A 72,089-nucleotide genomic window follows, 5' to 3' on the forward strand; every position below is an offset into this window, starting at 1 on the left:
AAGTCCCACAAGATCTTGAGTTTCTCATTCTCTAAAACTTTCTCAACCTGATGTTCCCAGTGGTTTTTGCTGTACTCAAATCCAAACTTCTGGCACAATTTCCAATGAATGATTTTAGCAACACGGTCATGGCGTTGTAGGTAGTCAGTTTGTGAAATTTTGCTGCACCCACTGATCAGGTGGTCGACTGTCTCATCTTTCTCATTGCAGAGGCGGCATTATTATTATTATTATTATTATTATTATTATTATTATTATTATTATTATTATTATTATTATTATTATTATTATTATTATTATTTATTAATATTATTATTATTATTATTATTATTATTTATTATTATTATTATTATTATTATTATTATTATTATTATTATTATTATTATTTTTATTATCTTTAGTGAGATTCACAACCTTTGAGGCTGGTTAATAGCTCAGCAGCTCAAGTAGCCCCCCCCCCCCCGCTTTTAGAACATGATGGCCCAGTGGGCCCGATTTTCACCCTCCCCAGGCTCCAGATGCTTTCTAGGAGCCTGGGGAGGGCAAAAACGGCCTTCCCCACCCACCCCGGAGGCCCTCCGGAGGCCAGAAACAGCCCATTTCCCAACTTCTGGTGGGACCAGAAGGCCCAAAAATCAGCTGGCCAGCACACTCGTGCGCTGGAGCTGTGCTACGGCAATGCTCGTGTGCCCGCTGATATGGCTCCGTGTGCCACCTGTGGTTTGCCATCATGGTTCTATAGGAAATAAACTGCAATGCATTTGTCCATACCATAAAACATACCGCCCCCTGTATCTAAGTTGGGTACGCGTGAAGAAAATAGCACAATGCATTTAACCCATAGCTTTCTTTGTTTCAATCCCTTTAATACTTTTGAATGTCATAAGCACAAGGTTAATCTGTGCATGGAAAGGTTAATTCTTATAGATTTTGTAAAGAAAAACCAAAAATGAGCCTTTCCTTGGGGCAGTGGATTTTCCAGAATATTTTGATCAAAGAATCGCAAAAATATTTCGTTTGTACAAATACTGTGTATGTAGACATCTTTTTCTGCTTACATCCTTTTGCATTGTACATTTTTTATTCAAAAGCAGTACTTGCTTTTGAGTACTTGCTAAGAGAAAAAAATTCCTATTTAATTGGGTATAATGGTTAACAGATGTAATTACGGTCATATGTGGGCAGTACAAAGATCAAGATGGTTTTTTTGCAAGCAAAAGTCAAACAAACTAGCCTTGAGCCTCAATAATTGACCCCCAATTAACAATCCATTGACTTCCCCATTTCTCACCACATATAAATAAAAAGCAAACACTATGGAAGAGAGTGATGGAAATATATAGCAGCTTCTAATACTGTTAACATTTAAAGCAGCAATAATTAAAACAGTCATATTACTGTATGTGCAATTGTTCTTCAAAATTAATTGGGTTGGCCATCCTATGTTTTAAAGTGAGCACCAAGTACTGTACCGAATACTATTAAATGTACAAGAACGCCATCTTCTGGCTATTGTCAACTAATACTCAAAAGTACCAATATAAATCCTGGAATCAGGGAGAACATCAGAACTGATAAATTTGCCGTTTCTAATCTCATTTCAAAGCTCTTGTATGAAGAGAATTTATTAAGAAGACAATCTAGGTCTGACAAACAGATATGATTTTGGCTTTTTCCTGCATTTTGTTACATGTTACAAAGTGGTATCTTAATCTGCTATTCCAAAACATGATTGTTGTATGGGTACTCAAGTTACAAACTATAACCGAGTCCAAAATTTCTATTGCTAAGTGAGACAGTTGTTCAGTGCCATTGTAACTTTGAACAGTGATAAATGAACTGTTGTAAACCGAGGATTACCTGTACTACATTAATCTAAGAGGAAGTACGGGTAGTCTTTAATTAATAACCATTTGTTCAGTTACTCTTTTTATTTACGTTATCAATCAACTGGCCACAGAAAAAAAGAAGGAAAGGAGTTGTTGCAAACAATCTGAGTTGGGTTTAAAATAACCCAGCACAGAACAAAAACTTATAAAAAAAAAATTTACAACAAAAACTTATAAAAATACGAAGGTGATGTATCTCTCTGAAAGGATGTATAGTCTGCAGCCAGTTAAGCTAAACTGCTCAGTTGCAAGCATAGTTTTCTTTTGGCATCCAGAAAACCCAGAATTTAGATAGGAGAGAATAGAATAACAGAGTTGGAAGGTCATCTAGTCCAACCCCCATTTCCATTTTTTTTTCTTGACTTGGGATTCAAAACTCAGCAGCTCAGCCAAGGTTTGGTTAGAGAAACAATGCACACTGGAGCCAATCTGGAACTTCTAGTGTCTTCGCAACTTCCTTCCTTCTTTCTTTCTTTCTTTCTTTCTTTCTTTCTTTCTTTCTTTCTTTCTTTTTTCTCTTTCTTCTTTCTCTTCCTTCCTTTCTTCTTTCTTTCTCCCTCTCCTCTCCCTTTAATCTTTCCTTCCTTCCTTCCTTCCTTCGTAACTTTATTGTTTTCTTGGGAAAGGATAACCCCCCCATCTAACCCTCCCAGCGGAGATTTCCTGGTGGCCTCCCATCCAAGCCTTCCTTCCTTCCTTCCCTTATCTTTCTCTATTTCTTTCTTTCTCTCTCCTCTCCCTTCCTTTCCATCTTTCCTTCCTTCCTTCCCCCTTCCCCCCCGTAATTTTATTGTTTTCTTCGAAGAGGATACCCTTCATCATCCAACCCTCCCAACGGAGATTTCCTCGTGGTCTCCCATCCAAGCCTTCCTTCCTTTCTTCCTTCCCTCCCTCCGCGTGAGCAAACAAAGCGCGCCGCAAACGGGGACGAAAGCGAAAGTCTCGCGAGACTCCGCCCACTTCCCGCGGGGGCCCAAGTCGCGTTTTCCAGAACGTCACTTCCGCCGCCGCTGAGCCGGAAGTTGACGCTCGGAGGGCCCGCGGAGGTGTTTTCTGTGGGCGAGCCGATGTTTTTGCGCCGAGGGAGGAGAGATTCCTCCTCCTTCTTCGGCTGGGAACTGCCGGTGAGCGCGCTGGCCCCGAGGCGGCTTCTCTTTCCCCGGGGAAGAAGCTGCCGTTCTTCGGTCTCTCTTTCCACTCGTGGGCCCCGTTGTCGTAGCAACCGGACCCGGGGGGGGGATGATGAGCAGCTTCCTGGCTGCCCCCCCCCTTGGATGGGGATAGCGGGGTGGGGGGGGGGGAGCCCCAGTTGCCATCGGCAGCCGTTGTTGGAAGCGCCTAAACCCCGTCCGTTTCTCCTTTCTGAGCAAGTGACAGGTGGGTATGTGGACTTCAACTCCCAGAATTCCCCAGCCGGCCATTCAATGCCAGCCATTCCCATTTCTGGCTGAGGGATTCTGGGAGTTGAAGTCCACTTACACCTTCCACTTACTCAGAAGGGTCAGAAACACCCAAGTCAAGTCAAGCCAATTTAAACCAAAGCACAATTTATGGGGCTTTTGCCATCTTGATATGGGAGAGTCCCAAAAGTGCTTCTTTTTTTTCCCCCCATTTTCTTTTCAGGAGGCAGCTGGACTTTCTTGGTTTGGTTTGGTTTTTTTTTTTCTTTGAAGATGTTTTGCTTCTCATCCAAGAAGCTTCTTCAGCTCTGACTTGGATGGTGGGGAATGGAAGGGTTGATATTCCTTGTAGACAGCTGGTCATTTGCATCCTTTTAGAGCAGAGGTCTTCAAACTTGGCCGCTTTAAGACTTGTGGACTTCAAGTCTCAGAATTCTCCAGCCAGCTATGCTGGCTAGAGAATTCTGGGAATTGAAGTTCACAAGTCTTAAAGCGGCCAAGTTTGGGGACCCTTATTTTAAACGGTCATTGAAGCACTTGGAGTTTTATCTGTGTCCTCAGGGTCATCTGAGTGGTGCTCCTGGTTTCTGTAGTCTGCAATTTTTTCCCCCTCTGGAAATCCATTCCTCCTCCCACCCTCCATTCAAAGGGTGTCCATCCCAAATTGTATAGCTAAAGGTCTGTAGAGATTCTCAGTCATCCAGGTCACGGTTGTCCCAAAGGTGGTTTTTTTCAAGAGGCAACTGGACTTTCTTGTTTTTTTCTTTTGAAGACGTTTCGCTTCTCATCCAAGAAGCTTCTTCAGCTCTGACTTGGATGGTCGGGAATGGAAGGATTTATATTCCTTGCAGACAGCTGGTCATTTGCATCCTTTTAGAGGGTCATTGAAGCACTTGGAGGTTTAACTGTGTCCTCAGGGTCACCTGAGTGGTGATCCTGGTTTCTGTCTGCATTTTTTCCCCCTCTGGAAATCCATTCCTCCTCCCGCACCATTCCAAGGGTGTCCATCCCAAATTGTATAGCTAAAAGTCTGTAGAGATTCTCAGTCATCCAGGTCACGGTTGTCCCAAAGGTGCTTTTTTTTTTTTCAGGAGGCAACTGGACTTTCTTGTTTTTTCTTGAAGATGTTTCGCTTCTCATCCAAGAAGCTTCTTCAGCTCTGACTGGATGGTGGGGAATGGAAGAATTTGCAGATGTTCTGGAAATCTGTTCATACTCCCACACCATTCAAAGGGTGAAATCTTTCCGTTCTCCACCATCCAGTCAGAGCTGAAGAAGCTTCTTGGATGAAAAGCGAAACATCTTCAAAGAAAAAACAAAGTCTAGTTGCCTCTTGAAAAAGCACCTTTGGGACAACCATGACCTGGATGACTGAGAATCCCTACAGACTTGATGTGGGAGCCTTAACTGATGGTGCTGGCTGCTGATTCTGGGATCCCACGTCAGACTGAGCTTTTCTTGGCTGCACTGGAAGACCTCCAAGGTCCCTTCGAGGTCTATTCTATTCTTGCCAATCTTGTGTGGAGGGAACATGATGATGGCAGTGGCACAACATCCTGTAATGCAGCAAAATGTCACGGTTATCATTTATGTGCTCTCAGTTGTAGCATGTGGAGTAAAGCATGTTGCAGCGAGGCATAGTTTAACATAATTGTGTTAGGTCATCAGTCACTGGTTGGGGGCAAAAGTGGCCAGGCAACTGGTGGATGTCCCAAAGATGGGATTTTTAGGGAGGGGGGGGGCATGAGTGTTGCTAAGCAGTTGGTGTTACATCATGCAACCTTTTGGGGGGAGTGGGCTTTGGGGGAGCTGTTTTTGTTTTAAGCTGTGATCAGCGTCTTTGAATTCTGAATTCTTTGAATTCTGCTTTTGGTTTTTAATAGTCCAAGATGGAAAGGAAAGCTGGCAACATAACCTGGTCTGGAAGTTGTGTCTTTTTTTATAGCTGAATGTAAATGCTCACTTCCATCCAGTCATCAAGGGGTTGCAGGGTCGTTAAAAGGGAGTTTAAAGTGAGTTGACAAACAGTTGCTGCTTGTAATGATAAAACAGGTCCTAGTGGTTATGGTATCCTTAATATTGCCTATATCCCTGGCCAGTTGTGAGATGCTAGGAGAGGGTAGCATTTGAAGGATCAGAGTTTCCTGTCACTGGTTTACATAATTGCTGTTGGTGCTACTTAGATTTATCTCGTTTTTGCTTTAAATAAAATAAACATTTCCATTGGTTTTTGGATGTCTGTCCAATTTATTTGTACAGAGGAAAGCTAAGTACATATCTGCTTATTTGTATGTCATAATGAAACAGGTTTGCAAACAGCCTTCGTATCTTTAAAACCTCTCCCACTTCTCTGTGAGCATTATTTTCATACACATAGCAGTTATGCTAATGTTGGGTTGTAAGGTATAATAAGTTAAAGACACCTAATTTGACAAATATTTTCCTGCTTTTTTGCATAGATTTTAGTACAGTATTAGTATCTGTTGAGTCAGTTGCCCTAAATGTTGCTACTATGTTGATTTTTCTGTCTGAAACTTTGTTGTACTCTTGGTTTTTCTACACCGCTTTGTTGTTTGTTTTCTACGGTTAGAGAGCGTGCTGTGTTTTGCTTTCGTTTTGTGACAAAGTTGCATAGATTTAAAAAATATTGATGCTTCTGAAAAACTGCTTTTGAAAATCATTAAGAGAATTATTGATAATCTTTTTCTTCTGTTTTTTCTTTCAGAAATGATCAATTTTTGCCATGAATAGAGATCTAATAAGGTGGCTGGACCAGTATCTGCCATCATGGCATCAGAACTTTGTAAAACGATATCAGAGGCAAAGCTAGAAAGGCACAAGAATTTGTTCTTGAACTATCGAAATCTTCATCATTTTCCTTTAGAATTGCTGAAGGATGAAGGTCTGCAATACTTGGAGAGATTATACATGAAAAGAAATTCCTTAACTACCTTGGTATGTCGTTTCATTGTTTAATAAGCAAAAGATTTGTTATTGTGTTGAATAGAATTTGTGTTTTGAAGTATCAGTTATTCCTTATGTTGGGCAAAAATAGGATCTCAGTCATCCAGGTCATGGTTGTCCCAAAGGTGCTTTTTCAAGAGGCAACTGGACTTTCTGGTTTTTCTCGGAAGACATTTTGCTTCTCATCGCAGAAGGGGAAGAAGCTTCTTGGATGAGAAGTGAAATGTCTTCAAAGAAATAGCACCTTTGGGATGATCTATGTCAGGGGTGTCAAACTTGCAGCCCACGGGCTGGATGCGTCATGCACTGGCCACGCCCACCCCCATTTTAACGAAGGGGAGAAAAGTTGTGATACGTCATGTGACGACAACGTGACGCTGCAAGTTTGAGACCCCTGTTCTATGTTAACCTTTTCAGGTAGGCCAAGTCAGAAAACGAATACTGTAAGGCATGGGTAAAAAGTAAAGAGAAATTGCCTTAAGCCACATATAAAATATATATTTAATGTATATAAAAACATATAATGATAAAATGTTTACAATCTTGGGCAGCCATATTACTAGCTGTCCAGGGCCGCATGCAGTCTGTGGGCTGCAGGTTGGACACCACCTGCTATGGCATAAGATAAAAAAATAAAAGAATACAAGTGCAATGAAGCGATGGGTCTCACTCTACCTCACCAAAGACCTCAGGAAAGAACAGAACTTCACTGCTCTTCTAAAGGACCCAGATTGTGGGGGCAATAAGCTGACTTTGTATAAATATACAAAAGTATGAAGGCTATTGCTTAACGCATTATAAGCCGCCCTGAATCTCCGGAGAAGGGCGGCATATAAATCAAATTAAAAAAAAAAATACAGTCACTGCAGAGTGAGGTCCATCCAGATTTTGAGGTAAGCCTTGTTCTAGAGGGCAGGCGCTGCTATGGAGGAGGTGAACTTGCGGTGTACAGATAGATGAAATTATTTCATCAAAGGAACCCAGAAGACCCCAACTCTGCAAGATTGGAACTGACAAGCAGGTGTTACGGGATGTAGGCGGTTTTCAACAAAAGACACTTGAGGATGCCATTCTGATTTGAGAAAATGTCATCCTTTTTTTAAAAAAACAGTGGCAGTTCAGCGGTTCGAATCCCTAGTGCCGCGTAATGGGGTGAGCTCCTGTGACTTGTCCCAGCTTCTGCCAACCTAGCAGTTCGAAAGCACGTAAAAAATGCAAGTAGAAAAATAGGGACCACCTTTGGTGGGAAGGTAACAGCGTTCCGTGCGCCTTTGGCATTGAGTCATGCCGGCCACATGACCATGGAGACGTCTTCGGACAGCACTGGCTCTTTGGCTTTGAAACGGAGATGAGCACCGCCCCCTAGAGTCGGGAATGACTAGCACATATGTGCGAGGGGAACCTTTACCTTTATACTGCTATACTGCTACCTTATCAAATCAGTAAAAACTTGGCCGTTTGTTAGAATTCAGTTAGAAACTGCTGCCCAACTTCAGCGTGTTGAACATTAATTCCCCAGTAGGTGGAAACCAAACTCAGAATTCCTGAATTTCTTAACTGGAAAAAAAGGGCTGAGGAGGCTATGAACTGTTCTGCATATGTGCTTAGCTGAAAGAGAAGACTCTAAAGGGATTGCTTGCGATCAAATTACGAATTGAAATAATTTGCCAGTAGTATTCTACCCTTCCAAGTTATTTAACCATCTGTAGTTGCTGGCTATGATTTGTTTGTTTTTTTTAACTTTGCACATACGAATAGACTGCACACTTTTTATATTTTATAAGCTTCTTTCAGCAACTCCTTTTTAGAGAAGCACCTCTCCACCCCTGTAAACAGTAGCTGAATAAAAAGTTGTAGCATATGCTTTAAACCATACTCCTTCTTGAATCCTTATCTCATAAATTCTTCAAAATTATTTATTTTTGTTAGTTATTAACCTGTGGTCTGCAGATCCCTGGAGGGACCGCAATGTTCTCACAGGCATTGAGCAAAGGCTTGAAAAAAAAGGTTATGATTTAAATCTCGAGTTAAGTCTTGGGGATCCGTGGCCATGGTCCGTGGCCACAGAAGGCAATTAAAGGGGGTACCTGGTAAATAAAATGCTGAGAATGTCTTGGGATGAGTTCAGGGCCACTGGCCGTAGCTATTCCTTGCTGGAGCTAGCTATCGTCTCTGGACCTCATTGCAATGGGTTATTGATATAAATTGTGTTATGATGGCAGTTCAGGTTCCAAATTGTTCATGAAATAAACCTCTGAATTCTAAAGTAAGGGGAAAAAAAGATAAAAAGATAAAAACAAAGATACATTAAGATAAGTGGTTTCATTGTTTATTGTGGCAAAATCAGATTATTTTATATACACCAAAAAAAGTTATAGTGGCATAAACTGTAAAAAGTTTATTTCAAAACAAATTCAGCCTGAGCTTGTGTTTTTTATAAAGTAATTGAAATACCATGACTGAAGTAATCAATACAATTTAATTCTGTTGTTTTGTAGTATAAAGGATAGCTTGAAAATACAGTTGATATTACTAATCTTATCACTAGTTACTGAATTTCGATATATTAGGATTTTGGATTACATTAATTAATATTTTGTTTTATTAATGTGAACCAGCTACACTCTTCTAGAATTCCCAGTTTTTACATTGGAAGGTTATTTGCTTTCTGCTTGTTGACTTGACACATTCCTACTTGGTGAAGTCTGTGGTTACTGGTTAAAAAGGTAAATGATTCCCTGCACAAGCATGCTAGTCATTTCTAGCTCTAGGGGGCAGTGCTCATCTCCGTTTCAAAGCCGAAGAGCCAGCGCTGTCCGAAGACGTCTCTGTGGTCATGTGGCCGGCATGACTAAACGCCAAAGGCAGACAGAACGCTGTTACCTTCCCACCAAAGGTGGTCCCTATTTTTCTATTTGCATTTTTTTTTTAACATGCTTTTGAACTGCTAGATTGGCAGAAGCTGGGACTGGAGCTCACCCCATTACGCGGCACTAGGGATTTGAACTGCCGACCTTTCGATCGACAAGCTCACTGAGCCACCGCATCCCTGGTTACTGGTTAGGCAAGGCTAAAAACTACAATTGCCAAATCAGGTAGAGGAACAGGTATAATAATTTGGTGTGTAGCTTTAGGTTTCTGGTACCCAAGGCTTCATCCTGATTCTAGCCTGAAAGAAGAAACAAATTGATGTTGAATTTATAAAGATGAAATTTATAACTTTGTCTATATTCTTTTTTTTATATATATTTTAGCCAGAAAACCTTGCCCAGAAACTTCCAAATCTTGTGGAACTGTAAGTATATTATTTTTGTTGTTGTTAGTATTTATGCTGAGATATATATACAATTGGCTTGACTTATGGGAAAATATCTTAAGTGGATATAAACGGTATATTACAAGCTCTTTTTTTCCCTGATCAAAATTAGTTCTTATGCTATCATCCCCAAGCTATGGGGCAATGTCTGTGAACCTATAGATATTATTCTGTGAAAAAGAGCTAGGAAACATCATCATGCTCAGTTCTTGCTGAGTGGCTACATTTTATCTACGTCAGCTTGATTATTTACTCCGGAAACTTGTGAATATACTTTCTAACAATAATACAGTTTGTAACAATCAAGTTCTTATCTTCTGTAAGGATTTAGAGCGGCATTTTACTTTGTCCTAGAGTGTCCTATCCTTCTTAGAACACAGTATTCTAATACCTTTAATAACTATTTCACCATTGTTTCCTTTGATCAAGAATGTGAGATTGTATGCTTTGGTTAGGAATACAAGAACCTTGCATCTTATATAATTCTAATTTTTTTTTTTATCTGAACAGTTAATATATTTGCAGGAGACAATCTGGGTTGGTCACCGGGACCAGAGATTTTGTCTTCCAAGCTTTGGGACTTGTGCTGGAGCCCATCTAAAAGGGAATTTCTCTCTAGTGTCAAACTCAAGGCCCGGGGGCCGTATCTGGCCTACAGGTGCTTAGATCTGGCCCGCGGGGCTTCCCTGGAAACAGCGAAGGACTGGCCCATCGTGCCCCTGCCAGCAAAAATGGAGCTCCGTTTTTGCTGGCAGAGAGTTGCAGGAGGCTGTTGCAGCAGAAAATGGAGCTCGGGAGCACTCGGGCCGCCATAGGCACCTCCAACATGAGTGATTGCCAGCTGGCCACGCCCACTCCCCCCCAGGTCAAACACAACCCTGATGCAGCCCTCAATGAAATCGAGTTTGACCACCCTGGACTAGCCTGACCAACCCAGATTGGATCCTGTAACATTATCCAGGGACACATATATTCGCCTTCATTCGTGTAATTCATCAGCAATCTTGTGGGAATGTTGTCTGGACACACCAACATGGGCAAGAGAAAACCCTCATTAGCAATAGCGCCAAAACTTTCTGGAGAACTTAGCTACTTCCGTTGTTAAGATAAGGAAGCTTCGTTTTCCAAACTATGAAAGGGTTTGCATTGTTCTCACAACCCCTGGAATAATTTTCAGCTGCGGTGCCATGGCAACAGTTCCTGTAAGCATTAGTGGTTTAAAATAATTAGAGAAGCACATCTGTAACCAGGTCATATTTTATAGCCTCTCTATGGTCAAAGGATGTGGGCTAAATTATTTATGTATATTATACAGGGACACTGTTCTGTGCAGGCTGATCCCATATAACTAAGAAATGTGATCTAAATCTCCACTTAAATCATCATCATCATCATCACGGCAAGCTGTCCCTTATTTATAATTTGAGTGTCAGCAGTGCAGTTATTAATTTTTGAAGGTCATTGCAGTCTGCAGCTTCTTTAAGGAATAATCTTGCCTCATCTTATCTAGTGGGAATTCTCTTTTAATGAACTTAAAGTACAGCTTTCATGAGAGTTGCATGTTTTTGGCACCATGCAGTTTCAAACATAATCTGATTAAGCCACAAGAATCTTCTTAATATTTGAAAGAGGTTATTTCTAGAAGCTCTGAAAAGTCAGCAAGCTTGTTGAGCCACATACTAACGTTTTCTTGTCCCAAATTATATTAACGTTCTTTAATCCTCTTTTTCCCCCCTGTCTAATTTACTCTGTCATTAGAAAGGTTGGGATTTCAATTTGGGTATATTTTAATCTTGTTAATGTTTTATCAGATTGTAAAACGTACATTGAGGTGCAGTGGAGCAAACCTTACGGAAGCTGCTAATAAGATAAAAAAAATTATTCTGGCTGTGATTCTGTGTTACGATGGACTCAAAAGATTTCAACCCCGACACTTCAATTTTCTTTAGGAGATTTGATGAGAAATTGTTTCCCAGTTATATTTTAACCAAGCTTTAAAAAGCATGGCATTGGAATCCTCTCCGACATGGAAATACTAATACGGCTGTCCGTATTTGAGTGACAGTTCTTCCTACTTTTTCTAATGCTGCATAACAATCTTGTCAACTTTGCATGCATAATTAATAGATCATCTCAACCTCAAACAATGCAATCGTAATGGTGCTTGTGTATGTTCCTTACTCAGGGCATTGAAATGAATGCCATAAGAAAATCCAGAGCGCCGAATTAGTGGAGCTCTATTAAAATCGTTTGTGTCGGATGGGTCCTTAAACAATTCTAGCTAATGTTGCATGAAAGAAGAGGGCTTCTTAATCATAAATATAGGTCAGGATCCAAAGCACCTCATAAATAGTTCCAGGCACAACGGAAGGGAAAAAATAGAAGCAAGAAGATTTTTTAAAAACCAGATTGCGTGATGGAATGGAACACACCCCGGCCTTTGGTGGTACTTAACGTAGTTCTTAGTCTGAATGTGCTTGGGCTTGTCGGTAAACAAGGGGAAAAAAATATTTTTTAAATAAGTAAATTTTATTTTAAATAGTATCAGTTTCTCAATTTTTGTTGAATTAATATTGCCACTTGCAATTGGTTTCATGTTGGTATTGAAACTGTGAAGATTGAAATCACCACCAAAAAAAATTAGAAGAACTTCGATAAAAAAATATGTTTCTGATTTCCTGGCTGGGGTGAGGGTTAATGATACTTTTCAAATGCAGACGATAGTAATACTTTCTCTGTGATTTCTGAAAGGGAATTCCAGTAGTTCTTTCCTTTGCAGGAACTGCTCTAACGCAGTTCAGCTAAAGAGGTTGCAGAAAAAAATGCTTTTAAAAGCCTCTGACGATCCCAGCTGAACCGCACAATCATCAGAGGCTTTTTTTTTTACTTTTAAAAGCATTTTTTTCACCCAAAGAGGTTGTAGAAAAAATACTTTTAAACGTTAAAAAAAAAAGCCTCTGATGATTGCGCAGCTCAGCTGGCCACCGGGGTGGGGGGATGCAGGGATTTTTGCTGCCGGTTCTCCAAATCACCCGCCTCCATCGCTACCGGATAGGGCAGTCCGGTCTGAACCGGCAACATTTCATCCCTGCTCTAACGCAATTTCAATCTGTCTAATTCTGAATTAGTCACAAGAAAGAGGTCTTAACTCAGATAGGAAATCTGTTGACCTTGGCCTGGTTTCAGTCAGAGAGTAAGCCACAATGGTGTGTATTTAAGATTATCTCATTTTGACGGTGCAGCAGCTATTTGACATGACTGACTTAATTGTAACCTACTTCCTTTATTGACAATGAGGGAATAAAAGAATCAAGTAGCATGCCTGTTTCCGCTGTTGTAGAATACATGGATACGTTCAAAGCCATAAATCAAAACAAATAAGCCTAGGAGAAATAGGTGAGATTTACAGATTTAATTTTACATCCACCACTTTTTCTTTTTCTCCCGTTTTGTGTCTGTCATCGACACGCATAGGAAATCACATATGGTAGGTGTTGGGTTCAAAGCATCTGGCTGATAAGTTATTTATGTCATAAGCATTTGTTTGTTTGTTTATATCCGGTCTTTATTATTTTTACAAATAATAGAACACTGAACGTAGACTAATAGGGTCGGAAGGGACCTTGGAGGTCTTCTAGTCCAACCCCTTGCTTGCTTAGGCAGGACACCCTATACCACTTCAGACAAATGGTTATCTAATCTCTTCTTAAAGACTTCCAGTGTTGGAGCATTTACAACTTCTGGAGGCAAGCAGTTCCACTAGTTAATTGTTCTCAATGTCAGGAAATTTCTCCTTCGTTCCAAGTTGGATCTCCTTGATAATCTTCCATCTGTTGCTTCTTGTCCTGCCCTCAGATGCTTTGGAGAATAGGTCAACCTCCTCTTCTTTGTGACAGCCCCTCAAGTAATGAAAAACTGCTACCATGTCACCCATTGTCCTTCGTTTCAATAAGCTAGACATACTGGTACCTAGTTCCCTCAATCATTCATTGTGTAATTTAGATACATACTAGTTGGATTGGTCTGGTGCCTGATGATCCTAGATCCTCTCTAGGTCAATTCAGCAATCTTCTCAAGATCTTTTCCCAGTGCCTGGAAACTGTGGGATTAGGGATGAGGGACAGCAGACTGCAGCTCAAACTAGCAAGATGGAGTCAAGGTCTGAAGTTCTGAGGATTTTTGGTTGTTGTGTGCCACCTAGGATCATTATATGAGATAAACAGCTATTTAAATTCTTTAAATAAATAAAACTGGCCTTATTTTCCCACTCCTGAAAATAACAATATATTTTGTTCTTTCCCCAGATACCTGCATTCAAATAATATCATTATTGTACCTGAAGGTGAGTGCCCTAATAATGTCTGGATTTTCAGATATATTCTTTGTTCCTTTGACTTTGCTTGTAGTTGGAGCACTGAGGCAGCCAAAATGCCATTAAGTACCATTCAGCTTCAACTCAAGATATGATTTTTAACCTTATTCATCCTTTATAAAGCATTTCTTTTTAATTTATTCATTCAACAGTTGTACGCCATGCAATTGCCTTTTATAAAAATAAACCCTGGGAGATTTTTAAAAAAAAATATTTGCCGTTTAGAGAAGGAAATGTGCCAGTAATATCAAAGAAACATGTTGGCTGAGCTGCAGTAGTTTTGATTTTCTAGCATGGCTTCTACAGAGTTGTTCTTCCTCTTTTACTGCTTCGAGTGTGTAGGGATTCTACAGAGTGCAGGACTATTCATGTAAATAGATTAAGTAATTGCAGAAACCCGCTGAGAATTATAGCTGGAGACTTCTTACATTCTGGGCATAAATTCAACCTCTTTGTACACTAATGAAAACCCAGACGACTATAGTTTTTATATATATAAAATATATATATCCAATTCTCTTTAAAACCATACAACAAATAAAAACTATAACCAAAGACAAAGACAGACAACATACTATGTTAGTATTAGCAATACTAACTAATACTAATGTTAGCAACATTAAATTCCCAAAATTCCCCAGCCAGCCCTCCCACACATCTTAAAGTTGCAAAGTAAAGAAATACTGTATTATGGCAACTGAGAATACTAGCAACTACTATACCTGGGCTCACCTAACTTCCTAATGTCCAGTGATATGATATTCTTGTTCCCTCAACGTTCTTTCCATCTAACTGCTGAAATAGACTTTTGCACAGAAGGCTGTGCAAAAAATAAATGTGCTAATCTGTACAGCAAGATGTCTTGTGTTTTAGGAATATTAACAGATGTCTCATTCTAAGTTAAATATATTACTTTTTTTTTTTCCTTAAAGCAATTGGTTCTTTGGTTAAACTGCAGTTTCTGGACTTGAGTGACAATGCCCTTGAAATTGTGTGCCCAGAAATTGGGCGTTTGCGATCTCTACGCCACCTTCGATTAGCTAATAATCAGCTAAAATATTTGCCAGCAGGTAAGGCACGCGAAGCCTTATGGCTCCTGTATGCAATTTTTACCTGTTATATAATATTTGAATTATGTTAAATAATATTAGTCAACTGTTCTTAGTGTACTCCTTCCACTAATTATATTCATTATTGCTGACTTAAAATTAAATGCTTAGTTACAGTATTAAAATGCATTAAGTTTGCAGAAGGCAGATTGCTTATCAGAAGAATTACTGAAACCTTCCTTGCCTTCTACCTCATTTCCCATGTATCAGATAATCTGATATATTGTGCCAGGAGTGCTACATTTTATGGTATTAATTTGGGATGGTATAATTTAATCACCACTTATTGATGTTGTTTAGCTAGAAGTACAATAAAAGCAGCACAGTCTAATCATGATTACTTGGAATCATTCTTAGTCATTTTTATTTCAGAATACAGTGCAATCTTAAGCAAAAAGGTTTTTTTTTTTTTGCAATGTAGCAAGAATTTTATAGTGAATGCTGAATCCTAATACACTACTGTTCTACTAACAGTTTTCCAAATATAGAAATTCAAATGGACAGTAATTGTAATTGAAAATGTCAAATGGTGCGCATTTCATAAAGTCAGAAACTTCTTCTGACTAAAAATCGTCCAAAATGTTTTCAGAATATTTAATTCTAAAGTAAGTACCTAGATATGATTAAGTTTCTTACAATTCATGCTGGATTCCTGCAGTATATTTTTCAAGCAAAACCTTTTTTATTTTTTAGAAGTGCATGGTTTTTACAGATTCCAAATTTGGAGCATTCAAAAAAGTTATATTACAGAATGATTACAGATTAACAGAGTTGGAAGGTACCTTGTAGGTCATTTAGTCTAATCCCCCGCCCAAGCAGGAGACCCTACACCATTTCTGACAAATGGCAGTCCAATCTGTTCTTGAAAGTCTCAAGTGATGAAGCTCCCCCAACTTCTGAAGGCAACTTCTGTTCCATGGGTTGATTGTTCTCATTGTCAGGAAATTTCTCCTCATTTCTAGGTTGAATCTCTCCTTGGTCAGTTTCCATCCATTATTCCTTGTCTGGCCTTCAGGTGCTTTGGAAAACAGCTTGACCCCCTCCTCTCTCTGACAGCCCCTCAAGTATTGGAAGATGCTATCATGTCTCCCCTGGTCCTTCTCTTCACTAGACTAGCCATGCCCAGTTCCATCAACTGTTATTCATGACTATTTGTCTGTAATGTTTTACTTAGTAATGGCCTTTTCGGTATAAAAGATGCTTGCTTATTTTATCCTCCATTTATATAAAATATGGGACATTAACCCTTTTTCTTCTTACATGTTGAAATCTTTAGGTATGTGATATTTCTGACTCTTAAAAAAAGATCGCTGGTTTTAACCATTAAAATATCTGTCGATGTCGAACTGCTGATTTAAAATCAGATTGCCTGAGGTCCCCTAACTTTTCCTTTCTCCAAAATGTTGTTTATGTATTTATCCTCTGCTGCTTGTAGTAATTCATCTCTGTTGGGAAAATTGGCCCCTAAATCTGCTTCTCTGAGTCTTCCGAAGAGCCCTTTCTGGTATTGCTTTGCCAGCAGTTCCCTAGCAGGTTTCATGCTTGCAAATCTTCACCTATAAATCCCTTTTAAGGAAATGCTGTGAGTCTCGTAATTGTGAGTAAACAACTAGATATTCCGATCTACTCTACTCTGGATTTTTCAGAAAATCAGACCAAGTCTTAATTTTTTTTAGACTTGAAAATAAGCACTTGGGGCTTATTTTTGAGATGGTCTTATTTTTTTGAAGTGCAGCAGGCCAGACTCAGTGAGCTGAAGGTTCAGAATAGAGGCTTTTTGGTGAACGGGAGGACAATGGGGAGGGGAATCTTCCTGCCTGTCATCCATTCCTCAAGCTCAGCACAGACTGAGGGAAGGATGGCAGGCAGGAAAATCCCCCTCCCCATTTTCCTCCCATTCGCCAAACAGCCTCCCGCAAGCCTCCCAAAAAGAGGGAAAAAGTAAAGCAGCTGGCCACGGAGCTGCCGCTTTCGGGAAAGGGACCCAACAAGCAGAAGCATTGCGCCCAGAAAGAGAAGGGCAAAAGCAGTATTTGCGTTGCCCCAAGGGGCCAGCGGGCTGTAGCTGCAGCTGGACAGTTTCCCCCCCCCCCCCCCGTGCCCTGCTGCCACTCATGCTGGCCATGCCCATCCCCCAGACTTATTTTTGGGGTAGGGGTAATATTAGGCCCACCCCAAAAAAATTAGAGTTGGGCTTATTATTGGGGTGGGTCGTGTTTTCAGAGAAACACGGTAGCAAAGAGCTGGATGCAGCTTATCACTGCAGTTTTATCATCATGAGCCTTGAGCAAGAATGCAATTTCATGAAGAAAAAAGTATATTTTTTAGAATTTAAATCGCATCTGTTTTAAATACCTTCCCAGGTATTCCCAGACCTGGTACTACCATAGTACACAATTGCTGCAGGAGCTATACTGTTTGCCAGGGGATTTCTAAGAACAATTCAAGATGCCTTCAATGGCTCAGGGCAAGAATATCTAAGAGATTGCTTTTCATAAATAAGCCTCTACTTACCACGTGTCCGTAGTGGGATAGCACCTCCAAAGCATTTTGCTGAGGTAGCACCTCTCCAATGGAACAAGTTCCCTTCAAGATTAGCAGGGTCCCCACTTTAAGGAGCTCTGGCTTGACTGAAGTTAATAATCACATCAATGTAATTATTATGTCAACTCGCAAAGCATCCCTGGTCTGTTCTCAAGTTGCCATAGGCCAGAGGGGATGGGAAGCCAGCAAAATGGCACAGCAGCCAAAGACAGATGTGCATTCCATGCTTATCTTTCTCAAGGCTGTATCCCAGGATTACCTACAGCAGCCAGAGGGGAATGACTTCTACAACCGGTGAAATTGCTCCGTTGGTGAATGTGATTGATGACAAACCCTGGGGGGACGGGGAAATAGGATCATAATTGGAGTGTAAATTAAGTAGGATCAGAGCTGGCTTCACTTGGGAATGTGCCAACATGAAGCTCCTAATAAATAACTGGATTTCTTTTGAAACTTGGCTCAAGACTCATGATTTAATTCGGGCAGCGGTTGGAACCCTGACATATTAATACACTTGTATTATTTATTGTTGGGTATATTATTGGGCGCGGTGACTCAGCAGTTAAACATGCTGAGCTTCTCATCTAGAAAGCTGACAGCCCGGGTTCAAGAGTCAAGCGCCGCGCAATTGGGTGAGCTCCTATTCTTGCCTCCAGCTCCTGCGCATCTAGCAGTTCAAAAGATATGCAAATGCGAGTAGATAAATAGGTACCACTTTGATGGGAAGATAACAGCATTCCCATGCAACTTTGGCGTATAGACTTCCTGGCCACATGACCATGGAAATGTCTTTTCAGACAACAGTGCCTCTCTTGGCCAAGAAATTGACATGAGCACTGCGCCCTGGACATGACTGGACAGGGAAACCTTGACCTTTATATTATCTGAAGCAGTAGATAAATTGTGCAATTAAATAGAGAGAGATGATTAAAACGCTCTTAGAAGAGAAGCTGTTTTATTAGGAGAGCAATCGTATATTAATGTTGAACTCCCACCACATTTTGGCATGCCTGCAACATGAATGTTCTCTCAGATAAATGTAATGACAGCCAGCATGCTAGTATTATCATTCTGTCCAAACTCGGATTCTAATCAGTGCAATTTTAAAATGTGTAAAAGTGGCAGCTGATTATCTTATAGCCTTCTGTTGATGTTTGTTACAGAAGTTGGAGCCCCATCAAGAGTTTTATTTTTCTACAAGTAAAAAAAATATTTTTTTTCAATAAAAATGCCTAGAACTAACTTTTGGCATTTTGAACTTATGAACACATACTTAATAGATAATTTTTTAAAACATCTGACAAGATTGGAGGTTCTGGATTATTTATTTATTTATGTATTCTATTAGACGTTTGTGACTTATAAAATGTACAAGTTGTAGCATCGTGCAATATTTAATTAAAGCAAGCTAAGTTTACTCAGCAAGCCTTTGGCATTAATTATAGATTTAGTAATTGAAAAGCTTCATGTTTTGCCAACTTTCATGGTAAATGAATTAAACAGCTTTGGCAATGACTTCCACAGTAAATTTCTTCTCAAAATATCATCTATATTGCAGTCTAAATTTAGCTAAGAATACCAGGTCGTGGCCCCAGTGTCTGGTCCTGCAAAGAACAGTGTTGATGTTAATAGTTGGTTTTCCATGTTACCTTTCAGATATTCTGAATTTGTTAGGTGAAGGAACTGTAATCAGTTGTTTTCCATATTCCAGGTTTAATTTTGTAAGACAAAAATCAACCAGGAATGAGGACCCAGATTATGGGGGCAATAAGATGACTTTGTATAAATATACAAAAGTATGAAGGTTATTGCTTAACGCATTGTAAGCCGCCCTGAGTCTCCAGAGAAGGGCGGCATATAAATTAAAGCAAAAAAAAAACAACAATAAACTAAGGACAAATTGTTCTCACATGCCCTAAGTCCGTGATGGTGAACCTATGGCACGCGAGCCGTTGCCCTAGGTTGCCTTCACCGTGCATGCGCACGGGCCGGCCACCTGATTTTTGGCTGGGCACGCCCACGCTGCCCCTCCCCTCCCAGGAGTCTCCACATGGCCCGTTTTGGATGCCAGGTAAGTACAGGGCTCACATGGAGGCTCTGGGAGGGCGAAAAACAGGCTTTCCGGAAGTCCAGAAATGGGCTGTGATCGCCCTCCCCAGGCTCCAGGAAAGCCTCCGGAGCCTGGGGAGGATGAAAAGCAGGCCTATAGGGCCTACCGGAAGTCCGGAAATGGGCTGTTTCTGGCCTCTGGAGGCTTCAGGGAGGCCTGCTAGGCCCAAAAGGGGGCACAGGAAGGAGGCGTGCGCAGGGGCAGGGCATCGCAGGGTGGGGTGCGCAGGGGGCATTGCAATATGGGTGTGGGCACATGCGCACACAACCCCCCCACTGCGCTCCCCCCACTTTTGGCACGTGATGGCAAAAAGGTTTGCCATCACTGTCCTAAGTCATAGTTGGCATCCTTAATATGTTATATACATAGAATCATTTTTACCATCCCATGCTTAAACATCAGATTTCTCCTAATATATTAGGCTTCCTTCTTTTTACTGTGAAAGCAGTCTCTAACAATGTATAAATGTATTGATAATTCGTTTAAACAAATTGCTATATATTTACATGAAATGCCTTACAGGAGCGGTTAGTGAGGAAAATTAATAAAGTTTTCCAGACTAACTTGGTTTGGTCTCATTTTAGTATCTTAATGATCATTCAGCAGGACATTATTTTTCTTTCATGGCCCGTTAAATATTAATGGGCCGTGAAAGAAAAATATCTTAATATTTTTCACATTAAATATTAAAGTGGCTTTTTTCTGATCATTTTGGAACTTTGAATTTAGCAACGATCCACAAATAAAAGTTCTAATCCTTATAGGGCAGGTTTTTTTTTTTTTTTTTACAATAATGCATATTCAAAAGTGATAAAGGTTCACAGATCTATCCCAGCAAGTAACTTTATCATTTCTCTATTTTATTTGTGTAAAAAAAGAATTCCATGTGGATTTGCATTAACAAATCAATTTGCAGCTAAAATTAATATTGGCCAGAATCTCAAGATTTCCTTCACATACAGAAACGGATAATAAGCAGCCTCATTGGGAATCCTTTCTGGAGTTGTCACGGGTTATATAAATACAGAATTATTTCGATTCCAAAAGATCTTTGCCTAGACCTCATGGGGAAAAAAAGCTATTGAAATCGTGATAGAATTTTTTTGGTTTGAGGACTTTACAATTAGTAATAGCAATAGCACTTAGACTTATATACCGCTTCAAAGAGCTTCACAGCCCTCTCTAAGCAGTTTATAGAGTCAGCCTCTTCCCTCAACAATCTGGGTCCTCATTTTACCCACCTCGGAAGGATGGAAGGCTGAGTCAACTTTGAGCCTGGTAAGATTTGAACTGCCAAACTGCAGCTAGCAGTCAGCTGAAGTAGCCTGCAGTGCTGCACTCTAACCACTGAGCCACCTTTTTCACTTTTTTCCCTACAACACTGTCAAATAATTTACTAGGACTGTATTACTATTATTCTTCTCTTCCTTACTACTGTCTATCTCTTCCCACTTACTACTATAACCATGTTGCTTGTATCTTTCAATTATATTGTTTTATTTGTTTCCTAGTATGATTTGATTGCTTATTTGTACCCTGTGACTATCATTAAGTGTTGTACCTTATGATTCTTGATGAATGTATCTTGTCTTTTTATGTACACTGAGAACGTATGCACCAAAGACAAATTCCTTGTGTGTCCAATCACACTTGGCCAATAAAGAATTCTATTCTATTCCATTCCATTCCATTCCATTCCATTCCATTCCATTCCATTCCATTCCATTCAAGAAAGTGAAGGAACTTTGTGAATTAAATGTCACATTTCTTGTTTGCTTACTCCTTTGTATCCTTCAGACTGTAAAACACTAGTTGACCTGTTAAGGAAATACAGAAACAAAGAACAGAGTTGGGGGAGGGTGTCTCTGTAGAACAGACTTCCCCAACCTTTCTTGGTTGGCAGCCTGGAGGGGCAAGCGCCTTTACATGTGCAGGCACATACGCAAACGGGGCCGTGGGTGATGCCAGCATGAGTGGTGGGTGCGTGTGCACATGTGCGTGCACTGGCCAGCCATTCATGCGGCCCAGTGGCCAGTAGGCCATGGCTGGTAGTGGGCCACGGCCCGCAAGTTGGGAACCCCTGCTTTAGAGCAGGACTTCTGCATTAAATGGTGTAAACCTATACATCCTCTTTAAATTTCTTTTAATGTGGAACCCTTTCACCCAGCCTACAGTGTCATTTATAGATCTTTGATTGGGAAAATTATGCACCGATTAGCGTTTCCTCAAACGTTTCTGCAAATATTAACTCTTATTATCATGTATATATCCGCTGTTGGGTCAGTATAGAATTAATCATTCTATGTCTGCTTTCCCATTCAAAAGAGCAAATCATTTCCTCAGTTTAAAAAAAAGACATAAGGGAAGAGTTAATTTATTTGTCACTTTTCTCAATAATTTTCTTACTCTATTACTCCTGTGATGCTGTATATAGTTGATCTACAATGTCAATCTGGGTGATATACAGACATGCATAAGAAAAAAATGCAATACAATAATAACAGTTTAGAGTATGTTAGGAGTGATATATCCTACACCAAATGGATGAACCCATTTCGGAGAGGGATTCACCAAGAGGTCAGAGAGAATAATAGAGGGGAAATGTAGATGTTAAAAATGCTGAATAGGGTAAAATTGGGAACTTTATCATACCAATGGGATCTTAATCTACTTTTACGGAAATATTTGAATTCTAGAAAAGTTGCGTTGGTCGGTCACATGCTCCAACATCCCTTGGGAAATGCTAATCAAGTGAAGCTGTAAAGTTTTTTAATCTCTTGCTGACGTGTAAAGCTATGTGTGCCTTTTCAATTTTCCTTTCAAGCATTAGCTTTATCAATGGGCTGTTGGCTTTTATGGCTACATTAGCTGTAAAATGTAATTTACCAGCAAACATAATTGTTTGCAACTTAATTACTGTCGTGTTCAAACATAGACGTTATTGCTTTGGATACTTTTTGACGCAGTGAGTAAGGAATGCGAGACAACAGTATGGTTTGTTGGAGTTGGGATAAAACGTAGGGCATGAACCACACAGATTTCAGAGCTGCTTTGCATAGAGTCGGAAATCTGAAGATAAGCCTTGTGATAACCCGGGGCATGGCACGAAGGCAACACAGCCAGAGAGTCCCTTTATTTGCCCCCAGTGTCCTGTTTACTCTCAAGCCTGGAGAAAAACTCTCCCGCAAACCTGCAGCAGTTTCTGGCTGCAGATACTCCAGTCCAAACGCTGTAAGCAGAATGGCTGCAATCAATCACTCCAGCAGGCCAAGATCATGAGTCCCAGAAGCGAGGAATAATTCCCGCAAGACAAGATAAGCACGGCACTAATTCAAACAGTCAGGAGGAATGCCAGGAATGCAGGCCACAACTCTCAACACTAGATGAATTCAGTGTTTCTTCCTGACAAATGCCCCTCCCAACTGCCTCTCCTTTAAACTCCATCCCCAGGTGTGCTTTGTGAAGGGAATTGGGGCCCTTTCCTTCCTTGTAAGCCACGTAACCCACGATGCTCTCTTCTGGATTCTTCCCTGCATGCCCTAGGATGAGGAGGGGGCTGGGCCTTGGTTTTCATCTGAACCCCTCTACCTTGTTCTACCTCTCCCCTCCTCTGCCCAGCCTGACTTTGCCCTTCCCCAGTTTCATCCCAAATTGTATAGCTAAAAGTCTGTAGAGATTCTCAGTCCTCCATATCATGGTCGTCCCAAAGGTCCTGTCTATCCTGTTAAAGCTGAAGAAGCTTCTTGGATGAGAAGCAAAATGTCTTCAAAAGAAAAAACAAGAAAGTCCAGTTGCCTCCTGAAAAAGCACCTTTGAGGCACTCTCAAATGTAGGAATGTGGTTCAATTCAACTCAAACCTTTATTGTCAGTGCACAACGTATGTACAATGAGATTGGTTAGTTGGGCTCACTCTTAGTTTTCTTCCACAATTGTTCTAGGCATCTTTTCATTTGTTCTATTTTCCATAGTTCCTCAGTAAACCAAGTGTCAGGTTTCGATGTCATCTCAAATAAATTGCAAACAATCTTTGCTGAAATATTCCACTTATTGAGTACGACAGATCTGGCCCCGACTTCGTCGTAGCCGATACTAACCCTCTGACCCCCAAACCCTTCCCTTTCCGTTCCCCAATTCTCAACTTCTCATTGGCCATCTTCCAAGTCAGTCTCCCCAGCTTCTGACCTCACTCCCACAGGAATGTTCCCCCTCCCATCCCATCTCCTAGGGAATATTATCTACAGAGAAATAAGTAGGTGAAAAGTCAAGCCTCGTCTTTTTATGGCAGCATCAGAATGCTGACACCAAGTAGATTACTGGGATCAGTGAGGAAAGAGGTTGTCGCGGGTAATCTGGTCCAATGCTTTCATCATCTTTGGGTTCCACAGATATTTCAATACACAAAGCAGAACTGCCTTACAAGATTGCTTGGGAAAATCCTCAAATGCCCAAAAATCCTTAGAAAGCCCAAAGGGTTCTTTAGCTGCCTGGGTTGGATCATTTTACCCAGTCCATTAATTAATGTTATCAATTGGCCTATTATTCCAAAAAACAAGTACACTGACTTTCTTTTCGGTACAGCCTTGATTCAGTGGTACCTTTCAGAAGCTTGATGGAGCAACCCACAATAAAAGGGGATTTTAAAAATTTGCAATTTTCAAACTCACTCTATTATGCTGCTTAACAGAGAATCTTTTCTCACTTCCTCATCGCCGTTGTCAACCACAGTGAGGAAAACAGTTTTGCCTTTCAGCTCCGTTTAATCCTAAGGTAAATGGTGTGAATTCTTCCCTACCTCTTATCAAAAGATACAAGTAAACACAATCGTTATTTATTTTTCTTAATGGATGCTACAAGTGTGGGATTTGACAACTCCTGGCAATACACTTAAGAGTCAGCAAGCTGCCTTGAGGAAACTTCACTTGAAAAAAGTGTAGCATACATTAAATCTTAAATAGATAGAATTATTTATTGGCCAAGTGTGATTGGACACAGAAGGAATTTGTCTTTGGTGCATATGCTCTCAGTGTACATAAAAAGAAAAGATACAGTCGTGTTTGTATTTGTAATTGAAGATGGCTTTTTATTTGTTTTTTTTATATTTGTTTAAAAATAAAAAAAATTCAAAAAAAAAGAAAAGACAGTCGTCAAGAATCATAAGGTACAACACTTGATAGTCACAGGGTACAAATAAGCAATCAAATCATACTAGGAAACAATCAATATAAATCGTAAGGATGCAAGCAACAAAGTTACAGTCATGCAGTCATAAGTGGGAGGAGATGGGTGATAGGAACGATGTGAAGACTAATAGTACTAGTAATGCAGACTTAGTGAATAGTTTAACAGCGTGGAGGAAATTATTTGTTTAGCAGGGTGATGGCGTTCGGGAAAAAACTGTTCTTGTGTCTAGTTGTTCTGATGTGCAGTGCTCTAATAATAATAATAACTTTATTGTCATTGTATGTGTATACACAGTATACCCATACAACGAAATTCACTTAGCACCCAAAGACCAGGTCCAACACACATTAACAATCCCCAGACACACTCCCACCCACCACAATTCCCCACCCCTAAACCACCCAAACATCTACCCAACAGCCCAAGTAATACTGTCCAACAGCTCTTTAGTTCATTGTTGATTGCAATTATAGCTCTGGGATAAAAACTATTCAGAAAACGTGTGGTCCGAGTTTTAATTGTTCTGTATCTTCTGCCAGAAGGCAACAGTCCAAAAAGATTGTAAGCAGGATGGGAGGAGTCTCTGAGAATGTTATTCAATTTTCTCAAACAGCGAGATTCGAAGATGTCATCCAGGGCCGCTACAGAGCTGCTCCCATACCATGCAAGAATGCCGTATGTCAGGACACTCTCAATGGTGCTGCGATAGTAGGACAGAAGTAATTGCTGAGATAGATTTATCTTCCTGAGCATTCTCAGGAAGTACAGACTCATCTATGCCTTCTTCACGAGCACGTTAGCATTCATAGTCCATGAGAGCATCATTTTGAGGGTAGGAGTTGAAACAGTTTATGTCTAGGATGCAAGGGGTCTGTAAATATTTTCACAGCCCTCTTTTTGCCTCGTGCAGTATACAGGTCCTCAGTGGAAGGCAGGTTGGTAGCCATTGATTTTTCTAACCTAATTTTATAACCTTATAAAGTATTTTATAATCTAATAACTCCACAGCGAGATGGGTGGCAAATAAATGTAATAATACCGTTTCCCCCAAAATAAGACATCCCCTGATAATAAGCCCAATCAGGCTTTTGAGTACATGGCAATAAGGTCAAGCACTTATTTCAGGGTTCAAAAAAATATAAGACAGGATCTTGTTTTTGGGAAAACTCGGTTGTAAACAAATTATGCCACTACCTGGCTTGTAAACCTAGCCCGAACTTTCCAGATAGTTAAATAGATTTCTTCTTGTGAATTATGACCAGTTGTATAAATGAACATAGGGAATCTGGAAGTCTGAAGATGGTGACAATCTATTTAAAATGAGGTAAGACTGTTTGGCATAGCAGTGCAAATCACCAGTAGTACCAATAACACACACACTATGACAACTTAATTATCGGAACAGCAAAGACATTGTCATGTTTTGTTATCATAATCTCTTCCTCCTGATTAATCATAATTTCCTAAGGCAATAGTGAAAGTTAGCGTTTATAACAGAAAGAATATTCACTTTGAAGCGCCTTCTGCATAAACTCCAGCACTAATCCCTGGTAGCTTTTTTTCTTTGATCTCGACCACGGCAAAGCTTATTTTGTTATTAAGCATGTTGGCTTCCAGTGATCCCGCATCCTCATTCAATAAAAAGGCATTCTGAAACAAATGATGGAAGTATCTTAGAAGCAGAACGAAAAAAATGTGGTCTTTTTTATTGCTGGAAGCTTCCTAAGGAGGTGCACCACATTTTTTTACTTGCCATTTTTCATCAGGCTTACCCTCTGACTTCAGTGTTCTAGCCACAAGACAGATTGTACTAAGTTTCTGCTGCTCAGAGAAGCTACAAATATCATTTCCCCAAATCTAACATCTTCCAGAACAGGGGTTCATAAACTATTTGTCCCAATGACCACTTATGGTCTCCAATAATGTCATTAGTTACACACACACACACACACACACACACACACACACACACACACAAATATTATCCTTCGCAGTAATTTAAAAACCACTGCTCAAAAAGTACTAGAATTCAGCACCTAGAATTCCCCAATCAGCTCTGTATTTTGAGAGGGGAGCCCAGAGTTCACCCATAGATGTCACATGTCCCCCTTAAGGTCAGTCTGATTGATAGTGAGTTTATATATATTCTCTTCTCTGTATAACAGTGTATTGACACCACATAACACTAATTTAATATCGCAGGAAGTCTTGAGATTTAAACATCCCTTTCCAATTGTCATAAATATGAGTGAGTTGCCAAGTGTCTGAATTTTGATCACGTGACCTTGGGAATGCTGCAACGGTCATAAGTGTGAAAAATGGTTACAAGTCCCTTTTTTTTGATGCCATCGTAACTTCAGTCACTAAATGAACTGTTGTAAGTCAAGGACTACCTGGCGAGGATTCTGACTATGCTACCGGTTCTGGCCAATCGTGCTCCATGGAGGTACAGAATTAGAAGTAACATAATTCCACTTGTCCTAGAGGACAGGTAGGTTTAAGAGCAGTTCAGCCCTTGTCTCTCTCATGTAATACCCTGAGGACGGATTTTTATCCTGACCTATTTTATTTATTTTATTTTTTATTATTTATTTTATTAAATTTTTATACCGCCCTTCTCCCGAAGGACTCAGGGCGGTGAACAGCCACAAGATAAAACACATAAATACAAAAATTTAAAATGAATTAAAAATGAATTAAATAATTTGGCTGAATTAAAATACCCCATAATTTAAAAAAATTAAAATTTACACTTAAAAAGGGGAGAAGATTTAGGCCAGGCCGGCTTGATGGAATAAAAAAGTCTTAAGCGCGCGAGAGAAGGTGCGCAGATCCGGGATCCTCCGTATCTCCAGGGGGAGCTCGTTCCAGATCGTAGGTGCCCCCACAGAGAAGGCTCTCCCCCTAGGGGCCGTTTAATTTCTAACAAAGACCTAGGCTTCATTAGAAGTTAAACAGCACAAACTTAGTCCCAGAAAACCTCTTTAATTCATACAGCTGTAAATTACTTTCATTTACAGTCTGCAAGACTTGATAAACAGTCTTTCAGAGGAAGGTTATCAACACCCACCTATCTCACGTGGAATGCTGCCAGAGAGCTAATTTCCAGACGCAGGGCAAAGCCAAACTTGGCACAGAGTCACAAACAGAATTTTCAAATCTTGAATTGGCCAGATGAACTAATCGCTTCCTGCAAAAGCTCACGTCCCGCTTGCTTCTCTTTTATGTCTTATGAGAGGGGCCAGTCATCTCCAAGCCTTACTCCCAAGTCAACCCTGTTTCCTAAATTGTTCCTGTCTCCTGGCAGCTCTGCGCATGCGCACACTGGGAACAGGCTCACGCTGTTCTTCTGCCTCGCTGATGTCAGACTCCGGAGGCGGCAAGGAACTACCAGATGGCCCTGGCTCCCTCTCTGCCTCTGACTCAGAGCTCTCGTCCGAGCCTTCCCCAGACTCCAGGATTGGCCCACGTTCCTCCCCAACCTCCTCACTGTCCGAATCTGCTGCCAGCTCTGCTGGCCGCTAGAGGGCCACAACAGGATTGCACTGTCTGTCTTGGATGTCCAGCATTTTGGCGTTCCAAGGATAAGAAGAAGTGGGGATATTTGAAGGACTCTTCTGGCTAGACAACAAAGATGAAGAATATCTCAGCCTCTCCCTAAGAGTTGGGGAGAAAAAAAAAACTATATCTTGGCCTGCACTGCTTCTGGATCTTTGCCCAGTTTGCCAACTGGCAGCTTTGAAGGATTTGAACTGGGCGGTCCCTGCCACTAAAAATAGCCTTGCAACCGAGGTGTTGTGTCTAAAAATAGCTGGGCCTTTTGCTTATCCGTCTGAGGTTTGGGTATTATGTCGGCTGCGCTCTTCATGGTCTTGTGCTGCTGGACAGGCTTTGGGATGACTCAGAAGGCTGATCTATGTCCGTAATAAAGATCTGATCTGATTTGACTCAGAAGACTTTATTCACCCAACTTTTTCTTATTTTTTTTTTATCAACTAATAGGAGAGATGCTTTTTTCCCCCACTTTCTCCTCTAAAAGTTACTATTATTTTTATTTTATTTTTTTGGATGGGAGGGAAAAGATTGGAGTCTTGTTTTTCTTCCTTCAAATCAGAAGCAGATTTGTTCCTTTCGAAGCTAGCCTCCTCCCTCCTTTTTTTCTATCCCAAAAGTGCTTTTTCCAAAAGGCAACCGGACTTTCTCTGAGTTTGTTTGTTTCTTCTTTGAAAACGTTTCACTTCTCATCTAAGAAGCTTCTTTAGTTCAATCCAGTCAGAGCTGAAGAAGCTTCTTGGATGAGAAGTGAAACATTTTCAAGGGAGGGAAAAAACACCCCAAGAAAGTTCAGTTGCCCTTTTGGAAAAAAGCACCTTTGGGACAAATTTATTTATTTATTTATTTTATTTTATTCGATTTCTATACCGCCCTACTCCCGAAGGACTCAGGGCGGTGCACAGCCAGACAATAAAACACATCCATACAAAATTTAAAAGTAGAATAAAATCAAATTAAATAGTTTTGGCTCCGACAAATTTAAAACCCCGAACTGTTTAAAACCAATTTTAAAATTGAATGTATAAAATACTAAAAGATATTTAAAAATTGAAAATCTTTTATGAAAGAGGGAGAAAATTAGGCCAGGCCCGCCTGGTGAAATAATAAAAATGTGACCAGGATGATAGAGAATCTTCACAGACATCTTTTTTTTTATCTTTTTTCTTGTTTTGGTAGAAAGACAAAAATAGTTGTCTCTTCTTAGCTCATTCCATGGGTTTTCTCTGGTTTTTTTTTTTTTTTTTCCTAAACTCATATCTTCTAGTCGAGTTGCCAAATTTGGTTAGTTCAGTAAACAAAACCTTTCCTTCATTCTGAATGTCGTGTTTTGCAAAGAGAGTTCATGAAAAAAAATTCATCTATTGCCTGAGATCCTGGGCTTCTTCTGAATTTAATAGAAACCAAAATAGCCCAACTCCCACACAATGTATATCTTTAAGTTCCTCAACAAGCATATTTGCCATTCTGTATAACTTTGTTTCAGTCAGGTGGAAAATAATACACAAGTAGTCCTTGGCTTACAATCATCCGTTTAGTGACCATTCAAAGTTATGACGGCACTGAAAAATAGCAATACCACTTAGCAATAGCACTTAGACTTATATACCGCTTCACAGGGCTTTGCAGCCCTCTCTAAGCGGTTTTACAGAGTCAGCCTATGGCCCCCAACAATCTGGGTCCTCATTTTACCCACCTCAGAAGGATGGAAGGCTGAGTCAACCTTGAGCTGGTCAGGATCGAACTACTGGCAGTGGGCAGAGTTAGCCTGCAATATTGCATTCTAACCACTGCACCACTGAAGAAGGAAGGAAAGGAAGGAAGGAAGGAAGGAAGGAAGGAAGGAAGGAAGGAAGGAAGGAAGGAAGGAAGGAAGGACAGACGATAGCAATAGCACTTAAATTTATATGCCGCTTCACACTGCTTTACAGCCCTCTCTAAGCGGTTTACAGAGTCAGCCTCTTGCCCCCAACAATTTTGGGTCCTCATTTTACCCACCTCGGAAGGATGGAAGGCTGAGTCAACCTTGAGCTGGTCAGGATCGAACTACTGGCAGTGGGCAGAGTTAGCCTGCAATATTGCATTCTAACCACTGCACCACTGAAGAAGGAAGGAAGGAAGGAAGGAAGGAAGGAAGGAAGGAAGGAAGGAAGGAAGGAAGGAAGGAAGGACAGACGATAGCAATAGCACTTAAATTTATATGCCGCTTCACACTGCTTTACAGCCCTCTCTAAGCGGTTTACAGAGTCAGCCTCTTGCCCCCAACAATTTTGGGTCCTCATTTTACCCACCTCGGAAGGATGGAAGGCTGAGTCAACCTGGAGCCTGGTGAGATTCAAACTGCTAAATTGCAGGCAGCCAGCAGTCAGCAGAAGGCTCATTCTTAATTTGTGGCTATTTTTCACATCGGTGTTGTAGTATCTCCATGGTCACATGATTAAAATTCATGTGCCAATAAGATGTTTGGCATCTGGTTCACATTTACATGACGATTGCTGTGTTCCAGGGTCAAGCGAAGTCAGTGGGGAAGCCAGATTCACTTAACAACCATGTTACTAACTGAACACCTTGCAGTGATTCGCTTAACAGCTGCGGCAAGAAAGGTCGTAAAATGGGCCGAAACTCACCTACCTACGTTGCTTTAGTAACATAAATGTTGGGCTCAATTGTGGCCGAAAGTGGTGAACTTATCTGTATTCATTTAAAGTACCTTTCTGTCTGTGTCCCATACCTGCTCCTAAGTTAGAATTAACTTTTAAGTTAATTAAAGAATTACGTTAAGTCCAAAAAGAATAGAAAAAGCAGAATCAGGAAGTTGAAATTGACAAGTTGTGACACTATCTCTGAGATACTATGAGCCGAGGTGGCGCAGTGGTTAGAGTGCAGTACTGCAGGCTACTTCTGCTGCCTGCCGGCTGCCTGCAATTTGGCAGTTCAGTTCTCACTGGTTCAAGGTTGACTCAGCCTTCCGTCCTTCCCAGGTGGGTAAAATGAGGACCCAAATTATTGGGGGCCATATGCTGACTCTGTAAACTGCTTAGAGAGGGCTATAAAAGCACTGTGAAGCAGTATATAAGTCTAAGTACTATTGCTATCTCCTCCACCCCACTCATTTAAATTTGTTTAAAAACTTTACTCATAAACTTTCCTTTCTCCTACTTTTCTATTATATAAACCTTTGCAATTGTATCTCACCTGGTTCCTTTCAATTATCCTGTACTGCATACCAGCCTGCTAATGAACTGTCATTTTTTCCTTCCTCTCCCTTCCCCGTTCCTCCTCCAGCACCTGCAGAACAGCCCCAGATCTGTTCCTATCTTCTAATTATCATAACACAAATGCCACTGTTTTTATTGTTTCTGTGTCTTGAAATATTATTGCATCCAGTTAAAATGGTCCCTCATTCCCCCCCCCCCCCCGGGGATTTCAGTTTAGAATTTTTGACTCCTGGAGCTTCACTTTCACCATAACACAGCCAGTGCGAACCGTCCGATTTCAATTAAGATGCGATGGCTATGATCTTTATGGCAAACCTTGCAGAAAACTTCTTTTTTTTCATATTGTTTTTCGAGTGTTTCCCATTTAGGGATATGTGGCTTTTCCCTATGCCTATTCTTTTTCCCCATTGTGTCTAATGGGGCTTCAAATTAAGAGAATTGCTTGCTTATTTGTTAGGGGCAGCGATCATAAAATCAGTTGGCATGGCAGAGACTACAGCATCTTCTAGAATCTAGTTGTTAACTGCGAAGAAAGTCGGAAACGAATCTTTGTTAAATGTGCTACACCACATTTTTACTTCAGAAGAATAGCAATAGCACTTAGACTTATATAGCGCTTTACAGTGCTTTACAGCCCTCTCTAAGTGGTTTACAGAGTCCACCTCTTGCCCCCAACAATTTGGGTCCCCATTTTACCAACCTCGGAAGGATGGAAGGCTGAGTCAATCTTGAGCCTGGTGAGATTCAAACTGCCAAATTGTAGGCAGTCAGCAGAAGTAGCCTGCAGTACTGCACTCTAACCACTGCGCCACCTTGGCTCAACCTATTCTTGGTCTTCTAAGTAGTATAAAGGAGGTCCAATCCTTCAGCCATCTCCTCCATTAATGTTATTCCTTGCTTGATGGTCTCCTTCCTCCATCTTTTAATTCAATTTTGTTCTTGTGTACCCTCAAGAATGTTTGTTCTTGCCATAAAACTGTTCCTAGATCTGAGTTGGTGGGCTTGGGGTACATGTCCACTCAGAGATGTCCTCATTCTCTTGCTTAGTCCAGTCAGCAGAAGTAGCCTGCAGTACCGCACTCTAACCACTGCGCCACCATGTCTCAGAATCTCAATAGCTTCCTAGAGGCTACCCACGAATAAAAAAAATCTTACCAGCTTGTGTGAACCTTGTAGGAGGAGAGCCATATTAAATTATAATATCCAAAGACAGGAGGAATCTGGTAGTATTACATTTTATTAAAATGCAAAGCTTCCATGCCTGCAAAAGTTTAGCCTTTTTAATAAAATTTGCTAGCTTGAAAAGATGCTACCGGATTCCTGATTTATGCAGATCCTGTCAAATAATTCATTCCATAGTAATAATAACATAGGTCAATCACAACTTGTGCCTTAGCCATAGCAAATCCTCCTGTGGTGCTTGGTGATAGATTCAGTGGATGCTGCTGCAACTCCTATAATGCATATATAAATGCTCTTTTTAAAACTTTGAATTGGATTTTGAATTAAACTTGGATAGCAATATTTGAGGGGCTGCCACAAGGAAGAGGGGCCAACCCATTCTCCAAAGCACCTGAAGGCAGGACAAGAAGCAATGGATGGAAACTAATGGAGGAGAAGCAACCCACAGCTAAGGAGAAATTTCCTGATAATGAAAATGGAATGGCTTGCCTCCAGAAGTTGTGGGCTTCATCACTGGAGTTTTTTAAGAAGAGACTGGACATTCATTTGTCTGGAATGGTATAGGGCAGTGATGGCAAACCTTTTTGCTGTTGCATGCCAAAAGCAGGGGGAGCGTGGGGGGGTCATGTGCATGCGTGCCCACATCCATAATTCAATGAGCCCCACCCCCCATGCACATGCATGCATGACACACACACACACACACACCTGTGTGATCCCCGCTTTTGGCACGTGATGGCCCGGTGGGCCCATTTTTCACCCTCCACAGGCTCTAGAGGCTTTCTTGGAGCCTGGGGAGGGTGAGAACGGCCTTCCCCATCCACCCTCCGGAAGCCCTCCGGAGGTCAGAAACGGCCCGTTTGCCAACTTCCAGTGAGCTGAACTAAGGCAATATGCATGCTTAATGCATTGTAAGCCGCCCTGAGTCTCCGGAGAAGGGTGGCATATAAATCAAATTAAAAAAAAAAATACTCGCGTGCCCACCAATATGGCTCCGTGTGCCACCTGTGGCAAGTGTGCCATAGGTTCGCCATCACGGGTATAGGGTCTCTTTCTTGAACAGGGGATTGGATCTCCAAAGTTCCTTCCAACTAGCAATGGTTTTCACATTATGTTACTACCGGTTTGCCCCGCGTGCACGCTCGCTTCATACGCTCGTGTGCCCGGTTCCCATGGGCCTGTCTTCCACACATGCGTTCAGCCTTCCGCGCATGTGCTTGGCTCATGCACGCACCTTCCGTGCATGCACCCGGCCTGAAAAACGTGCCTAATAGGATGGCATAGAGCCGCCGTGATTTCTGCTACCAGTTCAGGTAAACCAGTCCGAACCGGCTGAATACCACCTCTCCTTCCAACTCTCTTATTCTGGATTTTTCTTAAGATGTTTCTAATAAACTATGAAATGTAAAGTTGTTGATGTCGTTGTGTTTGCAGAGCTTGGAGACCTTAAAGAGCTGCAGACGCTGGACATCTCAACCAATCATTTGATAACCTTGCCTGAAAAACTGCACATGTGCCTCTCTCTTCAGTACCTCACTGCTGACCAAAATCATCTCTGGTACGTCCCTCGCCATCTTTGCCAGCTTCCCAGCCTCAATGAGTTGTCCATGGCGGGAAACCAGCTTGCATTCTTGCCTCTTGGTGAGTGCCGCTTTGGCTATTGGAGAATTAAATTCTCAAATCTATGGGCAGGGGGCGAGCTACGAAAGGGGACAAATGGGATCATTTTCATATTAGAAAACAAAAAATACCTGATAGATAACTAATCAAAGTCTTCCAGTTTTACGTAGTTTGGGTTTATACATTATGCTAAACCGAAGTTTGCTTATATGAAACCAACAATTCAGTGGGCTGCCAGAAGACCACCGGGAGCCAGTGCAGCTCGCGCAGGAGAGGTGTTACATGGGAGCGCCATGTCGCTCCCATAACCACCCGCATGGCCACATTCTGTGCCAGTTGGAGCCTCCGGGTGCTCCTCAAGGGAAGCCCCAAGTAGAGAGCGTTAGAGTAGTCCAGGTGGGAAGTGATGAGGGCATGAGTGACCGTGTTTAAGGAGTCCCGATCCAGAAAGGGACGCAACTGGCGAATCAGGCAGACCTGATGGAAAATCCTCCCGGTCACGGCCGTCAAGTGCTCTTCTAAAGACAGCCGTGAATCCAGGAGGACGTCCAAGTTGTGAGCCCTCTCCGTGGGGGCCAGCGATTCGCCCCCAATAGTCAGCATCATTTCCATCAGTCCTGAAGGTCACTTTAGGGCGGGAATTCGAGTGTTTTTTTTCCCCTACAGCATGCCTCTCTTTCTTTCACCCTCATTTTGGAGGAAAAGCAAAGCAAAACAAAAACCAAAATCACAGCATCAAAGAATCTGGTCAGTTTGCTGCCAAATTTCAGTAGCGTGTTCTTGGAAAGCTATGCGCCTGCAAATGTGCTAAGGACCACCTGCAGCTTTTGAGTCGCCCACCCTAATGTAGGACATTGCTATGCCAGCCCATATGTCTCGAGGATGAGTGTATTAATTCTCCTCCTTTTTTAAAAAAAAAAAAATTCACACACGCATAAAATGAATCTCTGCATTTGTTAATGTGGCTTACTTTATTATCTCAAAACGCATAACTTTTCGACTTTCACGGTAGGGTTAAAAAAAAAACAAAACCCAAGGCAGACATATAAGACCTTTTGTTCCACGTTCAGCCATGTGGAATGCAGATGCCGGTGCCTTGGGGACAATTTCTTTAAAACTATAGTTGAATCGGGGTTTGTTTAGGACTCGTGGAGTTTGTTCAAGTGAAAAGTCTTTGATCTCCCACGCTAGGAGGAGAAAAATGGAAAAGTTGCAGACGAACCGCTTTACTGCTTTAAAAAGTTAAAAAAAAAAAAAACTACATTCAAACTTCCTTTTATGACTCCAGATGCTACCTTCCTTTTTCTACAAAGTCTGAAAGGAAGATGTTTAGGAAAAATATTTATTTTTTTGTGTGTGTTTCTCGCATGATCTAAGCCCCAGAGCTCACTGTAACAGCATGGCCAAAAAGACATTAAGAGTTGTTAACCTAATTTTGCGACGCTTCTTCTCCAGTAACATTGTACTGGTAACCAGGGCATAAAAAACCTTCGCCAGACCAATTCTTGAATACAGCTCGTCTGCCTGGAATCCACACTATATATCGGACATTAATACAATTGAGCAGGCCCAGAGGTATTTCACGAGAAGAGTCCTCCACTCCTCTGCTCACAATAGAATCATTATGCCACCAGGCTTGAAATTTTGAGCTTGGACAACCTGGAACTATGCCGCCTATGGTCTGACCTAAGCATAGTACACAAAATTGTCTGCTACAATGTCCTACCTGTCAACGACTACTTTAGCTTCAACCTCAATAATACTTGGGCAAACAATAAATAGAGCCTTGGTACTACAGTGGTTTAAAGCACCCTGTTATTAACACAGCTGCCTGCAATTTACTGCTGGTTCGAATCTCTCCAAGGCTCAAGGTTGACTCAGCCTTCCATCCTTTCTAAGGTAGGTTAAATGAGGACCCAGTTTGTGGGGGCAATAAGCTGACTTTGTATAAATATACCAAAGGATGAAGGCTATTGCTTAACGCATTGTAAGCCGCCCTGAGTCTCCGGAGAAGGGCGGCATATAAATCAAATAAAAAAAAAAAAAATACAAACTCAAGGTAAACCGCTCCAAATTCGATTGCAGAAAATACGACTTCAGCAACAGAGTGGTCAACGCCTGGAATGCTCTACCCGACTCCGTTGTTACGTCCTCAAACCCTCACAGCTTCAACCTTAAACTGTCTACCATGGACCTCACCCCATTCCTAAGAGGTCTGTAAGGGGCGTGCATAAGTGCACCAGCGTGGCTACCGTCCCTGTCCCACTATCCCCATTTATTTGTACTCATTTCCTATGTTCATGTCCATGTTTATACTTATACCTGTTATCTTGTACATGTTTGACAAAATAAATAAATAAAATAAATAAATCATAGAATCATAAGGCTGGAAGGGACCTAAGAGGTCAACCCCCTGCTCAAGGAAGCATACCAGCTCAGACAAATGGCTGTCCAATCTCTTCTTGAAAACCCACAAACTCCAGGAGGCAAGCTATGCCATTGATTAACTATTCTCACTATCAAAAAAACTTCCTCCTTGCTTCTAGTTTGGATCCCTCTTATATAAACTTCCCCTTATTACTTCTTGTCCTGCCCTCTGGTGCTTTGGAGGCTAGGTCCATCCCTTCTTCTCTGTGACAGGTCCTCAAGAAGCCAGTTATCGTGTCCCCTTCTGTTTGATAGACTACCGCAACCATTTGTCATAGAATTCATCTTCCGGATCCTTTATCATCTTTGTTGCTTTAAAGTTTAAAGCTTTAAGGAGAAGAACCACCTTCAATCAACTTATATATTTCTAATAATGATACACGTTTATATTAAATTGCGATCTGTCATTATTCAATTATTCCATGCTTTCTCTTGTTATTGCTTTTGTTTTATTATATAAAAGTGTATACACTAATATTCCCCCTTCTCTTATTTCTAACTCTTATTCTAACTTTTAATCATGTCACCCTTTATTAAAAAACATTTTCTTTCTATCCTACCTAACTTCTAATCATGTCACCTACCTAAAAAAGAAAGAAAAGAAGGAGAGAGAAAAGGAAAAGCAAGCCAGAACAACAACAAAAAAAGAGAAATCATCTATCCATCGTCTCTTGCCCGCTTCAATACTTTAATTGCTATTCCTTTTTTTGGCTTGCTTCCCATATTCCTCTCTTGGATCTTTATCTCTGTCATCTGCTTCTTGGCTTCTCCCACCTCTATGATTAATTCTGTTAGTTTTATTTGTATTAGAATGTACGACACCCAGGTGCAAAACTGTTCACGCGTTGATATGTTTGTTAAAAAATCAAAAACTTTAAAAACCAAGGAGGAGAGCCACAAGACAACTATTAAGTTTTTTACATTTCTAACATTGAAGTAGTCTTTTTGTGGTTTGGCTTGGCTTCTCTTGGCTCAGCTTTTAAGTCATGAGGAAGTTTTCGTGAGAAAGGAACAAGCAAAAGATATAATGGATGTGTTGATACTACAGATATGTATACCATGGTTCTTAATTGCTGAAAGTTTGCAGCTATAGAGATTTCTCAGAGTGCACTAAAAGTGGACCATCCGGGAAAAAAAACCCCAACTATTTCTTGTTTTATTTTTAAATGGGTTTAGGCTGCCGTTTCACAGCCGCATTTTTAGAAATCTTGTAACACTTGAAAGTTTTATTGGCAAAATTAAATTTATACCAACCGTAAAAATACTAGCTTAGAAAGAAAGAAAAATGCAGCTTTCCGTTAGGGTGGTATATCGCAACTTGGCAAATTAAGTTCTGATGAACTTCCAAAGCTTTTGATTTCCCACCTGTTTCGCTTAACAACCGTGTGACTCACTTAACAGCTGCAGCGATTCACTTAACGGCCGTGGCAAGAAAGATCATAAAATTGGGGCAAAACTCACCTAACAACTTAGCCATGGAAATGTTGGACTCGGTTGTGGTTGTAAGTCGAGGACTGTCTGCAGTGATGAAATCCAAATTGTTTTACTACCGGTTCGGTGGGCATGGGTGTGGTGTGGCTTGGTGGGCATGGCTTGGTGGGCATGGCAGGGGAAGGATATTGCAAAATTTCCAATTTTTTTATTTTTTTTAATTTATTTTATTATTCATATTTCTATGCCGCCCACTCTCCGAGGACTCTGGGCGGCTTACACCAAAGACAGTATACTAAATAGCATATTGCCCCCTAACAATCTGGGTCCTCATTTTACCCACCTAGGAAGGATGGAAGGCTGAGTCAGCCTTGAGCCGGTGAGATTTGATCCGCTGATCTGCTGAACTAGCAGTCAGCTGAAGTAGCTGCAGTACTGCACTCTAACCACTGCGCCACCTGGGCTCCCACCCCACTCCTGGGGGAAGGATATTGCAAAAACTCCATTCCCACCCCACTCTGGGGCCAGCCAGAAGTGATATTTGCCAGTTCTCCGAACAACTCAAAATTTCTGCTACCGGTTCTCCAGAACCTGTCAGAACCTGCTGGATTTCACCCCTGACTGTCTGTACTTTTTGGCTGATCTCAGTGAAGCAAACTGTCTCCTGGAGCTAAGAAAAAACAAACAAACCAAGAACGTCGTAAATCAAATTGTTTCATTTCATTCACAAGTTCCTGCATGCACGCGCGCGCACACACACACATACACACACACAAAGAGAAATGCAGAGGAGTGTTCTTTTATTCTTAGCCATGTCACTGTTTTTCTTGGAATGAAACAGCCTTGCTTAGTCTTGGCAGCCTTCTTGAAAAAAGAAAAAAAAATCATAGAAGAAAACTGGAACTCTGCATTGTTCTTTTTCCAGCCATTTAATGAGACTTCTGTTATTTCTTGTGGAAAAAAAAATCTATTTGCATATATATTCCCAGACAGAAACGTGGGAATGAGGGGATATAATTTTCATTGCAGAACCTGTCTGGTTATTACATGGTTTCCATTTATTTAATCAAAGGGTTTTTCTAGCGTGCTCAAATGGTAGGCATGTTCACTGACACGCCAGGAAGGTGTGTGTATGTATGTGTATGTGTGTGTGTTATGTGTTTGTTTAAACATGTCTGTCAGGTTTAGACTTATTACTTATTTTCTTTTTTAATGTTTCTTAAATCCAGATTTAGGTCGTTCCCGGGAACTGCAGTATGTTTATGTGGATAACAACGCTCACCTTAAAGGTCTCCCTTCTTACCTTTATAACAAAGTCATTGGTTGTAATGGGTAGGTACCCACATTTAAATTAAGCCTACAAAGATGAATTGCAATGGATCCTTTTGTCTTGTAAATCTTTTTCCTAAATTTTATGTTGGATTATTTAATCCGTTGAATGACAGTCCTATGCTTTGAAGGAATTTACGTACAACGGCTGCTCCATTCAGTTGTATTAAATCTCCTGCATTAATTTTCTCACTATTAAATGCTCGTAGAGGTTAGCCCTGCCTCCTGTGCTGTTTCTTGATCTTCTAAGACAGGGAAATCTTGAACTTGAGACTTAGCATGAATAAAATAGAAGTGTTGAGATAAACCTGCATTTTCCCATAGGTATTTTTATGGTAATATTCTCTGTGCTTTGCAACGGTTCTATGGATTTCCAAAAGTCATGTATTGTATAGAATGATACTGGTAAGTGCCTAAAATGGCACCTTCCAGATCCAATAGAAGAGAAATCTCTGTAGCTCAGGATTGAATGATGGGAGTCCTTGGTGCTCCCAGAGCTTAGTTGTCTACTTGAAGGTGTTTTATTACCCAACTAAGTAACATCATCAGTGCTAGAAGGGAGTGGGGTTTGTGGAAAGGAGGAGGAGGAGGAGGATGGTGAGTTCCTTGGTGCTCTCTGAGCTTGGTTATCTGCTTGCAGACATTTCATTATCCAACTAAGTAACATCATCAGTGTTAGAAGAGGATGGAGTTTGCTCTTTTTGTTGTTGTTAGTTGCAAAGTCGTGTCTGACCCATCGAGACCCCATGGACAACGTTCCTCCAGGCCTTCCTGTCCTCTACCATCCTCTGGAGTCCATTTAAGCTCACGCCGACTGCTTCAGTGACTCCATCCAACCACCTCATTCTCTGCCGTCCCCTTCTTCTTTTGCCCTCAATCATTCCCAGCATTAGGCTCTTCTCCAGTGAGTCCTTCCTTCTCATTAGGTGGGCAAAGTTTGCTCTCTATTTATATAATATACAAGTGGTTTGCCCCATCAGTCTATGAAGATTCTCAATCATCCAGGTCATGGTTGTCCCAAAAGGCAACTGGACTTTCGTGTTTTGTTTTGTTTTTCTTTGAAAACTTTTGGCTTCTCATCCAAGAAGCTTCTTCATATCTAACTTCCTGGTGGAGAAGGATTTATATTCTTTACAATCACCTGGTCACTAGTTCTTTGAAAGTCATTGAGCCCACTTGGGGATTTACTTGTCTCCTTCAGAGCCACCCGAATTAGAGTAGAAACAGGTATGGAACCTTTTTGGGGACTGCTGAAAAGACTGCTTTGTAAACAGGACATAGGTGAAGTTGTATCCTTCTCCTCTGTTGAGGGAGGGAGGACTGTTCAGTCTTAACACAGATGGCCTCTTTGACTCTTCTTTTGAAGACAGCAAAGTTCGCATTCTGGACAGAGGGAAGCACTGGTTTCTTGCTCATGAGCCGTGATGGCGCAGTAGTTAAAATGCAGTACTGCAGGCTACTTCTGCTGACTGCCAGCTGACTGCAGTTTGGCAGTTCGGTCCTGACCGGCTCAAGGTTGACTCAGCCTTCCATCCTTCCAAGGTTGGTAAAGTGAGGATCCAGATCGTTGTGGGGAAGATGCTGACTCTGTAAACTGCTTAGAGAGGGCTGTAAAAGCACTGTGAAGCGGTATATACCGGTAAGTCTAAGTGCTAAGCGCTAAGTGCGCTTGAGCAAGGTTGACTCAGCCTTCCATCCTTCCATGGTCAGTAAAATGAGGACCCAGACTGTTGGGGGCAAGAGACTGACTCTGTAAAACCACTTAGAGAGGGCTGTGAAGCACTGTGAAGCAGTGTAGAAGTCTAAGGGCTATTTCTTCTCCTCCTCCTTCTCCTCCTCCTCCTCCTCCTCCTCCTTCGGCTGACTCTGTAAACTGCTTAGAGAGGGCTGTAAATGACTGAAGCAGTTTATAAGTCTAAGGGCTATTGCTATTTTCATTTGAGCATTTAAGATGGCTCCGATGGCAAACAACCAAGCTCAAAACCAAGAGCTTCACACCTTCCCGGTCTTTTAGAATACACTTCCCAATGCTCCCAGTAGCATTCTGCAATGGGGAACACAGTTTAGCATGTCTGGAGGGCGATTAAAGTTTTCTTTCTTGCCTCCGAAAAGTGTATTGGATACCAGTTGCTTGCTTTTCGTATTAAGACGGGCAATTTTGTAGTGAAACGTATTCCCTCAGCAAACAGAATAACATGCCTCTGTTTAATTTGGATTGATTCATAATTTGAAAAGCATCCTTCTGTATGCTTTAGGCACTGCTGGCAGAACCTGAAAGCGTGCACATGAGATGACATGGCAACTGCTGGTATAATCCCCTTAGGTCTGAATTGCCTTCTGTCAGGTGATTCTGTAAATAGATCAGCGAGTCCTGCTCACATTGGACAAAGAGAGATTTCTATCTCCAGCAGTTGCATATTCATAAACACCAGCCGCAGAAGTTAAATCCTGAGCCCTGTTGGGACAAAAGCGCTAGAAGTGGATCTGTGAAAGATAAATGGGTCCCGGCTTCTGCCAGCGGAGAGATTCCGTGTTCTTGGAATTGTTGAATGGAAAAAAGGATTACATTCCAGTGGAAACATCAACATTAAAACAAGGGACAGCTCAGGGGTGAAATCCAGCAGGTTCTGACAAGTTCTGGAGAACCAGTAGCAGAAATTTTGAGTAGTTCAAGGAACCAGCAGATGGCACCTCTGACTGGCCCCAGAGTGGGGTGGGAATGGGGATTTTGCAGTATCTTTCCCCTGCCACGCCCACCAAGCCACACCACGCCCACCAAGCCACATCCACAGAACCACTAGTAAAAAAAAATTGGATTTCACCACTGGGACAGCTCTTTGTTTTTGATGGATCATGAAAATGAATGCGTGTCCTTGTTTCTCCATTCAAAGCAGGCCTTGAAGATTGAGAAAACGTCACCTAAACGAGTGCTGTGTTACTTCTTACCCACTGCAGTTATCCTAAGGGCTTAAGGGGGGAAAAAAACATACCGTGTCAAATTTGGTGTCATTTGTAAGACTTTTTTTTTTTTTGAGAAAGCAGTTGAATTGCATAAGGGTCCCTTCCTTAAGGGAATGCCACCCACTGAGACCACAGGAATAAAGACTCCTGTGGAAGAGCTTATTATAACAAGATAACCAGCCTTCCTCCTATCTGACTGGATTTCCAAAGAACACAGGTTGTCTCTCAAGGGCTTTGAGAGATGTGGCAGCCCGCCAGGTACGGTGGTGGCATTAGATGCTGATCAAAGTGATGCAATACCTTTTCGCCACCTGGAGCACATGGCAGTCTGTGGCTTAGAATGCCAAGTATGTAAGTCAATAAATATATATACCTTTAACGATCCGAAACGTTGGTTGCTAGATCCAGTGCAAAACCAAATTGCAGAACCAGCTCTTTTTCTATTTCACATCTGTCATTTAAATTCTTTTAATGTAACCAGATTCTGGAAATCTACCTTTACTTAAGGGTTTTTTTTTCTTTCTGATTTTCTCTTGAGGAGTCCCTTGATAATCTCTGAGCTTGGTTGTTTTCTTGCAAATGTTTCATTACCCAAACCAGGTAACAGGTAGTAGTCCCTAGAATTGATGATATTACCTAGTTTGGGTAATGAAGCATCTGCAAGAAAACAAGCAAGCTCAGAGAGCACCAAGGAGCCCGTAGTCCTCCTCCTCTCTGCACACCCGATTCCCTTCTAGCACTGATCATGTTACCTAGATGGGTAATGAAATGTTTGCAAGAAAACAAACAAACTCAGAGAGCATCAAAGACCCCTCATGTCAACCCCGAGCTGTAAATATTCTCCTTTATTGGTAATTTTCTGTTTTGGGACCTTACCCCATTTCTGTTGATTAAAACACTTTGGAATCAGTGCCCTTGTGTACAGTTGCCATATTTACTTCTATCAGGCCTTGGAGAAAGCTTCTGCTTGTCTTTTGGAAGTGTCATTGCTTGACAACTGCCAGCCTGATTAAAATTGATGAAGTCAAGTCAGAGATGTCACACTTTGCAAGTTTTCTTGTCAGCAAGTTAATGTTCATTCCTGAATCATGATGTTGGGCACCTCCTGTAAATAGAATAGGGTAGGGTAGGGTAAGGTAGGGTAGAATAGAGTAGAATAGAATAAGAATAGACTAGACTAGACTAGACTAGACTAGACTAGACTAGACTAGACTAGAATAGAATAGAATAGAATAGAATAGAATAGAATAGAATAGAATAGAATAGAATAGAATAGAATAGAATAGAATAGAATAGAATAGAATAGAATTCTTTATTGGCCAAGTGTGATTGGACACACAAGGAATTTGTCTTTGGTGCATACGCTCTCAGTGTACATAAAAAGACAAGATACATTCATCAAGAATCATAAGGTACAACACTTAATGATAGTCAAAGGGTACAAATAAGCAATTGAATCATACTAGGAAACAATCAATATAAATTGTAAGGATACAGCAACAAGTTATAGTCTTACAGTCATAAGTGGGAGGAGATGGGTGATAGGAATGATGAGAAGACTAATAGTAATAGTAATGCAGACTTAGTGAATAGTTTGACAGTGTTGAGGGAATTATTTGTTTAGCAGGGTGATGGCATGCGGGAAAAAACTGTTCTTGTGTCTAGTTGTTTTGGTGTGCAGTGCTCTATAGCGTTTTGAGGGTAGGAGTTGAAAATTTATATCCAGGATGCGAGGGGGTCTGTAAATATTTTCACAGCCCTCTTTTTGACTCGTGCAGTATACAGGCCCTCAATGGAAGGCAGGTTGGTAGCCATTGTTTTTTCTGCAGTTCTAATTATCCTCTGAAGTCTGTGTCTGTCTTGTTGGGTTGCAGAGCCAAACCAGACAGTGATAGAGGTGCAGATGACAGACTCCATCATTCCTCTGTAGAACTGTATCAGCAGCTCCTTGAGCAGTTTGCGCTTCTTGAGTTGGCGCAGAAAGAACATTCTTTGTTGTGCTTTTTTGATGACATTTTTGATGTTAGGTATCCATTTTAGGTCTTGAGATATGGTAGAACCTATACATGAGACATTTTCAGATTGTTGCCAGGTTTGCACACTGAATTAATCCATATTTGGGAACTGACTTGATTTTGACTTAGAATACAGGTGGTCTTCAACTTAACGATCATAATTGCACCCAGAATTTCTGTTGCTAAGTGAGTTTTTCCCCATTTTACGACTTTTCTTGCCACATTTGTTAAGTGAATCCCTGCCATTGTTAAATTAGTAATCTGGTTGTTAAGTGAATCTGGCTTCCCCTTTGACTTTGCTGGTGAGAAGGTGGCAACAGGGGTTCACTTGACCCTGCGATGCTGCAACCGTCATAAAGATGAACCCGTTGTCAAGCATCCGAATATAAATCACGTGACCAGGGGGATGTTGCAGTGGTCGTAAGTGTGGAAAATGGTCATAAGTCACTTTTTTCAGTGCCTTTGTAACTTCGAACGGTCACTAAACGAACTGTTGTAAGTCGAGGACTACCTGCGTTGTGTGAACCAGCCAAACAAGAGTTGTGCTTAGTGTGTTGGGACATGGAGGTTTCCAGTAAAAAGTGATTAATCAAATGTGAATTAGTTAAGCGGTGTGAACCCCCATTGAGTGTTCTTCCAAATGTCTTTTTTTTAATTACCAGGGAATATGGTATTGAAATGTATTTCTGATCCATGATTTACAGATAGTCCTCAACTTACAACAGTTCATTTAGTGACCTTGGGACACAACAAGGGTCATAAAGGGCCCCCAATAATCTGGGTCCTCATTTGACCGACCTCAGAAGGATGGAAGGCTGAGTCAACGTGGAGCCTGATGAGATTCAAACTGCCGAATTGGTGGCAGCTAGTAGTCAGCAGAAGTAGCCTGCAGTACTGCGCTCTAAACACTGCGTCAACGCAACTCAGTGACGTTAATGTCATAATGTTGCTTTAGATTTAAGATCACACTAACTTTACATCACTCACCATATACATTCCCCCCACTCCCACCCTTTCTTCAAATGTCTCTCTAGCTGCGGTTCCCCCATTCAGAAAACAGAGGTGCAGCTTCTTTCCTTTTCATCGGGACAGTTGACGGTGTTCCTCCCAGCAGAGGTGAAGTTAATAGGGACGGAATTGGACCGTGTGCTCCCCTTGCAGGAGATGGCCATGAGGACACTGTATAACATATACTGCCAGTCTCTAAAAGGTAAGCTGGATGTGTTGTGGCCCGCCGGCGGCCAGCGGAGCTGGCAGCAGAGTCGGACAGTGAGGAAGTTTGGAAGGAACATGGGCCAGTCCTGGGGGCTGGGGAAAGCTCGGACGAGGGCTCTGCGTCAAGAGGCAGAGAGGGAGACAGACAGCAGTGAGGCAGAGGAACAGCTGGAGCCTGTTCCCAATATGCGTATGCACAGAGCTGCCAGAAGACAAGAACAACTAAGGAAGCAGGATTGACTTAGGAGTAACGCCACACCTTGGAGGTGCTTGGCCCTCCCATAGGAAGCAAAAGCGGAGCGAATGGGGAGGGACCTTTTGCAGGAAACAATTCGTTCATTCAGTCATTTCAAGAGTGGGAAGATCTGTCCGTGACTCTGTGCCAAATTTTGCCTTGCCTGCATTTGGAAACTAGTTACCTGGCAGCTTTCCAAGCGAGATAAGGTTTGTGTTGATAAATATTTCTCTGAAAGACTGTTTGGACAGGCCTTGCTGACTGTGAATGAAAGGAATTCACAGTTGTGTAAAGAAAAGGGGTTTTGCCGGGACCAAGACTCTGCTTCCTGCTTTTTATTTATTTTTTATTTTATTGGTTCGATTTATATGCCGCCCTTCTCCGGAGACTCAGGGCGGCTTACAATGCATTAAGCAATAGCCTTCATACTTTTGTATATACCTGCTTAGTAGGGCTTTCGACCCCCCCAAGCGGTGTTCTTTTTTATACAAAGTCAGCTTATTGACCCCACAATCTGGGTCCTCATTTTACCTACCTCGGAAGGATGGAAGGCTGAGTCAACCTTGAGCCTGGTGAGATTTTTAAGGGTCAGAACAGGATGATGATCGAGTGTCTCAACTTACGACCACAAATTTGAGCCCAAAATTTACATTGCTAAGCGAGAACAGTTCTTAAGTGAGTTTTGCCCCCCTACCCATTTTGCAACTTTTCTTGTCATCGTCGTTAAGGGAATCACCACCGTTGTTAAATTAGGAACATGGTGGCTGAGTGGAATCTGGCTTCCCTGTTGACTCTGCTCGTCAGAAAGTTTAGAAAAGTTGATCACCGGATACTGCAAGCTTTTTGGAATCGTTTCTGATGCTATCCTTTTTTTTCCCTCTTCCCCCCCCCCCCCCCCTCAAATCCTCTCTAGATTTGAAGTTCATGACTCCGATCTCATTACCCAGAAGCCTCCTGGATTTGCTGCACTGCCCTCTGGGACACTGCCACCGTTGCAGTCAACCCATGTTCACGATTGTCTACCCAAAGCTCTTTCCCTTGAGAGAGACGCCGATGGCTGGATTACATCAGGGGTAATTACAGAGCAAATTACACAGTGGTTTCAGACTGTATGCTTCAGCTAGAAGAAGAAGGCATTTTTGCAAAGGCAAATGCTTGGGTTTTTTTGTGAGTCTGATGATAATCTTCCCCACAAATGGAGAAAGTGTGTATGTATCGGTGTGTCATTAAGACTCAGTTAGTTAGGGATGTGGTGGCTCAGTGGATAAGACGCTGAGCTTGTCGATCAGAAAGGTCGGCAGTTCAGCAGTTTGAATCCCTGGTGCCACATAATGGGGTGAGCTCCCATTCTTGTCCCAGCTTCTGCCAACCTAGCAGTTTGAAAGCATGTAAAAAATGTAAGTAGAAAAATAGGTACCACCTTTGGTGAGAAGGTAACAGCATTCTGTGCGCCTTTGGCGTTGAGTCATGCCAGCCACATGACCATGGAGACATCTTCGGACAGGGCTGCCTTTTTGGCTTTGAAATGGAGATGAGCACCGCCCCCTAGAGTCGGGAATGACTAGCACATATGTGTGAGTGGAACCTTTACCTTCACCCTAGGACCGTGATGGCGAACCTATGGCACGCATGCCACAGGTGGCACACGGAGCCATATCTGTGGGCATGCAAGTGTTGCACTAGCTCAGCTCCAGCGGGCATGCGCACGCCAGCCAGCTGCTTTTCAGGCCTTCCAGTTCCACCGGAAGTTGGGAAATGGGCTGTTTCCAGCCTCTGGAGGGCCTCTGGGGGGGGTGGGGAAGGCCGTTTTCAGCCTCCCCGGGCTCCAAGAAAGCCTCTGGAGCCTGGAGAGGGCAAAAAACGGACCTACCTGGCCCACCGTGCCATCACATGCCAAAAGCGGGGAAAGCACAGGGGGGTCATGCACATATGCGTGGGGGGGCGGGGCGCATTGAATTGTGGGCGTGAGCATGCCCACATGCAATCCCCCGCTCCCCCCCCCTCGCTTTTGGCACGCGACAGCAAAAAGGTTAGCCATCACTGCCCTAGGAAGTGACTTCCATCAAATGCTGCTTACATTCCAAATGGCAGCATTTCACGTTGAATATCCAATTGTATTTTTCTTTGCCTGGAAAGCTGAAGTAGCAGAAAACTGAGCTACGAGAAAGGTCCTTCCTTCCTACAGAATCGGGAGAGGACCAGAAAGCAAAGCAGGAAGGAGAAAGAAAGCATGCAAAACTTAGCATCCAGATTTCTAGAGCAGGGCTCTCCGAAACTTGGAAACTTGGAGACTTGTGGTCTTCTACTCCCCAGCATTCCCCAGCCAGCCTAGATCTTTGAATACACTGCATTCGCTCCCTTCTTCCCCCACCCCCCTTCAATTTCCCAACCTTCTCAAAGAAGGTTGATATTTTGGGAAACTGAAAGCTGCAGTCCCTGTTGTTTTTCGGTGATCAGACTTGGTGTAAGGACCTGCCTCAGCTATCTCCTCAGGAAAGCATGGCTCTTGAAACACATAGTAGTTCCAAAGGATCTATAGACTATGCAAAAGAGACAATTCAGCCAGTCCAAAAGAGAACAAAAAGACTCCAGCGTCTCTCCACCAGTAATCAGCCCCTCGATCAGCATAGGTTAACTCCAAGGCCTTCTCCAATGTTAATTGACCTGAACACATATACAAATGCATATCCCTTCTCTTGTGTGCTTGATATTTGCCTTGTAAATTCCTGTCCAGATCACCAAAGGCTTTTATTTAACTTCTTCCCCTAAATCCTGAATAAGCTACAGGGAACATACCTTATTTATTACGTATTATTGTACTTTTCAGAGTATAAGACGCACTTCCCCCCCCCAAAAGAGGGTGGAAATGTTGGTGCGTCTTATACACCGAATACAGCCATTTTTGGCCTCCTGAAGCCTTGCCCCGTGCATCCCGTTTTTGCAAAAAATGGGACGCGCAGAAGGTTTGCAGAGTACTCCTGGGGGCAAAAACTTTTTTTTTTCTTGCTTACCTCTTCAAAATCTTCGTGCGTCTTATACACGGGTGCATCTTATAGTCTGAAAAATACGGTACTTTGTGAAATAGAATGTGGACTCCCACTTCCACACATAGGATTGGATGGTAAAACTTATTCTGATTGTGCTCCTTGGAGAGATAACACTTTGAATCAAAAAGCACCCAGAGCCCCTTGGTTCCCTATCTGGAGTGTACAATATTTTCCAATAATTCCAGACAGAGTGAGCTTCCCATTAAAGCAGAACTTGAGTTTATGAGTCAAAGGCAGGGAAGAACTAAGGTAAAAGGAATGCCTCTTTAGATATTTGCCTTTTGGCACTGGTGCAAGCAATGTTTGCCCAAGCATTTAACATTATTTGGTATGCAAATAGTTGTGTAACTTTCTTTTCAGCGTGGTTGTATTCTTAAGATTCTGTTTTGGGCGCTGTGATTGTTGGCCTTTCAATATGCCAATAAATGACTATATAAATAGGATTTTAATTGCTGATTATTTTTAATTCGGTAATTCCATTTTTTTCTTTGTAAGCTACCAATGATGTTGCCTTTACTGATGTGAATATATTTTTAGATTACTTGTTAAAACAGTTCAAATCTTTCTCTTTTTTTCCCTATTTAAGCAAACATCTTTGCATAAAAATCCATGTTCCCTTTTCTATCACCACATGGAAGAAGGCACAACATAGAGTGTAGATTATTTAGTAGCAAATATGGAAGGTTTGAGGGAGCATTGTACAGGGTTTTTTTTTAATGTTCTTCCATTAAGAAATTAGGGAAATCTTCCAGTGTTTTCTTGCTAGGTTCAAATCTGCACTAATAATTAGCTGGACCTTTTGGTATGTTGACAGAGGAAGAAAACCTATTTTTGCAAGCTCAAATATTATATGTACTTAGTTTACCGGGACTCAATCAGGGGTGAAATCCAGCAGGTTCTGACAGGTTCTGGAGAACCGGTAGTGGAAATTTTGAGTAGTTAGAAGAACTGCAAATACCACCTCTGGCTGGCCGCAGAGTAGGGTGGGAATGGAGATTTTGCAGTATCCTTCCTCCAGGAGTGGGGTGGGAATGGAGATTTTGCAGTATCCTTCCCCTGCCACGCCCACCAAACCAAACAGAACCGGTAGTAAAAAATTTGGATTTCACCACCGGACTCAATCCTCGCTCCCGATTCCTTTGCTTTTTTAACCATCCATAAAAGTTGTATCTTGTTTCTTAGAGCTGTTTTTTTATTTTTTACAAATATATCAAATCTGGGTGTCATACATTCTAATAGAAGTAAAATAAGCCCACGTGCCCCAAAATAATAAGACCTCCCCGAAAATAAGGCCAAGTTCTTATTTTGCGGTTCAAAAAAAAATATAAGACAGGGTCTTATTTTCAGGGAAACACGGTAGCTATACACTTTTATATAATAAAATAAAAGTAATAACAAGAGAAAATATGGAATAATTGAACAATGACAGATTGCAACTTAATATAAATGTGTGTCATTATTAGAAATATAGAAGTTGATCGAATGTAATAACTATGATTAATTCTACTAGTTTTCAGGGGAGGGGGGGCTTATTTTAGTGCATGCGCTCAAAAGCCCAATTATGCTTATTACCAGGGGATGTCTTTTTTTTAGGGGAAACAGGGTACTTTCTCCAAAACATCCATCCATCCACCCACCCACCCACCCATCCATCTAATCATCCATCTATCCATCCAATAATCCATCCAATAACCAGTGTAGTACTCCCCCTTCTCTTATTCCTATCACTTATTCTAACTTTTAATCACCCTTTATTAAAAGACTTTTCCTTTCTATCCTGCCTAACTTCTAGTCATCTTGCTCTCTTTTTTTATTCGTGTGTTTCTTTGTGTTCCAGGAGAACAAGGGTCAGTTTTGTGGCATATTGCTGCTCCACCCAATGTCTGCAGACCTTTGACCTATTGAGCTGATAAAACACTTAAAGCTATTCAGGAGCGGTGCCAGCTTCAAAGCAGCAGCATTAGACTGTGGCTCCTGATCGGACTGGAATATGTGAGTGTATGTGCCAAAGCAACGGGAGGGCATGTCCCGGCTGGGAACACGAAGATCCACTTCAGGCCCTCCTCGCTCCTATCAAATCTGGACAAAAGGCAGAAACTCTCGTGTAAAAGCATTCGCGATTGTCCAGCTTTAGAAAATATTTTAACACCTTCCTGTTCCTCCCCAGGCAGAAGACCGAGCAAGCAAACGCGAGAGCGGAGACCCTTCCGGGGACCCTTTCAAAACTTGTACATGTGACTCAAGTTGCATTTTAATACTCCACTTGGGCTGCATGGGCAATATCAGTTAGGTTTTTTTTTTTTTTTAATGATACCTTTGCAGCCCTTGTAACTTTTTTCAATTATTTCCCTGCTTGGTTTCCTGTTACTGCTCTCTTGAGAACCAACCGTTTCAGGTAACCATTTATTCATGCTAGCGAGGTTTTTTTCCCCTACTTTCTATTAAGGGCCTAATGCATTTTCTCCCCCTCCCCCCCAATCTGATGTTTTGATAGTGACTTAAAGATGTACTTGCAGAAAAACTTTTGTTTTGAACCTAATTTGATGCCGTTTGGTAGGGTAAAGATAAGGTTTTCAGTTGTTTTTCATAGGTGGTTGAAGTCCTGAAGAAAGCAGCATTGGCAGCCACAAAAAGTAGATTTCCCCCCCCCCTTTTTTTCGGCCACTCTTTATAAAACATTTTTTCACCTTTGATATTGCAGAACTTAATGAGGTTTTTTTTAAATGCCAGTAGGCTTAGAATTAGTTACAAGTTGTCTTTGCCCTCATCTCCATATTTAAAATATTAGCAGTTTTGTGAATACAGTATTATTAATATTTTATTGTGAGCCTAGGGGTCTCCGTGCATGTTGAATTCCCATCACCTTCCGGTCAGACTCATTGGCTTTTGGGGGCTGTGCATGGTGGGAGCTGTAGTCCAACATAGCAGGAGAGCACTGCATTGTAGAAATTTTGTACTGTGGGCTCTTTGGAGCTGCTGTTTCAATAACTTCTATTTTTCCCATCTAAAATCAGAGAAGCCACAAAAAGGGTTGAAACAAACTCATTTTTCCTACATTATTATGGTGGCATTTTTAAGTTATGCTCAATAACTTGCAAACATTATTTCTGCTCTGGGAATTGCTTCTTAGAATCTTTGTACTTAAACAGCTCAGAAATCGGCCATTTAACACTTTGGGGGAGGGAAAGCAGGAGGAGCTCGACTCCGAAATGGTTTTCAAATATTTTTTTCAAAACATTTGTTGTTCGCATCCTTATCAGCGGCAGTCACTCGCAAGTTTGACCTGTTGAATTCTTCGTTTGTTAATAGCTCGTGTTTTGAAAAGTTCTTTTTTTTTTTAATCTGGCATGGTGGAGAAGATTAGCAACAGTATCAGCTGCATGGCAAAGGTTAATGAGAGAACACACGTGTTTTTGATGCCAGAAAGAAATACCCCATTACTTTTATGCTTTCACCTTTTCAAGCGGTCTTAAAGAACTTCAGTTCCATGAAATTCAAGTTAAAAAGCGCATATTAGGAACAATTGGTTGGTAGAATTCTGAACAGTACAGCTACAAAGTCTTTTGAGACAGAGCATACCTGCGCCACGTAAAGCAGTATCTAAACACAATGGCTAAAGGGAAACGCGAATCCTTTCACCTGAGTCTTCTAAAGTACAGTAAAAATACAAGTATCTGCCTGCACTTTGAAATAGGTACCATTCAAAATTCAACCATCTCCGACGGTTACGAGTCAAGTTCCTGTTCTAGCTACTCCCAAGGACTGTTTTAGGAATTTGATCATAAGTCTCTTCAGAGGTCATCAATATTTCTAAAGACAGGAAAATCATAAAAGCGTGAAACATGGCTGATTCACCCTTTGTAATTTTCTGCTTTCCTAGAAGTGGGCAAGTTCTGGGCAAATATCAAAGGAATTAGGCAAACTTCCCCAATCCAGGTTTCCCTCCAAAGTGAAGGGACTGGAAGAGCAAAATTTCTCATATCTGGAAAGGTTCTCAGGTTGGGGGTTTCTGAAATACGAAACAACATCTTGTATAATCCTCCTCATTTTCATCCTTTCGTTTTGTTTTGTTTTTTAGCAGAGTCGGTGCCTTAGACACCCCTTGCATCGTTTTTTTTTTTTTTTTTCCCTTAATCCACAGTTCTTGCTCTCCTTTTGGAGTGGAAATATGAGGGTTCAGATTGCTGTTCTACCACTCCAGCCTGGGTCATCGAATCACCAAATGCATCATTATGGCGGGCGAAGGCAGGCTAGCAACGGCGGGCAAGATGAGGAGTGACTGGGCGTGGCGTGGCAGGGCAAGCGGGCGGGCCAGCCAGAATTTTTACTACCGGCCCGAACCGGCTGAATCTCATCACTGATCATTACCCGAAGTAGCTATAAGGTTTCATCCCCCCTGTCCCTATTCCATCCGGTTCTGCGTTCCTAATTTTAAAGAAAAAGTTGCCCAATTACTTTTTAGTTTGGCTGCCATCACAGCTCTCTGTAATTGCAACCTTCCCAGAATAAAACCAAAACCGATCCATCGCCTGTTGTGTTTTGTGTGTGTGTTGAATGATTAATCCTTGTTCTTTCCTTTCTGCCAAATAGGCCACTAAAAAAAAAAAGAAAGAAAGAAAGAAAAATGCCCAACGAGGTCAATAAATTGTCTTCCTGTAAAGCTGAAATCAAGTTCATCTAAATTCTGTCTATCAGAAGCAAATGGGCAGATTTATGATTCCTTTAATTACAGCAGCACTTAATGCTAAATCATACATGCACTTGAAGGGTGCCAGAAGCAATACGGCTGGAGGAATTTTCAACCTCGGCTCTGTCCGTGTCAGGACAAACTACAGGTGGTCCTTGACTTACAGCAGTTCATTTAGTGACCATTCGAAGATACAAGCACTGAAGCACTGAAAAAAAGGGACTTAACGACCATTTTTCACACTTAGGACCGTTGCAGCATCCTTCCCCACGGTCGCGGGATTTACATTCGGGTGCTTGACAGCTGACCCACATTTATGACGGTTGCAGTGCCTCCCTGGGGGTCACGCGATTCCCTTTTGCGACCTTCTGACAAGCAAAGTCAATGGGGAAACCCAGATTCACTTAACCACCGTGTTACTAATTTAAGCATCTGCAGTGATTCAGTTTACAAATGTGACAAGAAAAGTTGTAACATGGGGTTGCAAAACTCCACTTAACAAATTTCTCGCTTAGTAACATATACTTTTGTGGCTCAATTGTGGTCGTAAGTTGAGAACTACCTGTACTTTCATCCTAGATCAATTTCTGGGCATATTCCTTATCTATAGTTTGCCTCATGTTATATATGAGTGCTGGTAGCATCCATAATGTTGGTGGCTCTCACCTATTTAAGAGGTGAAGCTTCAGAGTCTGCAATGGGATGTTTCTTATTGATCTATATCTATGAGCTACGGTGGCCCAGTACTGCAGGCTACTTCTGCTGACTGCCGGTTGACTGCAGTTTGGCAGTTCAAAACTCAAGGTTGACTCAGCCTGCCTTCCTTCCTTCCTTCCTTCCTTCCTTCCTTCCTTCCTTCCTTCCTTGTTGGCGCAGTGATAAGAATGACATATTGCAAGCTAGCTCTGCCCACTGCCAAGAGTTCGATCCTGACCAGCTCAAAAGCTGACACAGCCTTCTGAAATCAGTAAAATGAGGACCCAGATTGTTGGAGGCAAGAGGCTGACTCTGTAAACCGCTTAGACAGGGCTGTAAAGCACTGTGAAGCAGTATATAACTCTTAAGTGCTATTGCTATCAGTGATCCCCAACCTTTTTGGCACCAGAGACCGGTGTCGTGGAAGACAATTTTTCCACAGACTGGGGGAGGGGGGTTGGAGAAGAGCGTGCAACCTAGAGTCTTCCCTTGTGCAGTTTACAGTAGGGTTTGCACTCCTATGAGAATCTAATGCCTGATGATCTGCGGTGGAGCTGAGCTGGTGATGTTAGCGCTGGAGACGGGTTGAAATACAGATGAAGCTTTGCTCGCTCGCCCACTGCTCACCTCCAGCTGTGTAGCCCAGTTCCTAACTGGCCACGGACCGGTATTGGTCCCTAACCTGGGGGTTGGGGACCCCTGATCTATATGCTTTACCTGGAATAAATAGTCAGTCTGGGAAACATTCTGGTGGCGCATTGCAAAAAATTTTTTTAGTAAATGATAAATTGATTTTTTAAACCTGACACAGAAGTCTTGGACTATTTAGCGTGGTTTTTGATGTCCACAACATCTGGAGAATGTGTATCTAGAGAAGAGCTATGCAAAAGAATTTAGGAAACAAGCCTCTTTTTCTTTGTAGAAGGTGAGCCTTTAATTTGCAGTTTGCTAAACTTTTTCCGTTTTCATTTCCAATGAATTAAAAATTTTAAGTTTATCCTCCAAGTCAACATTGGTCAAAAAGCAAACAAACCAGGAAAATTCAAGGAACTTGGTGTAGCTAACCGAAAACACCACAGGATATCAAAAATGCCCATTTTTACTGCACTTCTTTCCTTTTGATATAGTCCTTAAAAGCACAGAAACGTTTTTGAAATCCAGATGATGACAAGCTCTTAACATCTTGGTGTCTTTATGACACCAATGAAGGTGTGAGCCATGATTAATGCCAGCAGCGAGGACTTTTCAGATGTTTCATTAAAGTCATTAGAGCTTAATACCTCCTCTGAAGTTCAAATGAAAGGCATAAGCAGCTTAAGGGGGTTCAGATGATTCAGAGCTGCGTTTGTCCTTCAGGCAAAGATGAAGGAGCAAGACCTTCTTTTGATTTTGTTTTTGTTCCAGCATGAGATTTTAGCCAAACGCTGAGCTAGCAACAAGGGTAGAAAATGACTTCGAGTGGTTTATTCAGCGGAGGTTTGTGATTTGTGCCTGTGGTCCAGTGGTAATAACTCCTTAAGCTGCTTCAGCCTGTAAGAGGGGTCCACGACTATAGTGATAGATGATAGATACGATAAATAGAAAGATAGATAGACATTGATGAGAGATATTGTTATTGATATTAAGGAAGATAGATACTGATGACAGAGAAGTGGGATATTGATAAGTATTGATGAGTAGATGATAAATTACATAGAATAGATAGATAGATAGATAGATAGATAGATAGATAGATAGATAGATAGATAGATAGATAGATATGAGGTAGATATTGAGGTACTGATGAGGGGATATTGAGAGAGAGAGAAAGAGATGAGGTAGTTATTAAGGAGGTATTGAGAGAAGAGAAACTGATATAGAAAGATAGATGATATGAGGTACGTATTGAGGTATTGATGAGAGAAGGGATATTGAGAGAGATGAGATAAATATTGAGGTATTGAGAGAAGGAATACATATAGATAGATGGATAGATAGATAGATAGATAGATAGATAGATAGATAGATGATAGATATTAAGGAGGTATTGAGAGAGAAGGGATGCGATGGCTCAGTGGCTAATATGCTGAGCTTGTTGATGGAAAGGTTGGCAGTTCAATGGTTCTAATCCCTAGTGCCACATAACGGGGTGAGCTCCCGTTACTTGTCCCAGCTTCTGCCAACCTAGCAGTTTGAAAGCACATAAAAAATGCAAGTAGAAAAATAGGGACCACCTTTGGTGGGAAGGTAACAGCGTTCCGTGCGCCTTTGGCGTTTAGTCATGCCAGCCACATGACCATGGAGACATCTTCGGATAGCGCTGGCTCTTTGGCTTTGAAACGGAGATGAGCACCGCCCCCTAGAGTTGGGAACAACTAGCACATATGTGCAAGGGGAACCTTTACCTTATTGAGAGAGAAGGGATACTGACATAGATAGAAAGAAAGATATAGATAGATGATAGACAGATGATATGAGGTACATATTGAGGTATTGATGAGAGAAGAGATATTGAGAAAGAGGTGAGGTAAGTATTGAGAGATTGAGAAAGAGAAGGGATACAGATAGATAGATAGATAGATAGATAGATAGATAGATAGATAGATAGATAGATATGAGGTAGATATTGAAGTATTGAGAGAAAAGGGATATTGCTATAGATAGAAGAGAGATGAGATAGATATTAGGGAGATACTGATGAAAGAGATTGATGGGATATTGATGAGAGATATTAAGGAGATAGATACTGAAGAGAGAGATTGATGAGATAGATATTGATAAGATAGCACTTAGACTTATATAGCACATGGTAGCACAGTGGACTAATGCACTATTATTAACTGTTATTAACATCTGCTGCTTGCAATTACTGCAAGTTCAAATCCCACCAGGCTCAAGGTTGACTCAGCCTTCCATCCTTTCAAAGGTAGGTGAAATGAGGACCCAGATTGTGGGGGCAATAAGCTGACTTTCTATAAATATACAAAAGTATGAAGGCTATTGCTTAACGCATTGTAAGACACCCTGAGTCTCCGGAGAAGGGCGGCATATAAATTAAAGCAAAAAAAAAAAAAAAAAACCCCGCTTCACAGTGCTTTATACCCCTCTCTAAGTGGTTTACAGAGTCAGCCTCTTGCCCCCAACAATCTGGGTCCTCATTTTACCCACCTCGGAAGGATGGAAGGCTGAGTCAACCTTGAGCCGCTCAGAATCGAACTCCTGGAGTGAGCAGTGAGTTAGCCTGCAATCCTGCATTCTAAGCGCTGTGCCATCCTGAGATGATAGACAGACAGCGCTGGTTGTGTTGATGGTGCTATTGTTCATTTTTCTACTGCAAAGTTGATGCTGGTCAAAGCCAAAGAGGAAAGGGAAATTGCATTCGAAGCTTTGATAAAATAAGCCAGCATAGGGTTGTTGTTTTTTTTAAGATTAACATAATAGGAAGTTGGCCTTATTAAATAAATGCATCCTGGAAGGCAGAAAATCAATTTGCTTGGATTTCTAACCTGTGTGTATCTACCTTCACTGCTTACTATTTAAGTAGATATCGCTCGCGTGCTGCTTGCTTGCTTGCTTGCTTGCTTGCTTGCTTGCTTACGTTTTGTTGAACAAGCCACAGATGAAATATCTGGACTAGCCAAGCTAAGAAATTTAAGTTCTCATTGTTCTTTTCAATTTTCGGTTGTCTTTTTTTTTTTTTTTTTTTTGCACTTTGGTATTGAGTGAATAATTACGTTTTCGGTCATTTCATGCTCCTGTTTTATCCCCTCTTGTTCCCCAGCTTCTTTTGAACAGGAGGAGAGCAAACAGGCATTCCTTAGCCATTTTGATTTAGCGCGAGCTTCTGTCGACGCTTCTGGCTGGTTCTGACCAGCTCTTGCTGAGTTGAGCGCTTGGGCCCCTGAGTTGGATGTTTGCATGCACTTTGGCTCTCAGCACAGAAGGGCAAGCTCCAGAAAGCAAGGCAACAACAAGCGCTGTCTGTTTTTTTCCCCTAGATGGGTGGGTGGAAAATTTAATGAGAATCTCAGACGGTGAGATACCACGTGATCCAGTCTTTGCCAGGTTTCTAGTTGGGATTCTTTGCTACATCCAAAAAAAAAAAAAAAAAATGCTAACAGGCTGGAAGTAGAAATGGCTATGCCAATATATTTACGTGCCAAATGGGGTTATTTTTTTTTTTCTAACCCTGTGTAGAATGGAAGGGAAGGGAACGGAATGGAATGAAATGTAGAATATAATGAAATTAGGAATGGAATGGAATGGAATAGAGTTGAATGGAATAGAGTCGAATGAAATAGAATAGAATAATAGAATAGAATAGAATAGAATAGAATAGAATAGAATAGAATAGAATAGAATAGAATAGAATAGAATAGAATAGAATAGAATAGAATAGGGGTAGAGTAGGGTATGGGTAGAATAGAATAAGTGGAATGGAATAGAATAGAAACAGAACAGAACAGAACAGAACAGAACAGAATAGAATAGAATAGAATAGAATAGAATAGAATAGAATAGAATAGAATAGAATAGAATAGAATAGAATAGAATAGAATAGGGGTAGAGTAGGGTATGGGTAGAATAGAATAAGTGGAATGGAATAGAATAGAAACAGAACAGAACAGAACAGAACAGAACAGAACAGAACAGAATAGAATAGAATAGAATAGAATAGAATAGAATAGAATAGAATAGAATAGAATAGAATAGAATAGAATAGAATAGAATAGAATAGTTGGAAGGGACCTTGGAGGTCTTCTAGTCCAACCCTCTGCTTAGGCAGGAAACCCTACACCACTTCAGACAAATGGTTATCCAATCTCTTCTTAAAAACTTCCAGTGTAGATTTGACAGTTTCTCAAAGGAATGCAAGATCCCATTCTCATATCTATAATGAAACAAGGACAAAGGACTGCCTCAAGTTCTCCTGTTTTCCTCCTCTCCATCCTTTTAAAGAATTGAGTTTCTTTCCATTCTTCCTAAGTGAAGTCCATCCTTTGAATACCATACCTTCAAGAGGTGAGGTTCACAGCTGGCTGATTTGGTTGTTTCAGCAAAGTTCAAAGACTAAAGCAGTCTGAATTCGATTTCTCAAAACTTTGGACGGTATCTTATCAAACGTTGATAAGAAAAAAAAACGGAATGCTTAAAATGCATGAACAAACGAAGTGATTTTTAGTAACGGTTGGATGTCACTTTCTTCAAAATAGGGAGTAAATATTTTTTTCCACTTCCCAGCAAATCTCAGAAGGCTACTTAGAAAGAACCACAATGATAGAATTTGCAAATGAAATAGAGTCCCCACACAACTGTGAAGATAGTATAATAATCAGTGAAATTTTAAATAAAAACTGATGACAAATAATATAACCGTAACAAAATTCTAGGAACGTGGTGGCTCAGTGGCTAAGATGCTGAGCTTGTCGATCAAAAGGTCGGCAGTTTGGCGGTTTGAATCCCTAGTGCCACATAACAGGGTGAGCTCCCGTTCCTTGTCCCAGCTTCTGCCAATCTAGCAGTTTGAAAGCACTTACAAGATGCAAGTAGAAAAATAGGGACCACCTTTGGTGGGAAGGTAATAGCGTTCCGTGCGCCTTTGGCGTTGAGTCATGCCGGCCACATGACCACGAAGACGTCTTCGGACAGCGCTGGCTCTTCGGCGTTGAAATGGAGATGAGCACTGTCCCCTAGAGTCGGGAATGAGTAGCACATATGTGCTAGGGGAACCTTTACCTTTTTTAACAAAATTCTACAACTTAACTATTGAGAAGGATACTCATTTTGAAATGAGGTGACAGAATTCATCAAGGATTAACATCCATGAGGATTGGAGTGGGGTTGGACCCTCCATAATTCAATAGAATTTATACCCAGGAATATAAGTTTAGGGTTGTAGTATTAATACCCCTTTTCTGGAGGTACCTTCTAAAATGAAGACCTGTGCAGTCTCTTCTAACTCTATAATTCTGTGTTCTATATTAATTGGAATTGCATGCAAACATTAATGTGCATGCAGCCTGCACCATCTCCAGCCTGCACATTCAACAGTATTTCCCAGTAGGGATTTCTTACTGGTTTGGTGCACGCTTTGTGCATGGTTTGGTGTTTGTTGACCTAGCACGTTATTAATCCAGCCATTGTGATTTATAAATCGTGGTTGAAGGCTAAAATGTGTTGCATGAAGACAGGTCCCTGTAGATACGTTTTAAGACCTGGATATAGCGGGCTTGCCAAGGAATTAAGCTTATCCAAGGTGTTTTGGTTTGCTGTGATTGATCAGTTCTTGCAAGCTTTATTTTGAATCTCCCAAGTAGCAAATTAATTCAGTTCAGAGGATTTCATTGAAAAATAACATTTCCCAGCCTTGGAAGAGCAGAGAAGATTTCGTCTGTGCTCTAGCACATTTTCACACAAAGCCGAGCAACCGCCCAGCTCAATAGATTCGATGTGCTGTGAATTGAGGGTGTTCCTTGAATCCTCCAAAGTGGACAAAATTCTACAACTGCCTTCTAATGAAGGACAATGAAGCAACCGCATCCTTCCATGAATACAACAGCCCTCTAGCCACTCAACTTTGGAGAACAGCAAGCGTGGTTGAAGAACTACCCAGAGACATGAAACAGCCAATTGAACGTTGATTTCTTTTTCATTGTTTCCTGTTCTGGAATCTTCAGCTTTTACATCCATTGATAGGCTTTCTGTTTCTTTGGTAATGTGATGTCTCCCTTGCGCTAACTCTTCCTCGAAGTGAGGGAGAATGAGCTCATTCCTGGCACATCAGGAACTGGTTTAATTAATGACTCTGAACTGCGGCCAAAAAGGGGCCTTCGGCTGGAGACAATTTGCAGGTCAGCGAAGAGGAGGAAGAGGAGTTGCCTTCCATAGTGGATCCAAGAGCATGCAGGGCAGAGAAAAGACAAGAGCAAAGGAGATTTGCCAGATTACTCGGGAGAAGATTACTTGATGGGATGCATCAGAAAGCTATTTATCACAGCAGGCAGAGGAGGACGCATTGCTGGGAACAATGTGTTTGGTTTACTTTATGGCCATGTGTTTGTTCCTCGTGCTTCCTGCTTGACTTTGCGCCTTGGAGACTCTGAACTTCTCTTGCCAAGTGAGCTCTCGTGGATGTACTTTCAGTTTTGTCTGGTGGCTTTAAGTTTGTTTGGTGGATTTACTTGTTGGAGCAACTTTCTATTGTTTTATGGAGTATTGGCCATTGCCTTGTGAACTAATCTTGGCCTGTTTGTGGCTGGCTTTGTTTGCGACAGTTTTGAGGCTGGGTGAAAGGAACTGCTGGGGAACATTAATAAACTCTCTAAAAATGTGTGTGTGTGTGTGTGTGTGTGTGTGTAGTGAGTGGGGCAGCACAGCTAAAGAGCAGGATCTCTCATCCCACTGGAGGCTGATGCTACAGGTATCACGATCTTTCCCCCAGCAACTGATTAAACTCTTAGTCTAAAGATGTTTGGAGCTGAAGTCTATTCGCAATTACTGTTGTAGCTTTGAGAAACCTGCTAAGCTTTCGGAACAGGTAGTCCTCAACGTAAGATCAGTGGTGGGATTCAGCTGATTCAGGCCGGTTCAGGCGAACCAGTAGTTAAATTGCTGTCTGGCCCCACCCCTTCTCACCCCGCCCCTTCCAGGAGTCCCCATGCGCCCCATTTTGGCTCCCAGGTAAGTGCAGAGAGGCCTCCTAGGCACAAAACAGGGCACGGTGAGGGTGTGCTCCACCACGGCCCGTTTTCACCCAAGGAGGTGCAGGAGGCCGAACGCTGCCTGTCACACGCCCTGGCCACGCCCACCCTGGCTACGCCCACCCAGCCGGTCATTAAGGGCAGAGAACTGGTTGTTAAATTATTTGAATCCCACCACTGCTTAAGACCACAGCTGAGCCCAAAATTGCTAAGCAAAACAGTTGCTAAATGTGGCTTTGCCACAGTTGTTAAATGAATCACTGCAGTTGTTCTGTTCATGACTCAATTATTAAGTGAATCTGACATCCCCATTGACTTTTGTTGTTGTTGTCAGAAGGTTACAAAAGGTGATCATATAACCCCGGAACATTGCAACTGTCATAAGTACATGTCAGTTGCCAAGCTTCTGAATTTTGATCTCATGACCACAGGGATGCTGCAATGGCTGTGTGTGGGAAAACGGGCACTTTTTCAGTGCGGTGATAACTTCGGACGGTCACTAAATGAATGTTTGTAAATTAAAGACTACTTCAATCTAGAAAGTTATCTCCAGTTCTTAATGGACCATCCAGCTCGGTATTGCTGACTGTCTACCTGTTGTTTTTCAGTGACCAGATATATTTTGCTAAGCAAAGAAGCCCTATTGACAGAGCTGGTTTTTATATTCCCCAAAATGGGCAACTGATAATTATTGCTTGTTGTCCGTGCTGAAGGAAAGAATTTAGTGCAGCCTACCTCAACTTTGATTCATGAAAGCACCCAGTGTGTATCTCTGTAGATTCCAGTTATCCATCAAAGACTACCTTGGTGCAAACATCAAGTACATTTTCCTACCACCACTACCTAACACTTCCTTGACCACACTTTCCATTTTGCTGCCTTGTAAACCATCTTCTTGATGAAGACCTCTGGACGTTCAGACACCAGGAAAGTATTTTGAAAACGTTCAGTTGACCTACCAAAGGCAGTACCACGAAATGGAGGTTAGGGCATTTATTCAATTATTTATGGTTTCTCTGTCAACATGGGTGGCGACTCTGTGTCCCTTAAGAGCTTCAGGCAGGTGGCGTCTTTTGCAATCTAGAAAATGTTGGACAACCAAGCCTGAGGCTTTCTGTATGCAAAGCAGGGATCCTACTACTGCTACGGCTTTCTTTCTTTCACCTGGAGCTTGTACTTACACCTTACATGCTCCTGACGGTTAATTTCTGGTTGCAGGAATTGAGTATGTCTGATTTAATGAAAAGAAAGACTAGAGATGATATGATAAGGTAAAGGTTCCCCTCGCACATATGTCCTAGTCATTCCCGACTCTAGGGGGCGGTGCTCATCTCCATTTCAAAGCCGAAGAGCCAGCGCTGTCCGAAGACGTCTCCGTGGTCATGTGGCCGGAATGACTAAATGCCAAAGGTGCACAAAATGCTGTTACCTTCCCACCAAAGGGGGTCCCTATTTTTCTACTTGCATTTTTTATGTGCTTTCGAACTGCTAGGTTGGCAGAAGCTGGGACAAGTAACGGGAGCTCACCTCCTTACGCGGCACTAGGGATTTGAACCGCCGAACTGCCGACCTTTCGATCCACAAGCTCAGCGTCCTGGCCTCTGAGCCACCGCGTCCCTTAGAGGTGATATGATAGCAGTGTTCCAATATTTGAGGGGCTGCCACAAAGAACTCATTCTCCAAGGCACCAGAAGGCAAGACAAGAAACAATGGATGGAATCTAATCAAGGAGAGATTCCTTGATTAGAGGGAACCTGAAATGTCTCACTTCCAACCTGGAAGTGAGACATTTCCTGACAGTGAGAACAATTAATCAGTGGAACGGCACTCAAAAGTTGTGGGTGCCCCAACACTGGAGGCTTTTAAGAAGAAATTGGACAGCCATTTGTCTGAAATGGTATAGGGCGTCCTGCTTGAGCAGACGGTTGGACTAGAAGACCTCCAAGATCCCTTCCAACTCCTTTATTCTGTTAATTGGCTTTTTCATATGTGTACATGACCATAGTTCCAAAATCTTTTTTTTTTAGTTCCCTGCCATGTCCTCCTAACGTTGCCTTCACCTCATTCCCAGGCCAGCCCCTAGTTAACAAGTTTAAGTGGCCTTTAGTTGTACCCGGATCAAAATAGCATCTTCCCTCTTGTTTGGGAACCATCCAAGAACAGTCTCCAGATATGCAAAGTCTATTGGATTTGAAACCCACTGCCTATTTCTTCATAAGCTAGAAAAAAGCGGGATAGCTAGCTTCATCACCAGATGGATTCGCAAACGGCTGACAAACGGTACTCCACGAGTAGTCCTTAATGGGTCTAAGTCTACATGGAGAGAAGTAAGCAGTGGGGTATCACAAGGTTTCATCTTAGGCCCAGTACTCTTCAATATCTTCATAAATGACTTAGAAGAGGGTGTTCTGTCCCCAACCCCACGCACACACACCAACAGACGTTCAGGAGTTAAAGACCAAACCAGCCGGCAAAATCCTTTTCCTTATGATAACGGAACTTGGCAACAACCTAGTGGCTGCCTGCCAAGAGTTTATTATTTACAAAGAGGAGAGATAACTTCTCCCCACTTCTGATACATCAAAGGAAAGCAGCTCAATAATTACGGAATTAAATCAAGTCCAGAGATACTCCAGCAAAGTCTTAAAGCAAACATCCGGCAATGCAGAATGGCGTGGAAACTTTCAGCTTTGTTCGTCACAAGGTTTGACTGGCCACCACGCTCCCTTTTATATCCTGTGGGGTGTGGTCCAGTGACTCAGCCTAATCTCGGGCACGCCTTTTCTTCTGTTGCGCGCGCTTATCTCTGCAACGCTGGCGTGGGTCCAGCCAAGACTCATTACCCTCATCACTGTCCATCTGTGGCTGCGTGGACGTGCTTGGCCCCGGCCCTATCTCTTGCCCTTCGGCAGACACCGAAGGCATTGCCAGAGAGGAGGGTCCTGGAGAGGGAGGCCTTGCCAACTCCTCCCCTTCACTCTCGGAGTCCTTTCCTGACGATGACACAGGCTCCGGTAACGGAGCCACAACAGAGGGAGTAGAAGGGGAACTTACCAAATTTGTAGATGATACTAAGCTGGCAGGAATAGCTAACACTCTAGAACAGTGATGGCAAACCTATGGCATAGGCCCATGGTGACAAACCTATGGAGCCATATCTGTGGGCACGCAAGGGTTGCCCTAGCTCAGTTCCAGCATGCATACACACACCGGCTGGCTGATTTTTTGGGCCTTCTGGGCCCACCGGAAGTCAGGAAATGAGCCATTTCCAGCCTCTGGAGGCCCTCTGGGGGGGGCAGGGTTTGGGGAAGGCCATTTTCACCCTCCCCAGGCTCCTAGAAAGCCCCTGGAGCCTGGGGAGGGCGAAAAACAGGCCTACTGGGCCCAGCAGTAACCTTTTTGCCATCGCGTTCCAAAAGCAGGGGGGACCAGGGGTCGTGGTTGTGTGTGCATGCATGCAGGGGCATTGAATTACGGATGTGTGCACGCACGCACGTGACCCCCATGCTCCCCCCTCCTGCTTTTGGCACACGACAGCAAAAAGGTTAGCCATCACTGGTGTAGAGTCTCCTGCTTGAGCGGGGTGGGTGGGTGTTGGACTAGATGAACTATAAGAGCCTTGGTGGCACAGCAGACTAAAGCACTGTTAAGTAACACCAGCCGCCTGCAATTACTGCGAGTTCAAATCTCACCAGGCTCAAGGTTGACTCAGCCTTCCAATCCTTCCGAGGTAGGTAAAATGAGGACCCGGATTGTGGGGGCAATAAGATGACTTCGTATAAAATAGAACACCGCTTGGGGGGGCCCAAAAAACCCTACTAAGCAGATATATTCAAAAGTAAGAAGGCTATTGCTTAACGCATTGTAAGCCACCCTCAGTCTCCGGAAAAGGGCGGCATATAAATCGAACCAATGAATGAATGAATGAATGAATGAATGAATGAATGAATGAATGAATGAATGAATGAATAAATAAATAAATAAATAAATAAATAAATAATAAAAAATAAATAAATAAAGTAAGCCCCTTCCAACTCTGTTAATGTCTTAAGGAGGAACTCAACTGGTGGCAGTGCCTGGAAATAGAGGTTGAGGGAAATAATGCTCCGGAGGAGAAAAGGGGACAGGCAGATTCACGCTGGCGTAGTTTTCTGCAGACTCAGGGGTGGGTAGATAGCATTTCACCTTAGCAGCAGGAAAGGTGTACGGTCGCTGAGGTTTCCCCGTTATGCTTCTCAGGCGTGAGCTACTTGGAGGTTCACCTTCTGTAATAGAGTTGGGAGTCGGGGATGCTGTTTTGCAGGGGTTCCATTCCTCCTTGAGCATGCAGTTCCAGTTAATGGCTACGGGGGTGGGGGTGGGGAAGAATGATTGAGCCCCCGTGCTCTCCAATTTCCCTCCCACATGTGATTCCAAATGCATATGAAACTACCGTTGAGAGGTCATCCGACAGTTTGAGATGAGGTTTCATCAGCGTGCTGATGATACTTAATTGTGCATTGCTACTTCATGATGAGCTGCGGTTGCCTTGGACTTGTGGGGGAGTCTCGGAATTGATGAGTAGGGACCCAATGTGGGGGGGAAATGAGAGCAGACTAAAACCTGGCAAGGAGGAGATGCTTACTTTCAGGAAATGCCTTGGTCTTCTGGAAAAAACTCAATCCCAGGGCTTGTTCTAGGCCAGTGGTTCTCAACCTTCCTAATGCCGTGACCCTTTAATACAGTTCCTCATGTTGTGACCCCCAACCATAAAATTATTCCTAAAACCATTGAAAATATGTGTTTTCCGATGGTCTTAGGCGATCCCTGTGAAAGGTTGAGAACCACTGTTCTAGGCAGAATTGTGCTGCGCCTGAAGCTTAAGGGGGCCAAGAATCAAAGCTGGGTCCATGCTGGGAGTCTTTCTTGAATTGTAATTCCTTCTTGAACTGTCGGTGGAGAATCCATGGGCCAGAGGATCAGTTGCAGATCTACCTGGACAGGAAGGCAAAAAAACAAAACAAAACACCCAACCTACCCACATTTTTAATGTAAGATTTAAAAAAAAAAAAACCATTTGTCCATCCTAAGAATAGAATATAGTGGAGTGGAGTGGAGTGGAGTGGAGTGGAGTGGAGTGGAGTGGAGTGGAGTAGAGTGACAGTGACAGTGACAGTGACAGTGACAGTGACAGTGACAGTGACAGTGACAGTGACAGTAACAAGAGTTGGAAGGGACCTTGGAGGTCAGCTAGTCCAACCCCCTGCTCACGCAGGAGACCTGTACTAGGGATTCAAACTGCCGACCTTTCTGATTGACAAGCTCAGTGTCTTAGCCACTGAGCCACCTAGTCAGAGTGGAATGGAGAATGGAATGGAATGGAATGGAATAGGATAGGATAGGATAGGATAGGATAGGATAGGATAGGATAGGATAGGATAGGATAGGATAGGATAGGATAGAATAGAATTCTTTATTGGTCAAGTTTGATTGGACACACAAGGAATTTGCCTGTGAAGCATAAACTCTCAGTGTACATACAAGCAGCAAGTGATAAATCATGATCATAATCCTAAAATACAGTCATCATCAATCATAAGATGCAACACTCAGTGACAGTCATAGGATACTAGATAAAAGCAATCGTCATAAATCATAAGATACAAACAACACAGTTATAATGGAAATATGCTAAAGGAATAGTTAATAAGAAAGATGGGAAGGATAATAGTAATACAGCCCTACTACATAGTTTGACATCCTAAGCAGTGGTGGGATTCAAGTAATTTAACAACCGGTTCTCTGCCCTAATGATTTCTTCCAACAACCAGTCTGCCAAACTGCTCAGAAAGTTAACAACTGGTTCTCCTGAAGTGGTGCGAAACGGCTGAATCCCACCACTGCTCCTAGGGCATAAGACAGTGTTGTGGGAATTAGTTGTTTAGCAGAATGATGGCACAGGCGAAAAAACTATCTAGTTGTTTTGGCGTGCAATGCCCTATAGCATCGTCTTGAAGGAAGAAGTTGGAACAGTTTATTTTCCAGGATGTGAAGGGTCTATAGATATTTTCACAGCCCTCTTTCTGGCTCGGGCAGAATACAGGTCTGCAAAAGAAGCTGTGCCTATCTAGCAAGAACTTTGTGGGTCAACGTGTCCACCGAACGGCAAGAATTGACTTTTCATCCTTCTTCCGTTTAACTTGACTCTCCTTTTGAATCTTGCCTGGTGAGAAACTGGGATAACCTCCCTCCTGACCACAACAACGTATCTGTGTTAAAAGGGGTCACAGGTATATTTGAGGCAGATAGTGAGAATTTAAGCAGTGAGCACCAAGTGTCCAGGGGGAGTTGCTCAGATCTGTTGCAGGCAATCATATGCTCTGTATTCAATCTAGACCTCGGTTACCTTTAGGGAGGAAACCGAAGAATTTAACAACCAGTTTGCAAACACCAGATTGAACCAGCCAAATAATACCTTTGCATTCTTCTTACCTCTCTGTGCAAAAGGACAGGCCTGATTATGAAATAGGCGATTCTACCAGCAGAGTCCAAAGCAGAGGTGCTTCAATAGGCCTTTAACCTTTGATTTACTTAATGGTGCCTATAATGTTTCTTGATATTTTTAAATTATTGCTATTTTAGTTTGTTTTGTTTGTTTGTTTGTTTGTTTTTGGACATGGTGGCTCAGTGGCCAAGACGCTGAGCTTATCAATCAGAAAGGTCGGCAGTTCTGCGGTTCGAATCCCTAGCGCCGCGTAACGGAGTGAGCTCCCGTTACTTGCCCATGCTTCTGCCAACCTAGCAGTTTGAAAGCTCGTAAAAGTAGGAAAATAGGGAACACTATTTCGGTAGGAAGGTAACAGCGTTCCGTGCGCCTTTGGCGTTTAGTCATGCCGGCCACATGATCACAGAATCATCGTCAGACAGCGCTGGCTTTTTGGCTTAGAAACGGAGATGAGCACCGCCCCCTAGAATTGGGAACGACTAGCACGTATGTGTGAGGGGTACCTTTACCTTTACCTTATGTTTGGATTGGGGCAGGGTGTAAATATTACTAAACAAATGAAGAAATGCAAAAATCTGTTCGCTACACCATAATAATAGCTGATATTGAAGTGCTTCAAATAAAAGGGGTCCCAGCCAGAAAAATGCCAGGACCCAGAACAAAAAATTCAACAAGCTTTTATACAGTTTTTCAAGGCAGGATACATTGTCTAATAGACTTTTTGAAACATATCTAAAGGGTCCTCTATTGGTTTCATGCCATCCCTGTTTCTACAGCATATCATAGAAGTGAGTACACCCCCTCACATTTTGTAAATATTTAAGTATATCTTTTCATGTGACAACACTGAAGAAATGACACTTGGGTACAATATAAAGTAGTGAGTATACAGTTTGTATAACAGTGTAAATGTACTGTCCCCTCAAAATAACGCAACACACAGCCATTAATGTCTAAACTGCTGGCAACAAAAGTGACACCCCTAATGTGAGGGGTATATTCATTTCTGTGACATACTGTAAGTCTCAACTAATAAATACTTCAAAAGTTATCTAACAAGTATGCTATTGGCTCTACTTCAAATCTATTCCTAAAAGTTAACTAATGGATTATTGGATGGATGGGTAGATGGGTGGATGGATGGATGGATGGATGGATGGATGGATGGATGGATGGATGGATTATTGGAAGGATGGATGGAATGATTATTGGATGGATGGATGGATGGATGGATGGATGGATTATTGGATGGATGGATGGATGGATGGATGGATGGATGGATGGATGGATTATTGGATGGATGGATTGGATGGATGGATTATTGGATGGATGGATTGGATGGACGGATTATTGGATGGATAGATGGATGGATTATTGGATGGATGAATTATTGGATGGATGGATGGATTATTGGATGGATGGATTGGATGGACGGATTATTGGATGGATGGATTGGATGAACGGATTATTGGATGGATAGATGGATGGATGGATTATTGGATGGATGAATTATTGGATGGATGGATGGATGGGTGGGTGGGTGGATTCTTGGATGGATGGATTGGATGGACGGATTATTGGATGGATAGATGGATGGATGGATTATTGGATGGATGAATTATTGGATGGATGGATGGATTATTGGATGGATGGATTGGATGGACGGATTATTGGATGGATGGATTGGATGAACGGATTATTGGATGGATAGATGGATGGATGGATTATTGGATGGATGAATTATTGGATGGATGGATGGATGTGTGGGTGGGTGGATTCTTGGATGGATGGATTATTGGATGGGTGAGTGGATGGATGGATGTTTTGGAGAAAGTACTCTGTTTCCCCTAAAATAAGACATCCCCTGATAATAAGCCCAATCGGGCTTATTTTAATGCACTAAAATAAGGCCCCCCCTCCCCTGAAAATAAGCCCTCCCCAAAAATAAATGCATGTGCAGCTATTCCCCGCCATTTCCTCTGTTTCCTCCACGCACCCCAAAATAATAAGACCTCCCCGAAAATAAGGCCAAGCACTTATTTCGGGTTTCAAACAAATATATGAGAGACGCAGACTTCAGAGGATAATTAGAACTGCAGAAAAAACAATGGCTACCAACCTGCCTTCCATTGAGGACCTGTATACTGCACGAGTCAAAAAGAGGGCTGTGAAAATATCTACAAACCCCTCACATCCTGGACATAAACTGTTTCAACTCCTACCCTCAAAACGACACTATAGAGCACTGCACACCAGAACAACTAGACACAAGAACAGTTTTTTCCCGAACACCATTACTCTGCTAAACAAATAATTCCCTCAACACTGTCAAATTATTCACTAAGTCTGCATTACTATTAATCTTCTCGTCCTTCCTATCACCCATTTTTTCCCACTTATAACTGCATGACTGTAACTTTGTTGCTTGTATCCTTACGATTAACACTGATTATTTCCTAGTATGATTTGATTGCTTATTTGTACGCTATGACTATTATTAAGTGTTGTACCTTATGATTCTTGATGAATGTATCTTTTCTTTTTATGTACACTGAGAGCATATGCACCAAAGACAAATTCCTTGTTTGTCCAATCACACTTGGCCAATAAAGAATTCTATTCTATTCTATTCTATTCTATTCTATTCTATTCTATTCTATTCTGTTCTGTTCTGTTCTGTTCTGTTCTGTTCTGTTCTGTTCTGTTCTATTCATACATTTTCAGAATTTTAGCAGCTAGGAAATTTCTCACAATAGAATGAAAGTTCTGTACTTTATTCATTATCTGATTGCTTGTAAATTAAATAGAACTTTCTACTTTTTTTCTATTTTCTCTCTCTGCCTTCCTCCATCACGGTGACCTTTTTATCAACTGTACATAAAGCCTGTTTCTTCAGTGCAAAAGAAGCCATCCAGCATAAAGCTGGTAAAATGAATTATGGAAACTTTTTTTTAAATTTATAAATATGTACATGAGTATTAAAATGAATACTGGCTCTTTCATTTCTGTTTATAGAGAGAATTATTGTTTTTAAACACAAGGATACCTACTTAGGATTTTGTCACTTGTAATGGAAAAACGTTTTGCAGATTTTTTTTTTCTCTACTTCCAGTGTATTATTATGAATTCAGATCAATTGCCACTTTTGGGGCAGGAACTTTGAGTGTTATTTGAGAATAGCTGGGTATATGAAACACGGCAGTAAAGAACAGCTGAATCAGAGTGAAAATAGTCACATTTAGCCTGATTCTGCAAACAAATTGAAATTGTGCAAGAATCTTTGTAAGTTAAAAGGCCACTGAGTTAAACCCAATTTCTTAGAATGCCCTGTGTTTCTTTAATATTACATGCATGGCAGATATTGAAGATTTAAATTAGTAAAGGGATCTCTAGTTAAGGGATTCTTAGCTTTTAAGTCATTTCTC

The 72,089-nt window shown here is 41.8% G+C and overlaps 1 protein-coding gene across 4 annotated transcripts; it reads left to right on the forward strand.

Moving 5' to 3' along the window:
- Positions 1-2,911: 2,911 nt before the first annotated feature.
- On the forward strand, positions 2,912-53,644 carry LRRC28 (leucine rich repeat containing 28). 4 transcript variants are annotated; one of them, XR_011601042.1, is made up of 11 exons: positions 2,912-3,013; positions 6,015-6,244; positions 9,508-9,548; positions 13,874-13,911; positions 14,874-15,011; positions 34,273-34,479; positions 39,546-39,648; positions 45,656-45,831; positions 46,985-47,144; positions 50,956-51,513; positions 53,260-53,644. XR_011601042.1 is itself a non-coding variant. In XM_070953625.1 (10 exons), exons 2-10 carry the CDS (start codon positions 6,077-6,079, stop codon positions 51,026-51,028), a joined length of 1,104 nt encoding a protein of 367 aa, XP_070809726.1. In that variant the 5' UTR covers positions 2,912-3,013; positions 6,015-6,076; the 3' UTR covers positions 51,029-53,644. The 4 variants fall into 4 exon arrangements, 2 of the variants coding, with proteins under 2 accessions (XP_070809726.1, XP_070809727.1); XR_011601041.1 differs by having other exon boundaries at positions 50,956-51,110; positions 51,286-53,644; XM_070953625.1 differs by having other exon boundaries at positions 50,956-53,644.
- Positions 53,645-72,089: the final 18,445 nt, after the last annotated feature.

Source organism: Pituophis catenifer, unplaced genomic scaffold (assembly GCF_029215685.1).
Source record: "Pituophis catenifer annectens isolate HBS135680 unplaced genomic scaffold, rPitCat1.0.hap2 SCAF_14, whole genome shotgun sequence".
In the NCBI taxonomy this organism is placed as follows: domain Eukaryota; kingdom Metazoa; phylum Chordata; class Lepidosauria; order Squamata; family Colubridae; genus Pituophis; species Pituophis catenifer.

Excerpts from the sequence above, each read along its gene's own strand:
- LRRC28 (XM_070953625.1), top strand. The coding sequence starts at position 6,077 with ATGGCATCAGAACTTTGTAAAACGATATCAGAGGCAAAGCTAGAAAGG. Across the intron at positions 9,549-13,873 it reads CTTCCAAATCTTGTGGAACT|ATACCTGCATTCAAATAATA; the intron begins GTAAGTATATTA and ends TTCTTTCCCCAG. Across the intron at positions 45,832-46,984 it reads ATACTGCCAGTCTCTAAAAG|ATTTGAAGTTCATGACTCCG; the intron begins GTAAGCTGGATG and ends AATCCTCTCTAG.